The sequence below is a fragment of the Ylistrum balloti genome, unplaced genomic scaffold (genome assembly GCF_031769215.1).
Source record: "Ylistrum balloti isolate Yb309-2 unplaced genomic scaffold, AGI_CSIRO_Ybal_v1 Utg369602, whole genome shotgun sequence".
Taxonomy (NCBI): Eukaryota; Metazoa; Mollusca; class Bivalvia; order Pectinida; family Pectinidae; genus Ylistrum; species Ylistrum balloti.
In genome coordinates, this window is record NW_026781882.1 from 609,864 (window position 1) to 681,952 (window position 72,089).

Here is a 72,089-nt window from a genome sequence, read left to right on the forward strand (position 1 = left end):
ACGATGTGGTAATCATTATGTTGACCAAAGTTTGATGATATAACAGACAACGGAAGGCAATTTATTAAGATTGTCAGTGAAACATTCAACTTAAGTTTGCCGATGAATTATACACAGTCAATCCTTTATTTTATTGACGTGTTTGAAAAACGTAAAATAGCAATTACAGAACTCTTTTGACTTGGGAGCTTTCAAAGATTGTCTGCACAAAGATATAGGGTCTGGCATTATGTTTGATTTATTTAACAATATCTCCATCAGTGTCTGTACTGTTAGATGTTAGCGAAGGCCCATGCATGCTGACAAAATTCTTGTTGTCCCGCATTATTTCATGTAAGTTACACAAAGCCAGTCTTATCATAAACAATCCCAGGACGCAAAGGCTATTGTAAACTTTCACTGTAGATTCCGAAGCAACAATAAAAGTTCCGAAAATATTATTGTGATTCATATTAAAATGTATGATTAATTTAATCCACAAGAATGTTATTTTCATTTCAATCTTAAAATCATTCTGTATATGGTTGCAAATCATGGTTCTAGACAATCTGTTTCAGTCACAAACAGGTGATGGACAGATACTTGTAAAAATCTTGGTACAGACGTCTCGTACTGGTGTACTGGTATCCTTGGTTTAAATAACAATTTTTTATTCTTTCTGGAAGCGTGACATGTTACACAACAAAAATTGTCAGTGTGTGTGGTCATGCAGATCAACAGTGCATATGATATGCCTTGACAAAATGGTCACCTATAATACATAATGGTAAAGAACCGATGTCCAGGCGATATATGTATATATTTTTTTTCATTCTGCTGATTTTTTCGTCCACATAAAAGCCGCAGCAGTATGTAAGCTACACTCCCAACCACCGAGTAAAACAAGCAGAGACTTATAACCTGGAAAATATGGTAGATTCTAAGATTCTAGATTGTATGGTGTTACTTCATTTAGAATGTATACCATTATTTATTTAAATATTTTATTTAATTATTTAATTTATTTTTATTTAATTGTATTTAATTACCCACTTATCTTATTGAAATATTTGTTATTGAAATATATTAAAACCTCTTAGAACAGTTTCATTCTTAAATAAATATATATAGATATACCACTACATCAAAACCGCTGCACAACTCTGTCAGCTTACCATCACCTTTTAAATTAAACTATCAATGTCTTGCTGAGAAGTAAATCAAGATTTATTTTATTAAAGACAACCTTTTCTTCTTCAGTTCAATTTTTAAAAATAAAACTGTTGATGAATTGTACTTTTATGTCACTGTATGAGTGTACTTGATTATATTTCACCTCTAAGATATACAAATCTTACATTGTGTATGTATAAGACAAGCACAGCCTTTCAGGATTGTTGGGATGCCGTGTACTGATATGTCTACAGGATATTTTTATTGTGTAGAGAAAATGTGTGCTTTTTCTATGATAGTTAAGAAATGTGTAAGTTATGGGTTTTGAAACTGCTACGTATTTGGAAATTTAATTATTTGAAAATAATTCAATTTTTTGAACATGAAAACAGTGTGTTGCTATAAAAAATGTACTATGAAAGCGAGACGTCACAGAGGCTGTTACACTGATGGTCATGGTGGTATGATTGTATTTAAAACACTATCAGAATTGAGATGTGAACTCCCTTAATTGTTCTAGAACTGACTGTTCTCTAATAGCTGTAGCTAGAAATTGAAATTTAAAAAATTAATTTCAGCGACAAGGTTATGAATGATTTTTTCTGTTATCTTTCAATTTGCTCAATAGATCTATAGATTTGTGTTGCCAGGATGTCAATCTGCCCCTCCCTTCCTCCCTCAACACACATACCCTGAGGACTTGCTTTTTACATTGCATCCAATACCAGTCATTCTTGTCTCCTCCCTATCACAATGAAGATGGAGAGCTATCTGTCGATGATGACATGGAAGGTGACACGGAGCTATTCTCCGGTAACATTGAAACATGCCTGAACCATTAATATAAAATGTCCCCAAGAAAAATAATACGTCGAGCACTTTTCATTTGTCTGAATAAGTCAGTTAAATAGAAGGAGAAATAGTGAGGCATTATGCCAAGAAATAAAACAAGGATATATAAAAATGAATCAGAGGTATTGCAATATTTAGGAAATAAGTCACTGTATTCAGGTTTTCATGTTATTGATAGATATCATATCCTAAAATTGACTATTCCTGTTTGAGTGTACCTGTTGTTGGTATGGAATTGTTTGTATGTGTACCTTTTGTTTGTATGAAATTGTTTGTGTGTGTACCTGTGGTTTGTATGAAATTGTTTGTATGTGTACCTGTTGTTTGTATGAAATTGTTTGTATGTGTACCTGTTGTTTGTATGAAATTGTTTGTGTGTGTACCTGTTGTTTGTATGAAATTGTTTGTGTGTGTACCTGTTGTTTGTATGAAATTGTTTGTGTGTGTACCTGTTGTTTGTATGAAATTGTTTGTGTGTACCTGTTGTTTGTATGAAATTGTTTGTGTGTGTACCTGTTGTTTGTATGAAATTGTTTGTGTGTGTACCTGTTGTTTGTATGAAATTGTTTGTGTGTGTACCTGTTGTTTGTATGAAATTGTTTGTGTGTGTACCTGTTGTTTGTATGAAATTGTTTGTGTGTGTACCTATTGTTTGTATGAAATTGTTTGTGTGTGTACCTGTTGTTTGTATGAAATTGTTTGTGTGTGTACCTGTTGTTTGTATGAAATTGTTTGTGTGTGTACCTGTTGTTTGTATGAAATTGTTTGTATGTGTACCTGTTGTTTGTATGAAATTGTTTGTGTGTACCTGTTGTTTGTATGAAATTGTTTGTGTGTACCTGTTGTTTGTATGAAATTGTTTGTGTGTGTACCTATTGTTTGTATGACCTATTGCCATATTGTTGTACAGTTGTTGTCCTGACCTAATGTTGAAGGAGACCTGCTGTCTCCATGCTTTATCATGGTGACACCAGCCCTACATCTATCCATTCTTGGTGTCCAGACAGCCAATATTGTGTTCTTGTCAACTAGATGGTGTCTGCTTCTGGCACCTTATTTTTGTGTTACTTTGAATCAACACCATTCTCTACAATCTCATTAGTCGTCTCTTCTTTACTAATCCCCCACAGTTATATAAGGTGCAGACAGCGACTCTACCATAACCATGTCACCTCATCTGAAAATGGAAAATTAAAAAAAAAAGGCCAGACACATCATTCATCTTAGACAAGATGTAAAATCCTATGAGCTGGAAATCTACGTAAGCTTCGATTTTCTGAGACAACTTCTATGGGATCTGGATCATAATTAAAGGATAAAATTAAAAAAAAAAGAAATAAAAAAAGTTATTAGATGTCTAGTTATTTGAATGATGTCAGAGTTGCTTTTATTTTTTGTCTTATATTTAAATTTCTCTTTGAATTCTAAGATGTTGTTTTGTAGCATTTGTCAATAAAGTTACAGGCATTGATGATGTGTACTGGATTCAAGGTATCTATTTTTATATCTGTGAGCATCTGTCATCAATAAAACAACATCTCTGAAGAACAAAGGACTGCATTGTCAACCTGATAAACAAATGGTTACTTTGTGATGTAGAGCTGGTGTCAACCTGATAAACAAATGGTTACTTTGTGATGTAGGGCTGGTGTCAACCTGATAAACAAATGGTTACTTTGTGATGTAGAGCTGGTGTCAACCTGATAAACAAATGGTTACTTTGTGATGTAGGGCTGGTGTCAACCTGATAAACAAATGGTTACTTTGTGATGTAGAGCTGGTGTCAACCTGATAAACAAATGATTACTTTGTGATGTAGGACTGGTGTCAACCTGATAAACAAATGGTTACTTTGTGATGTAGGACTGGTGTCAACCTGATAAACAAATGGTTACTTTGTGATGTAGGGCTGGTGTCAACCTGATAAACAAATGGTTACTTTGTGATGTAGGACTGGTGTCAACCTGATAAACAAATGGTTACTTTGTGATGTAGGGCTGGTGTCAACCTGATAAACAAATGGTTACTTTGTGATGTAGGGCTGGTGTCAACCTGATAAACGAGTGGTTACTTTGTGATGTAGAGCTGGTGTCTACCTGATAAACAAATGGTTACTTTGTGATGTAGGGCTGGTGTCAACCTGATAAACAAATGGTTACTTTGTGATGTAGGGCTGGTGTCAACCTGATAAACAAATGGTTACTTTGTGATGTAGAGCTGGTGTCAACCTGATAAACAAATGGTTACTTTGTGATGTAGAGCTGGTGTCAACCTGATAAACAAATGGTTACTTTGCGATGTAGGGCTGGTGTCAACCTGATAAACAAATGGTTACTTTGTGATGTAGAGCTGGTGTCAACCTGATAAACAAATGGTTACTTTGTGATGTAGGGCTGGTGTCAACCTGATAAACAAATGGTTACTTTGTGATGTAGAGCTGGTGTCAACCTGATAAACAAATGGTTACTTTGTGATGTAGGGCTGGTGTCAACCTGATAAACAAATGGTTACTTTGTGATGTAGAGCTGGTGTCAACCTGATAAACAAATGGTTACTTTGTGATGTAGGACTGGTGTCAACCTGATAAACAAATGGTTACTTTGTGATGTAGATCTGGTGTCAACCTGATAAACAAATGGTTACTTTGTGATGTAGGGCTGGTGTCAACCTGATAAATGGATGGTTACTTTGTAATGTAGGGCTGGTGTCAACCTGATAAATGAATGGTTACTTTGTGATGTAGGGCTGGTGTCAACCTGATAAATGATTGGTTACTTTGTGATGTAGGACTGGTGTCAACCTGATAAATGAATGGTTACTTTGTGATGTAGGACTGGTGTCAACCTGATAAATGAGTGGTTACTTTGTGATGTAGGGCTGGTGTCATTCTGATAAATGAGTGGTTACTTGGTGATGTAGGGCATGTGTCAACTTGATAAATGGATGGTTACTTTGTGATGTAGGGCATGTGTCAACCTGATAAATGGATGGTTACTTTGTGATGTAGGGCTGGTGTCAAACTGATAAATGGATGATTACTTTGTGATGTAGGGCATGTGTCAACCTGATAAATGGATGGTTACTTTGTGATGTAGGGCTGGTGTCAACCTGATAAATGGATGATTACTTTGTGATGTAGGGCTGGTGTCAACCTGATAAATGAGTGGTTACTTTGTGATGTAGGACTGGTGTCAACCTGATAAATGGATGGTTACTTTGTGATGTAGGACTGGTGTCAACCTGATAAATGAGTGGTTACTTTGTGATGTAGGGCTGGTGTCAACCTGATAAATGAATGGTTACTTTGTGATGTAGGGCTGGTGTCAACCTGATAAATGAGTGGTTACTTTGTGATGTAGGGCTGGTGTCAACCTGATAAATGAATGGTTACTTTGTGATGTAGGGCTGGTGTCAACCTGATAAATGAGTGGTTACTTTGTAATGTAGGGCTGGTTACTTTGTGATTTTCAATTAGGATAATTTTGCAGCTGTGCTGGAGATAGGAACCAATTAATGATTAATAGAAACTAAACTTATTTATTTAGATGAAATAGATAAAGTATTGACATCATTTAATTATAAAGCTGGTCTTCTGTTATATCTTTTTGTGAAAACCAGATATCTTTTATCTCTATTTGATAAAGAAGAATAGTAACCAGATGCAAAATGTAAACAATTAACAGGTTATAAGTACTGTTATTGTATTTCAGAACTGTCCCCGTACACAAAATATTTAGAGGTAAAATAGAGATATATATAGCTTTTTGTCAGTTAAAACATCTCTTATTTCTACTGAGCTTGATCAAATATGTGCATCATCACCTTGATAATGACATCAGGACAGCATCATCACCTCATCATTGACATCACTACAACATATTTGATGAAGAAGTGACATTTACAAAATAAATGAGGGATAATTTTGTTGGATTATAACAGCAGAATAACTCTTAAGTTAGAAAAACTAGCTGTCCATTTGTACATTAACAGGCTGGGTTCACATTGACTATCGGGTGTAAACATGGCATAGAGATTTGCTTGTAAAGACAATTTCTATGTGACATTTGGAGCAGTAATTTGACACTGTGTGTTCACATGCATTTCCAATAAACTTGTGGGAGATTTACCGTTCACTTCAATTTCAGATAACACTACACTTCTGATTCATCTGTTGAACGGGGTGCGGTAGAGGATGAAACTGCAGTAAGGACGAGTGGACATCGGTGACAGTCTCAGATAAGGTAAGATGATGTTTATTTCTGATGACTGTATGCGATGTCGTACTTGTGAACTTTATACAGAGACATTTTACAATTATTTTAGGCTCTTTGTACTTTTCTTATCCCTGGTAACGAAACTAATCCATACTCGGGGAAAATTGTCAGATGTATATTATAACTTGTTTAAAAGTTTTTTGGATGACAGGGTCATAAAAATGGTCAAAGGTCATATTTATTTTCTCTGTTTGTTTCCGTGGTGTATCACCTGTGGATTGCTATTGTCATTTTAAGGTAGATTCTCCTTGTAGTAGCTAGAGGCTACCCCACAGAACAAGTGGGAGACCCACCACATATTAAACAACACACAGAAGGCCAAACACATATTATCCACAGCAATTGGGGCTAAATTGTCTCGCCCAAGGTCAACAATCTTGGTAGTGTAGGACAATTCATGTTGTCAGAAACACACAAGCCTCCCTGGTTTTGGAATCAGACTGCCTGAGGTTTAGTTATATGCCCCGTTGTATTTGAGTATTATATGTATGTGATATTTATTGCAGTCTTGGGATACTCTGTTTACATTCAGTCTCCTTCACGCTATTCTGATTCTGGTTTACTTATTTCAGCAAGGTCTTTTGATATTCTAAGAGCTATGCCCTGGTTCTATCATCCACTTCCTGTCCCCCTCAGCCAACCAAATGGAAGAATACAGTGGATTCAAAATCAGCTTATAATATCTGTCCATCCATAAGTCCAATGCCTTGAACTCTTTATCCAACTTTATGTGGAATCGCTTCAATCAATTTGATACAAAGTATCATTTTGACATGAGGATGTACTCTTCGGTTTTTTGTGCAGACTTTTTTCCTGTCTATTGGAGATGTGCCCCTTTTCCTTTTTCAGTATTGGAAAGCTGGTGAATTTGTCTCCTTTCACAGACTCAATTCATATTTCATAAACCTTATAGATATGGCAGAAGAATGTGGTCAGATTTCTTCACTGCATTCAATAAATCACACCTAATTAAGTGCACAAATAATATTTCGAGGGAGGTTATCATTTTTGGAAGTAACTGTTGCTTTAACATCTAATCCCATTGCAACAGATTTCACATATGACAGAGACTGTCTTCAGGTCAGGAAATCTGAAAAAAACATCTTGTTTCAAAGTATATTAGGATAAAAACTGAAATCTCTTCAGAGAAAAACATTTTGAGACTGTTTCAGAGGCATTGATTTTGAGATTTTTGAAGACATTTTACCGGATATACATGCTTGCTTGTTGATGAGCTAAGCCAGGATTTTGAACAGCAATGCTGAGGCTGTTATTTGTTGAAAGAAACTAAATATCCCTAAAACCTAATGCCAAGGCTTTCAGCTGTCTGGAAACTTGCAAAAAAGTTATCAAGAGATTATGTGGATGAAACAGCAGATTTATAATGGGTTAGCCTGTGCTGAAAAACAATTTCTTTTATGGTATGTATCTAGATGATAAGTAGGTTTGTAAACAAGCCATTGATTCCACGCTCTGCTCTCATGTCTATAAACCATGTATATATATGTCAAAACATGGAGCACAAGTTACCATAGCAACCAGTTATTCTGTATTGTATATGGCCGGATTTAATGGCAGCCATATTGTCCTTACTGCACATTATTGTGGCACGTCCCCACTTACGGACGACTCAGGTTGTCGTTAAAACAGCAACATAAAATTGTGAGCCTAATGGAGCTCAGTAATATAGACTTGGATTCAGGAGGATAACTAATGTCTTTGGGAGGGGCTTTAAGTCATCATTATCATCCAATCACAATGATTAAGTCCTTTTGTACTTTTCATCAAATAGCAACCAAAAAAATGGTCTCTTAGATTTTTGCATACAAGTCTAAATAAGGAATTCTGTGGTGGTGAAGTGGATAGTAGACTTATCTTCCATAAAGTGTGGTTATCTTTTGAATCTGGAATAGGATAGGGAAATGTTTAGGATAAATTTGCCTCTGTGTCAAAGTTTTGCTAGGTTTTCACATTTATCTTCCTGTATTAAATACCTCTCCATCCTTCTGTATCTTGACTAGCAACAGATGTAGAACAAGTTTCATAAATGTTATGTAATATGAAAGTGTTTTTTTCCAAAGAATGCTTGAATGAAAACTCTTATATATTGTGAATCTATATGATATTTTTGATACAAATCTTAAAAGCATTTTGGTAAGCATATTATGTACTTTGTCATTCTGTTAGTTTCCCTGTCAGTACAATACATGTTCTTCAGAACAGTGTCTACATGGTAAAGTACAGTGTCTCTACATGGTAAAGTACAGCGTCTCTACATGGTAAAGTACCGTGTCTATACATGGTTAAGTACAGTGTCTACATGGTTAAGTACAGTGTCATGGTAAAGTACAGTGTCATGGTAAAGTACAGTGTCTACATGGTAAAGTACAGTGTCTACATGGTTAAGTACAGTGTCATGGTAAAGTACAGTGTCATGGTAAAGTACAGTGTCTCTACATGGTAAAGTACAGTGTCCCTACATGGTAAAGTACAGTGCGTCTACATGGTAAAGTACAAAGTCTACATGGTAAAGAACAGTGTCTCTACATGGTGAAGTACAGTGTCTCTACATGTTAAAGTACAGTGTCTCTACATGGTAAAGTACAGTGTCTCTACATGGTAAAGTACAGTGTCCCTACATGGTAAAGTACAGTGCATCTACATGGTAAAGTACAAAGTCTACATGGTAAAGGACAGTGTCTCTACATGGTGAAGTACAGTGTCCCTACATGGTAAAGTACAGTGTCTCTACATGGTAAAGTACATTGTCTCTACATGGTAAAGTACAGTGTCTACATGGTAAAGTACAGTGTGTCTACATGGTAAAGTACAAAGTCTACATGGTAAAGTACAGTGTCTACATGGTAAAGTACAGTGTCCCTACATGGTTAAGTACAGTGTGTCTACATGGTAAAGTACAGTGTCCCTACATGGTAAAGGACAGTGTCTCTACATGGTGAAATACAGTGTCTCTACATGGTAAAGTACAGTGTCCCTACATGGTAAAGTACAGTGTCCCTACATGGTAAAGTACAAAGTCTACATGGTAAAGGACAGTGTCTCTACATGGTAAAGTACAGTGTATCTACATGGTAAAGTACAGTGTCCCTGCATGGTAAAGTACAGTGTCCCTACATGGTAAAGCACAGTGTCTGTACATGGTAAAGTACAGTGTCTGTACATGGTAAAGTACAGTGTCCCTGCATGGTAAAGTACAGTGTCCCTACATGGTAAAGTACAGTGTCTGTACATGGTAAAGTACAGTGTCTGAACATGGTAAAGTACAGTGTCCCTACATGGTAAAGTACAGTGTCTACATGGTAAAGTATAGTGTCCCTACATGGTAAAGTACAGTGTCCCTACATGGTAAAGTACAGTGTCCCTACATGGTAAAGGACAGTGTCTCTACATGGTAAAGGACAGTGTCTCTACATGGTAAAGTACAGTGTCCCTGCATGGTAAAGGACAGTGTCTCTACATGGTAAAGTACAGTGTCTGTACATGGTAAAGGACAGTGTCTGTACATGGTAAAGTACAGTGTCCCTGCATGGTAAAGTACAGTGTCCCTACATGGTAAAGTACAGTGTCCCTACATGGTAAAGTACAGTATCTCTACATGGTAAAGTACAGTGTCCCTACATGGTAAAGTACAGTGTCTACATGGTAAAGTATAGTGTCCCTACATGGTAAAGTACGGTGTCCCTACATGGTAAAGTACAGTGTCTGTACATGGTAAAGTACAGTGTGTCTACATGGTAAAGTACAGTGTCCCTACATGGTAAAGTACAGTGTCCCTACATGGTTAAGTACAGTGTCCCTACATGGTAAAGTACAGTGTCTGTACATGGTAAAGTACAGTGTCCCTACATGGTAAAGTACAGTGTCTCTATGTGGTAAAGTACAGTGTCTCTATGTGGTAAAGTACAGTGTCTCTATGTGGTAAAGTATAGTGTCCCTACATGGTAAAGTACAATGTCTCTATGTGGTAAAGTACAGTGTCTCTATATGTTAAAGTACAGTGTCCCTACATGGTAAAGTACAGTGTCCCTACATTTGTAAAGTACAGTGTCTCTATGTGGTAAAGTACAGTGTCTGTACGTGGTAAAGGACAGTGTCTCTACATGGTAAAGGACAGTGTCTACATGGTAAAGTACAGTGTCTCTATGTGGTAAAGTACAGTGTCTCTACGTGGTAAAGTACAGTGTCTCTATGTGGTAAAGTACAGTGTCTGTACGTGGTAAAGGACAGTGTCTCTACATGGTAAAGGACAGTGTCTACATGGTAAAGTACAGTGTCTCTATGTGGTAAAGTACAGTGTCTCTATGTGTTAAAGTACAGTGTCTCTACGTGGTTAAGTACAGTGTCTCTACGTGGTAAAGTACAGTGTCTCTACGTGGTAAAGTACAGTGTCTCTATGTTGTAAAGTACAGTGTCTTTACGTGGTAAAGTACAGTGTCTCTACGTGGTAAAGTACAGTGTCTCTACGTGGTAAAGTACAGTGTCTCTACGTGGTAAAGTATAGTGTCCCTACATGGTAAAGTACAGTGTCTCTATGTGGTAAAGTACAGTGTCTCTACGTGGTAAAGTACAGTGTCTCTATGTGGTAAATACAGTGTCTCTACATGGTAAAACATCTATTCTCTTGATTTACTTTCATCACCAATATCATTTCTTGACTAATTGATCACCATGACCTTCACTTTAAGGTCAAACGTAAAACCATGCAAAACAATTCTCTTTCATGATAAGGTGAGATATATTTTTTTGTTTGATAACAAATACAAATGGTATATTGGTTGTCCAAAATGATTTCTAGACATCTGTTTTAATTTTAAACCAACTTAATTTAGCAAATAAAATTTTAGTTTGCTCATCATTCTGACAAATTCACTGAAAGATAAATTTGTATGCATTCACAATGATTGCTGTATAACCAGTTTGCAGAAACTAACTAATGTAATGATATATCAGCACATTGCTTACAATGTAAAAAGCATTGAAATAACATTATAGTTGAGATATATATGTTTACTGTGGGTGATTTCTTCAAATCAGACAAAAGGGTTGGTGAGTGATGTAATATTGATGAAGTTTGAAGATTGATAAGAGAATAAAATCTTTCATATTTGTAAAAAAGTTGCTTGACTCATATCTTATTGTGTCGTCATCGTGCAGAAAACGATTGAATAACATCATATATAGAAAGTCAATACATTATGGTTTGACCGATAATTTCTACCGATTTTGCTTATGAGTTCTGGTGTAGAGATATAGTAGAAGTGTTACCCTATTGAAGGAGACATTTATAGAAAGAATAATAGCACACGGATGTGGATAGGAATGTAGCAGGAATGTTACTGATGCCGATCATAAAGGCATGAAATTTACCAGCCTCCAAAAATAACACTGAAAAACAATAGTTGTCTATATAAAAAGTTTGGGTGGGAAAACTCACAGGAATTATGTAAAATCTCTTTCAGAATTCATGTCCCACATTTAAAGGCAAAAATACAACAGCTTTATATAAGAGCATACGATTGTAACTGGAACTGTTTGTGTGAATTAAGCCAGTTTTTCTGGCAGGAAAATGTCTGACATTCCTGAGATGTTTGCAGCATGTATACTGGAGTCCTGTCTTGTTACCAGTGGTGGCACCGAAAGGTGGCAACCCTCATAGAACATGGCAGCCCCAGTAATGGGAAAGAAATGGCTGGCTGTATGATAGATGGCAAGACAGAGATACATCTCATCCTGGATGATGAATAGTTAATGTTTATGTGGCTGGCTTTGTCACCACACTAGTAGTTAGAAGGTATTTCACAAAAACAACACAATAACTGTCTACCCCCTTCTTCCACACAACCTCTTGTAGATTTTCAGATTATGCTTGTGGTAATGGACGAGAAGAAAAATAGAACACTTTACTTTTCCACAGTACACCACTAGCTTCCCCTTTTCCTTCTTTCTGGTGGTCTGTCACTTTACAGCTCTCTAGGTTTTTACTCCATAGATTTCATCTACATTCTGTTTAGATATTGATTTAATAGGATTTCCTGCCTTTGGAGTGAAATAACTCGTTTTTTTCTGCTTTTAAGGTTTTTTCTGTGAGATTTTTCAAGGTTTTGCTTTTTTAATTGTGTATTAATAAACACAATGTAAAACTTTATATTTACATACATACTTTGTTTGTTCTTCCTTTGTGTTATTTTCAAAAATTGGGCTGGGATCATCAGGAAACAGAATTTCCACAAAACGTATACATTGTCAATTTATAAAAATAAAGGTAAATTGAGTGGTGAGTCTGGTCTTTTCTGTCCATGTACAATGAAAATTGATTTACATCAGGTTACATTTGTTACAGGAAAATGGAACAATAAAGCCAAACCAATTTGAAAAATGGTTCTTGGTAAATTTTGGAAAAAATAGGAAAGAGAGTGGAGTTTTTTTTTAATTTAATCTTATTTTCTTTCTCTAATTTAAGTATATTTTAGTACAAGGTGAAGTGAAATGTAACACTTGTTGATTGTAATGCCTGAAAAGAAGTACACATTGAATGATTTTCATTGCATTTGACTCTAGATAATGTTTTTTCATGATTTTAGCTAATATCCTTTTTTTGTAAGTTTTCACATGTAATAAATATTTCACTTGAAATTGATATCCATTTTTCACTGCATAATGTCTGTATGGTATTCCAAAATAGTTCACACCAGGTAACTTCAGTTACGATTGGAATGGTCAAATAAAACAAAAAGCAAGGAACTACAAACTGACAAAAAACACGAAAAATACATTCATGAATTTGTAATTAGAATTCTGAATTTATTCAAAAGCACAGCAGTTAGTAAAATTAGGATGTTTATTAGCACACATAGGCATGAGACAAACTTTAGGATTTAAGACATGGTAGCATAACATCTGTGTAACTAATTACTCAACCATTTATACAGTTTTATAAATCATTATCAAAGTATAAGACAAGATCAAAAGAAAAGACAAAGTAATGAATTACAAACCCATAATTTATACTAAATATAGTTCCACGTCTGTAAACTTCTCAGGATGAAAGCACCTCGGTGCAGGGGCCCCATATTCGTTTTGTATACCTATGCTTCGTACAGGTCACTATTTTTAGTAATTATGGATGGTTTTAAATTTAATTTATGAAAACATATACACATTACCAGCATATATAGAAAATTATCAACAAGATTAATCCTTAGCATTTATACCATGAACAAATGGAACTCCGAAAGACAAGGAACCATTATGGACTATATGGAAAGGCGTTCTGAAAAAATGATTTCTGTTTCAAATATCAATCGTAACATTTCTTCCATAATTCATGGGTAATGGCAGTAAAAAATGGAGACTTTGGAGTGCTTAAATTTAAGTGTGTCATGAATCGTGAACACAACTTGATACATTAATAAATTGACACTTTTAAAGTGATAATCAGCGGTTAGATACAGAATAATAATTCAACACAATCATTTAGTATACAATAGCAGTAAGATGTCACCAGGATGTGCATGCTTACGTTAAACTTGTTGCTAATGATTTTAAACTTATTAAACAATTTCTATATATGATAGACCTACAGTGAACAGGTCACAATAACACAGTATATCACTAACATACATTGTTGGCTATTTTATATAATAACGTTTAACAAATATTCTATCTTTAAGTTAAGATAACTTATCTATCATGAACAATAAAATGTAAAGATGTAAAAAAATCTAGAAAAGATATCAAAACAGTCCTTATTTCCAGAATTTCTTTTTTCTTCAGTTTTTGTATTTCCATCATCTCATTTTTCTTCGGTTTTTGTATTTCCAGAATCTCAGTTTTTTTTTGGTTTATGTATGACACAAAACAAGGAAATTGATGCATATATCTAAAATATTTAATATCAAAATAACAAAAAGAAATTAGATGTCTAGTTCTACACACAACTCCATCTTTACAAATGTATATTTAAACTGTGTGTTATAATAAAAAAATCTGAAACGAACCCATGAGGTCACATAAATGAAATAAATTTTCAATATACTATTGGCTTTGATTTGTATTTTGTGCTGTCAGATGAATTATATCACAGACATTTATTCAAATTGTGAATTTACTCTGTTTAATTTCAAGGAACTTCTTGTTAATACTATTATACTGAATATTTGTCTGGAAAGACAATGTTTCTGTGAGCATGCGACAAGAAATAAGTTATCTTAACATGTGTTGATACTACATAGGTGTATCCAAATTTTTATCCACACACATACAATATGATAGTGTCATGGAATAACAAATCCTATTCAACATCAGAAAGTGTCCAAGTGTAATATTAATCTTTATTCTAATCGTCACACATTCATCTCTACCAAAGCATATTCTTCCATGTGGTTTTCAGCTGCAACATAGAAGTGCTTCACTTGTGTTTATTTTCCTGTCAATTCAATCATCTATACAACATTGAATTGATGACATATACAGATATAATTCAATCATCTATACAACATTGAATTGATGACATATACAGATATAATTCAATCATCTATACAACATTGAATTGATGACATATACAAGATAGAATTCAATCATCTATACAACATTGAATTGATGACATATACAAGATAGAATTCAATCATCTATACAACATTGAATTGATGACATATACAGATATAATTCAATCATCTATACAACATTGAATTGATGACACATACAAGATAGAATTCAATCATCTATACAACATTGAATTGATGACATATACAGATATAATTCAATCATCTATACAACATTGAATTGATGACATATACAGATATAATTCAATCATCTATACAACATTGAATTGATGACACATACAAGATAGAATTCAATCATCTATACAACATTGAATTGATGACATATACAGATATAATTCAATCATCTATACAACATTGAATTGATGACACATACAAGATAGAATTCAATCATCTATACAACATTGAATTGATGACATATACAGATATAATTCAATCATCTATACAACATTGAATTGATGACATATACAGATATAATTCAATCATCTATACAACATTGAATTGATGACATATACAGATAGAATTCAATCATCTATACAACATTGAATTGATGACATATACCCGATAGAATTCAATCATCTATACAACATTGAATTGATGACATATACCCGATAGAATTCAATCATCTATACAACATTGAATTGATGACATATACCAGATAGAATTCAATCATCTATACAACATTGAATTGATGACATATACCCGATAGAGTTCAATCATCTATACAACATTGAATTGATGACATATACAGATATAATTTAATCATCTATACAACATTGAATTGATGACACATACCAGATAGAATTCAATCATCTATACAACATTGAATTGATGACACATACCAGATAGAATTCAATCATCTATACAACATTGAATTGATGGCATATACAGATAGAATTCAATCATCTATACAACATTGAATTGATGACACATACAAGATAGAATTCAATCATCTATACAACATTGAATTGATGGCATATACCAGATAGAATTCAATCATCTATACAACATTGAATTGATGACATATACCCGATAGAATTCAATCATCTATACAACATTGAATTGATGACATATACCCGATAGAATTCAATCATCTATACAACATTGAATTGATGACACATACCAGATAGAATTCAATCATCTATACAACATTGAATTGATGACATATACAAGATATAATTCAATCATCTATACAACATTGAATTGATGACATATACCCGATAGAATTCAATCATCTATACAACATTGAATTGATGACACATACCAGATAGAATTCAATCATCTATACAACATTGAATTGATGACATATACAGATATAATTCAATCATCTATACAACATTGAATTGATGACACATACAAGATAGAATTCAATCATCTATACAACATTGAATTGATGACATATACAGATATAATTCAATCATCTATACAACATTTAATTGATGACATATACCAGATAGAATTCAATCATCTATACAACATTGAATTGATGACATATACAGATAGAATTCAATCATCTATACAACATTGAATTGATGACACATACAAGATAGAATTCAATCATCTATACAACATTGAATTGATGACATATACCAGATAGAATTCAATCATCTATACAACATTGAATTGATGACATATACAGATAGAATTCAATCATCTATACAACATTGAATTGATGACATATACCAGATAGAATTCAATCATCTATACAACATTGAATTGATGACATATACCAGATAGAATTCAATCATCTATACAACATTGAATTGATGACATATACAGATAGAATTCAATCATCTATACAACATTGAATTGATGACATATACCAGATAGAATTCAATCATCTATACAACATTGACATCTATACAACATTGAATTGATGACACATACAAGATAGAATTCAATCATCTATACAACATTGAATTGATGACATATACCCGATAGAATTCAATCATCTATACAACATTGAATTGATGACATATACAGATATAATTCAATCATCTATACAACATTGAATTGATGACATATACCCGATAGAATTCAATCATCTATACAACATTGAATTGATGACATATACAGATAGAATTCAGTCATCTATACAACATTGAATTGATGACACATACAAGATAGAATTCAATCATCTATACAACATTGAATTGATGACATATACCCGATAGAATTCAATCATCTATACAACATTGAATTGATGACATATACAGATAGAATTCAGTCATCTATACAACATTGAATTGATGACATATACCCGATAGAATTCAATCATCTATACAACATTGAATTGATGACATATACAGATAGAATTCAGTCATCTATACAACATTGAATTGATGACACATACAAGATAGAATTCAATCATCTATACAACATTGAATTGATGACATATACCCGATAGAATTCAATCATCTATACAACATTGAATTGATGACATATACAGATAGAATTCAGTCATCTATACAACATTGAATTGATGACATATACAAGATAGAATTCAATCATCTATACAACATTGAATTGATGACATATACCAGATATAATTCAATCATCTATACAACATTGAATTGATGACATATACCAGATAGAATTCAATCATCTATACAACATTGAATTGATGACATATACCCGATAGAATTCAATCATCTATACAACATTGAATTGATGACATATACAGATAGAATTCAGTCATCTATACAACATTGAATTGATGACATATACCCGATAGAATTCAATCATCTATACAACATTGAATTGATGACATATACAGATAGAATTCAGTCATCTATACAACATTGAATTGATGACACATACAAGATAGAATTCAATCATCTATACAACATTGAATTGATGACATATACCCGATAGAATTCAATCATCTATACAACATTGAATTAGAATTCAATCATCTATACAACATTGAATTGATGACATATACAAGATAGAATTCAATCATCTATACAACTTTGAATTGATGACATATACCCGATAGAATTCAATCATCTATACAACATTGAATTGATGACAGATAGAATTCAGTCATCTATACAACGATATGACATATACCCGATAGAATTCAATCATCTATACAACATTGAATTGATGACATATACAGATAGAATTCAGTCATCTATACAACATTGAATTGATGACACATACAAGATAGAATTCAATCATCTATACAACATTGAATTGATGACATATACCCGATAGAATTCAATCATCTATACAACATTGAATTGATGACATATACAGATAGAATTCAATCATCTATACAACATTGAATTGATGACATATACCAGATATAATTCCTTTGTGCTGAAATATATTTCAAACTGCAATGGCTATAAAAGCAATTTTATTTTACTTTTTCAGAAAAGAAACTTGTTCAATATAAACAAACAAAATTACTTATCTTAACAGATTTTTGTATTCTAAATGAAATATCTAATACAGGTCCAAATATATTATAATGAACTTGACCTTACTTACTTTAAAGGTTACAGAATTTAGATGACCTTGAAACGTACGTTACCATTGGATGTTTTAATTACTTAAACTGAAATGTGATATACTGTTTGTTTTACTTTTGATCTCACATAGTAAAAATATTTTTAGATCCTTCTTCAGTATTTCTCAAGTATTCCTTTTATATTGCTATATAATGCCTCTTTGGAAACTAGTGTTTAAAATGGGAGTATAGGATTAGAAATTGTCTCTGATGTTGACATAAAATTATCATTCAACACTTCCATTACAATTTCTCATTTCATCTTCATCATAAGACCTTTTACAACTCGCCAAAATATAGAGTTCTACTAAAATTAAAAAAAGGAATATAGATTTTGCTTTCTGTTATGGCTGCTGATAACTTATTAAAACCTGAAGGACAGATATGACCTACATTTGTACAGAGAAACAAGTGCCTTGTCCTGGAAATATATATAGGAAGGATTATGGGGAAATAAACATAGTTTTAATGGTAGAAGGAAAAACAGAACTTATATTATGTAGAAATTAATTCATAGGAATTGTTCTAAAAGTTAAAAACCTATGTCAATAATAATACAAAGCTGTAATATGAAAACTGACAATTTTAGGTCTTCACATAAGATATGATCTATTGCTGTGAAAGTTATATAGATTAGTAAAAAGAGACCCATTTTGTAAATTGTTCAATGTTTACCTCACCAGCACTAAATACGTCAAAATTTTATCTTATCGTTGCACTTACTGTGTTGGAATTTTACAACACTTAAATCACCTGGGTAAAATTTTAGCTCCTGTACACTTGCCTTGTTCAAAATTCCTCTCACCTACACTTAATGTGTTGAAATTTTACCTGACTCACACTGACTATACTAGATTTTTAAGTCATCTATACTTACTGCATCAAAATTTTACCTCACCTTCACTTAATATATCAAAATTTTACTTCACCTACACTTAATATATAAAAATTTTACCTCACCTGACTTACTGTGTCAAAATTTTACCTCACCGACACTTAATATATAAAAATTTTACCTTACCTGACTTACTATGTCAAAATTTGACCTCACTGACACTTAATATATCAAAATTTTACCTTACCTGACTTACTGTGTCAAAATTTTACCTCACTGACACTTAATATATCAAAATTTTACCTCACTGACACTTGATATATCAAAATTTTACCTTACCTGACTTACTGTGTCAAAATTTTACCTCACTGACACTTAATACATCAAAATTTTACCTTACCTGACTTACTGTGTCAAAATTTCACTTCACATGACTTACTGTGTCAAAACTTTACCTCACTGACACTTAATATATCAAAATTTTACCTCATCTGACTTACTGTGTCAGAATTTTATCTTACTAACACTTAATATATCAAAATTTTACCTTACCTGACTTACTGTGTCAAAATTTTACCTCACTGACACTTAATATATCAAAATTTTACCTTACCTGACTTACTGTATCAAAATTTTACCTCACTGACACTTAATATATCAAAATTTTACATTACCTGACTTACTGTGCCAAAATTTTACCCCATCTACACTTACAGAAGAGAAGATTAACTTTAGAAACCTGATATGGTACATTTAGTTTGATCTTTTTAGTTTGTTTTTGTCTGTGTTCAGAAATGTTATTAAGCACACTAGGATTTTGATTTTAATTGCCACAGGTAACATATATGATGTTAACCATTAACTGCATTCAATGGATGTGGGTGTATTAGTTTGTCAGGAATAAAAACAAATAATGATTTCTGTTTTATTGGGTGAAGCAACAGTAATCTGGTACTAGATTGTGATTTGTTTAGAGCTTTTCTGCAGTGAAGCTGAAACCTTGCATTGTTCTTTCCTATGATTCATTAGAAAAATCTCTTCTCAAAGAATCACGTCTTAATTTTTTTCTCTTCAATGTTTTTAAATTACGTAGTTCTGTCGCCACTGAATCATCAGCCGATTAGGCGCTTGTTTTGACGGCTTTCCTTTGCTTCTATATTTAACATCATCAGCCTGTCTTAATTAGTTAACTAGCGTGATAAACAAAAGACTTAGATGCTTGACATGTGAACTTCAAAGCATGATTCATGTCGTATGTGATTGGTCAAAATTAACCTGATTCTGACCAATCAAATTAGTGGTAACTAATTACATACAAAAATGAATTTTTTTACCCAGATAATTTTTGACCTTCAATTAAAAGTTTAATAAAAAGTAAAGATAACGATGATGTTACTTGGTCATTGACTTTATTAGTCACCTTTTGGTTTTATACAGGTGAAAAAAGACAGATGTATTAAGATTTCCTGATATTCAAGTGGTTAACTGTTGGTCAGATGTGATTACAGTCGAGTACCTATGTATCATAGGCAGATTCTGAGATCTGTAAGGGCAAACAAGGTTTTCAGTTTACATCTGGCATAAAATTGGTGTAGAGGTGACTGAAATGGTCATTGGAGTGATTCTTGTTCCTAGAGTATGATAAAATTCACTAGATTTGAGGTGTACACTGTCAGAATGGTTACTTATACAATGGATATATAATAAAATCTTAGGATTCATTCCTAGATATCAGGTGTGAATGTCACCAATATCGAAGAATGGGAGACCTTAGAAAGGAGATGAAGTCGTAAACAGGAGTGGGAAAGAGAGACAGGAATGGTGAGGAGAGATGGGAAAGAGGAGTTGAGGAAAAAATGGGAGAGAGGAGTGGGAAGGAGAGATGGGAAACAGGAATGGGGAGGAGAGATAGGAAAGAGGAGTGGGGAGGAGAGATGGGAAAAAGGAGTGGGGAGGAGAGGTGGGAAACAGGAGTGGGGAGGAGAGATGGGAAACAGGAGTGGGGAGGAGAGGTGGGAAACAGGAGTGGGGAGGAGAGATGGGAAACAGGAGTGGGGAGGAGAGATGGGAAACAGGAGTGGGGAGGAGAGGTGGGAAACAGGAGTGGGGAGGAGAGATGGGAAACAGGAGTGGGAAGGAGAGTTGGGGAAACAGGAGTGGGGAGGAGAGATGGGAAACAAGAGTGGGGAGGAGAGATGGGTGAAAAGGAGTGGGGAGGAGAGATGGGAAAAAGGAGTATGGAGGAGAGATGGGAAAAAAGAGTGAGGAGGATAGATGGGAAACAGGAGTGGGGAGGAGAGATGGGAAAAAGGAGTGGGGAGGAGAGATGGGAAACAAGAGTTGGGAGGAGAGGTGGGAAACAGGAGTGGGGAATAGAGGTGGGAAACAGGAGTGGGGAGGAGAGGTGGGGAACAGGAGTAGGGAGGAGAGGTGGGAAACAGGAGTGGGGAATAGAGGTGGGGAACAGGAATGAGTGGAGAGATTGGAAACAGGAGTGGGGAGAAAAGATGGAAAACAGGAGTACGGAGGAGAGATGGGAAACAGGAGTATGAAGGAGAGATAGGAGACATTAATGTGGAAGAACCATTGGAGACAAGAGTGTGTGGAGAGATGGGAGTCAGGAATGGGAAGGAAAGATAAATGTAATGAGTTAGGGGAAGAGATGGGAGAGTGATTGAAAGATGGAAAAGAGGAGGTGGGGAGAGATGGGAGACAGAAGTGTGCAAAGGAAAAATTAGACAGAGTGGGGAGAAAACAGATGAGAGGGAAGTGCGGAGAAGATATAGAGGATATGAGTAAGGAAAAGAGATTTGATACAGTTGTGAAAAGACAGGAGTGGTGAGGAGAGAAAGAAGGCAGTATTATGAAGAGATGGAAGACAGGAGTGTGGAGAAATGCTGAGAGAGGGGGACTGTAGAGGGTGGTTTAAACGATGTATGAATCATGAGGTTGTCTGGATCAACATGTATTTCAGATATTGATCCATTGATTAAATGTCAAGACAACTCCAATACCAGCTTTTCTCCCTCAGGTAGAACAAAACCCTCCAGTCACTCTGTTGTCTGACTGGTCAACTTAATACAGAAAACAAGATTCATAAATATATCAGATAATCCGTTATCATTCTCATTGTTAATGAATTTAATCTAGAAAGTAAAGTCGGGCTGGTTTCAAAACTAAATTACAACCAAACGTTTAATCAGTGAAGTAATTAAAACAATTTTTGGTCACAGACAAACCTGTATCTAATGCATGGTTCAGGTGACCAGGTGATTCTCCATGATGACCAAAAGCATGATCATCCAACATAGCTGTACCCTGATTAGTCGCCTCCCGACCACTGCGAGTGCCACAGGTTAGCTCGGCACAACATTGCATGCCACAGACACATTCCGTTGAACACAAAAGATGTTTTCATCAGATATAGTAGGCATGCTGAGGCTTTTTCACATTGAACCGTTGCCTCATACATAAACAGTCGTCAGCCTAATACGGATAGCAAGATTTCAATTAAGTAACCTTCGTTATCACCGATGCACCGGGGGAAAAATAGTTTTAACACAGACATTAGATGGCGATATTGATTAGGGGCTGATATCGAGTTAAGGTTTGTGAAATTGGAATGATTAATTTTCTGTGCACATGCATCGGGATATAATTTATAAATGCAAAAAAAAAAAATTGTTGCAGGAATCTTGTAGTATTATCACGGAGATAACAGATGCCCATGTCTCGCATCGATTGGCTGATCCGCTTGTTGTGTCTAGCCATCCTAGAAATCCATCTGTCATATGATGCGTAGAGGTCAATTAGAGGTCAAACAGAGGTCATACCTGGATTGTATGGACTGACAGAATTATACCTGTAAAGTGTTTTATCATTTCATATAGACGTGGCTTATATGAATAGAAAAATGTCAGTAATCAAATTTTAAATGCTGCTCAGTAAAATGAAGCAAAGATTAAGATGCTTTTTAAAAGTGGCCTTCTTTCTTGTAACTCAAATGATATTTTCAAAATCTCCAAAATAGAAAACTCAAAAAGTAAAATACTGTATGTTATACAACCAAACAAGAAATGATTGATATAATTCTTGTAACTTATTCACTTTGTATCAGAATTAGAAAACTTGTGTTCAAACTTAAATTACTTTTCTGAATTATCTGGTAAAATTCAAAAAGTAATGAATTTGTGTTGTCCAGCAATAAGAATATGGACACATATGATCAAAGTGTGGTTTTACTTTTACTGATTCTGTACAAATGTATTCACGTTTGACAGTTCCTTCTGTACAAATGTATTCACGTTTGACAGTTCCTTCTGTACAAATGTATTCACGTTTGACAGTTCCTTCTGTACAAATGTATTCACGTTTGACAGTTCCTTCTGTACAAATGTATTTACAATTAGCGGTTTCAATCTGTTTATGCTTCTGGAAGATAGAGCCGCACTGTCTGTCCATCCATCTGTCCATCTTAATATTGTCCGGAGCATATCACAAAAACTATAGAAAGTATCATCATGAAACTACATAGGTAGGTCGATCTTGATAAGGAGAAGTGCTGTGTACACAAACCAGAAATGTCTTTTGCAGAATAAGTCCTGTTGGACCTAGCATTTATTTAGGAATATTCTTCGATTCTACTGATGCTCTTGTCTTACAAAGATAATCATGTCTCACTTCTGGTTTTAAACGAGTATGCTGATGTTTTACTGCTGGTTTTGTACAAGTGTCGACACGTTTTACTGGTGGTTTTGTACAAGTGTAGTCACATTTTACTGCTGGTTTTGTACAAGTGTAGTCACGTTTTACTGCTGGTTTTGTACAAGTGTAGTCACATTTTACTGGTGGTTTGTACAAGTGTAGTCACATTTTACTGCTGGTTTGTACAAGTGTAGTCACATTTTACTGCTGGTTTGTACAAGTGTAGTCACATTTTACTGGTTTTGTACAAGTGTAGTCACATTTTACTGGTGGTTTTGTACAAGTGTAGTCACATTTTACTGGTGGTTTTGTACAAGTGTAGTCACATTTTACTGGTGGTTTTGTACAAGTGTAGTCACATTTTACTGGTGGTTTTGTACAAGTGTAGTCACATTTTACTGGTGGTTTTGTACAAGTGTAGTCACATTTTACTGGTGGTTTTGTACAAGTGTAGTCACATTTTACTGGTGGTTTTGTACAAGTGAAGTCACATTTTACTGGTGGTTTTGTACAAGTGTAGTCACGTTTTACTGGTGGTTTTGTACAAGTGTATTCACGTTTTACTGCTGGTTTTGTACAAGTGTAGTCACGTTTTACTGGTGGTTTTGTACAAGTGTAGTCACGTTTTACTGCTGGTTTTGTACAAGTGTAGTCACCTTTTACTGCTGGTTTGTACAAGTGTAGTCACATTTTGTTGTTGGTTTTGTACAAATGAATTAAGTTTTACTGCTGGCTTTGTATAAGGGTATTCCCATTTGTACAGCTTTAAGTTCGGGGCGGATGTTTTTTTCTTTAGTATGAGATTGCTTAAAGCTAAGGTTCACTTAGGTTCGTCCGAACCGCTCTTGTCAACTTCCTGATAAAAAACATCTTCCTGTCAAATTCTCTTGGTATCTGTAGTAAGTACACCTGTCACTGTCTCGTTAGTGAATAGTTATTTTGGCATGGATTTAGAATTTCCACTTCTTGGCACAAGATAGTGATCTTCTATCCAATCAAATACTGCCAGTCACCATTGCGTAGAATCATACATCTTATGTAACAAAGTCTGAAATTGAAAAATTACGTACACAGAATTATAAAAAATCATGATTCTGCGAAGGAATGATAAAACAGTAACAGAATCGTATATTTATACCATATTTTTTTTTTTGAAAGATATGCAGAGCTTTGATCGATATAGAAATCAACATTCTCATCCCATCAAGTCTGCAAATTCCTTATTGTAAGAATTTTGATTGAATTGATACATGAAATAAGTTACATTTTCTTATGAACCAATTTTAATGAAACTACTCGGGAATTTACAGGTGATATGTAGCAGAAAGCAGTAAATAGGCATGCTCGACAGTTCTAGATACAAAAGACATGAAGGTTTCTTAGTGATGTCAAAAATTGCTACATATTTTATTTGCATTTGACTTAAAAAGGAAAAATAAATGCTGGTTATATATGAATGTCCCTGTGCTGCATTTTGTATTAGAACTGTATTTTTTTTTCTTGTTATTGAAGATTTTTTGGATCGGTAAAAACGGATAGTCAGGCTCTGATCTAGTGTAATGTCTAATAGAACAGTCTCCAGATCACATCTGCCACAAAGAGTCATACCTATTTACATACAAATGCACACTTTCAGACAAATATGCAAATGACCAGAATTTAATTAATTTTGTATACGAGAAATTTGTGTGCTGTTGGCCTATAAGAGCAGAAGACTTTCATCTTAAAATGTGGATTTTTTTGTCGGTGTGTATGCTTTATAGGCTTACGTCTTCTTGATCCAAGAAATGAAAGATTTGTTAGCTTTTACTGATAACAAACTACTATAGGGGGAATTTGGATTTCAGTGATCGCTGTGTCATTTATTATTAAAGATTCCTTTTTAATTTTATTGATAAAAACTCGTAATAAAATTTGGTCTCCAAGCTTCACAATCTAAATAGTGTTATAATGACTATGGTTCTGAATGCTGAAATGTTGGTGCAACATGCTAACTGGTTATGTGATAATAAACCTGCTTTACATGGTAAATGGTTCGTGATTGAGTTCCAGATTTACCAGAAACATGGTGAGAATCCTTGTTACAGTCGTCTGCCCGATTTGCATTCTGTAAATTAGTTCTTCTTTTCATTTCAATCAGCTATGATTTAAAATGCTAAATGTGTTGATGCATTGGAATCGGAGATAGGGAAGACGTTTGTTAGTTTTGGTCTGATGTATTCCATTAACATGCTGCTGTAGATTTCTTAGTGTGACTGATATCAGCTGATAACAGACCCGGGGCATGTTACAATATCTCACATATACTGGAGGCTAGTAGTCATATTACATACCACATTAAATTCTATCGAAATTTTGAATTACTTTAAATAATGGAGGTGCGTTTATTTTGGCATCTCCTTATTTTAGCTAATTAATGAAAAGCTAATTAAAACTTTGATAAATTGAATGGATCAGCACTTGCATAAATCAGCACTACAAACCTCTCAGAGTGAAATATCATGTCATCACCAGCTGAAACAAGGGTGAAAGGTCAAAATAAGGGTCATGTGCATAACGGCCTTAATCACGTCACACTTTCTATATTTGTTTTTTGACTAAAGCATGCAGTATAAAATATGTTCACAAATAAATTAACCACTTTATATAGGAAATTATATACAGTTCTTTATTCTTCCCATGTTTATTATAAATTTTCTTCATAATTCCTGAAGCTGGCAGCTTTGGCTGCAAGTAACACTGTGAATGACTCACTATCATAGGATATACAAATAGACAAATAGGAATGTGCATCATTTATTAAAGAAAATGTAAGAAATCACTCAAAAGTAGAATATTGTTTTTGATCTGTTACCTGTTTCTAATAAGTAACATTTTGAAAGTAATCATTAAAAATCTTGTCAAAAAGTTCTGAAAATTACCTAAAGATTGAAATTCATTTTCCAAAACCATCAAAAAGTAGAACAGTTAATAAAAAAAACTGCTTATTCTAAAATCATTGGTATGATCCCATTTTTGTTTGCTTTTCATTTACATGTTTAAGGGTTTACTTGTAACATTGGTGTGTTTTGTTGTGTTCATGCTCAAAAGGCAATTGTGACACTGTTGGAATTATCATTCTTAAGCATGTATGTAACGCCCTAAATATCTAGTGTTCTATATACAAACATGATGGTCTACTACACACAGACATAAAAGTCTACTACACACAAACATAAAAGTCTACTTCATACAAACATGATGGTCTACTATACACAGACATAAAAGTCTACTTTATACAAACATGATGACATACAGACATGACAATCTACTTTAGTGTATGACATACAGACATGACAGTCTACCTAATGTATGACATACAGACATGACAGTCTACCTAGTGTATGACATACAGACATGACAGTCTACCTAGTGTATGACATACAGACATGACAGTCTACCTAATGTATGACATACAGACATGACAGTCTGCCTAGTGTATGACATACAGACATGACAGTCTACTTTAGTGTATGACATACAGACATGACAGTCTACCTAGTGTATGACATACAGACATAACAGTCTACCTTGTGTATGACAAACAGACATGACAGTCTACCTAGTGTATGACAAACAGACATGACAGTCTACCTAGTGTATGACAAACAGACATGACAGTCTTCCTAGTGTATGACATACAGACATGACAGTCTACCTAATGTATGACATACAGACATGACAGTCTACCTAGTGCATGACAAACAAACATGACAGTCTACTTTTGTTGCTTGTTATGTCATTTTTTTCTTCCATGTCTAACATTCAAAGTAGTAACATACTTTTTAAAACCTTACTTAGGTTAGAATATACCTGACAATTGCTGTCTGCACTAAGTGATGGATAGTAACAAACACTACAACTATAATGATTTTGTGACACTTAAAAGTTTAACATTGGCTTACCTGAAAAGCCAAGATGAATTTGTCAGCACATTTGTAACTATGCAGATAACATTCAAGCTTCTGCATGCTATATCTAGGTAAATCAGTTAGAAAGAAAAGTATCAAGTATAAAATCTCAGTTTCTGGTTTATCAGGTTTAGAGTGAAAATGAACATCATAGTATGACACTTATTGAGAAGGTGAAATTATGTGACAGTCATACCAAAAATATGATATTTGGTAAGTATAGACAAACTATATACACATGTCAGTATTTCTTACGCACATAACTTATGAAGGTTTGTAAAAACACAACTGTAACTAATTGGTTAAGATGAAAGTCCTTTACTTATTTTTACAAAATTGCAAAACCAATGAGAATAAAATAAAATTATAGTTTGTTATTATGACAGGCTGTAAACTGTCAAACAATGTAATACAGCATCATGAAATTAATTTAAATTGTCAGTTAACTTAGCTACAATGTCTTGGAGGTCAAAATAGGTCCATTTGTAGCTCTTATGTAGAATGAAAATAACAAAAAAATAAGACACAGCCTCATTTTCTGTCAAGATAACTCCAACTAAAAAAAGTAATCATAATTCAGGTTAATCAGTACACAGTATGGTGTCTAGCCTTTGTGATGTTCATCAGAAATGTTGATTAAGTTTTACGATATTAACACTAGACATCTATCTTTATTAGGAACATGGAATTGTTCCCAAAATATATGTACAAAGTCCTGATAATTAAGCTGTACAATAAATTTCACTAGTCGAATTGTTTGTTTCAATGTGTTTTACTAACTGAAGGTGATATAGTGACAGGCACCAGTTAAAGTGTCTGAAGTTTTTCTTCTATTCAATACATGGACCAACATGTAGAGACTAAAGATAGTCACTGACTTTCTCTTTGAAGAGATCAATTTAGTAATGAAACTGCATTTAATAACCTCTATTAGGAGACCTACTCACATAAGAGACCACCTCTCTGAAGAGACCACCTCACTGAAGAGACCACCTCACTGAAGAGACCACTGCTGTTTAGAGGTAAACTCAGTCAACAGACCACATATGATAAGAGATCGCCAGCATAAGCCTAACCTTTGGTTTTGTCAAGATATTATTATCTGTGAATGGAGGCCATCATCAAACAAAAGGAATATTTACGATACTGCAATCAGAAGAATGCCCTGCTGATAGGGTCATAATTGACAATAGTTGATGGGTAAGATATTGTCTGGTCAAGTTAATGACCAAGGTCGCTGGTGCCAGTAAGGGCTGTAAACAAGACATATTATCCGACAATTTACTAGGCTTCTGGATTTGTGTCGCGGGTGTTAATTTGTGATGAAGGATTGCGTCTAACAGAGATAAGAGCAGATCCATATAAAGTCTCTATACCTGGTGACCAGCTCCATCAGACCCCATTAAATAGACACAAACACTACACATTTCTACCAATACCCATGTGGCTTGAGTGTCGTGGTGGCGACAAGCGATTCATTTGGTCTATTATTAGTCTCTGTTACATCAAATCTCATGTTTTTTATCTTATAATCAGATGATTTGAAGGACTGGGAAAGGTTTAGTATGATTGTATGACAGAAAAAATCCCTTTAAACAGAAAGAAAAAAGTAATTTGTCTCTTGGAGCTGATTTACCCTCCTGGATTCTGAACAAACATGTGTAAATCTTTTGATTAAAAAAGGGAATATATGGAGTATTCACGACATTATATGGGAAATGTTACTGGTATATTGTAGAAAGACTCGCCAACTAAAATCCAGGCACACGTGGAACATCATAGGCTGTCATTCTTATTTAGTTTTTGAATTTCAGAGAATAAATGAATTGAAAAAAAGGTATGGCTTGGAAACAGTTATGTAGCTATGGGCCAAATGATATTGTATAGTACAAATAATATAGTACAAATGATATTGTATTGTACAAATAACAGATATTGATTTGTCAAACTGACCCACTAGATTACTTTACAGTTAATAAAAGTACAAAGAAGATATCTGGAAACAAGTCAGGGTAAGATACGAGTTCAGGGGAATGGTTTTGCATTGTGTCTGTCCTTTTGTTCACTTTCCTGCTATCTTGTCTGGTTCTTCTACACTACTTGTCACTACCACAACTTCATACTTTGGGGATGGATTTATCTTGGAGAGGCAGTGTTGTGTATAAAAGTAGGTCACTCTAACCACTTTTGACCTTTGACATATATAAAAAAGAAAGTTTGCCCACTGACTCTATCTCCTTTACTAATAATCACTGGAACTTCATACTTGTGGTATATGGGTTCACCTGGGTGAGGTAGTATATGTGTATCAAAAGTAGGTCACTATGACCCCTGATTTACATCAAAGGAAAAGTTTGTGTGGGCTCTATCTCGTGCACTATCCTTCATTTGAATTTCATACTTTGACCATTGCATCATCTGGGTGAGGTGGTGTGTCATGTATCAAAAGTAGGTCACTTTGACCTGCAATGTGACATTTGACCCAAATCAAAGAGAAAGTTTGATTGGGCTCTCATTTCTTACACTACTAATCACTGGAAATGCTTACTTGGGGCATGGGTTTACTTACAATGCTTTCCTGGTATATAATTGTGCATTCTGTGAAGAGCTGTAAATTGTAGAGTTGTCTTGTTTACAAATCTTTCTCCTTAAATCTGTGCATATCGAGTTACAATGATCTTTTCCAGACTGACTTCTAGATGGAAAATGTAAAGTAAAAAAAATCTGTAAAGCTTAGCTTTACACTGATGTGATGTTTATCAGTACAATCCTTGCTTCTAATATGGATTGTTTATGTACGATGTACTGTCACTGGATCTGCGTTGTCTTATCAAGGATTTAATGTCATAAATTTGCTGTAGTTTGCTGACTTTATAAATTCAAATTTTACCTGGAATTTCACATTAGATACAATGTAGATTTTACCATTACAGTAGATACAATGTAGACTTTACCATTACAGTAGATACAATGTAGACTTTACCATTACAGTAGATACAATGTAGATTTTACCATTACAGTAGATACAATGTAGATTTTACCATTACAGTAGATACAATGTAGATTTTACCATTACAGTAGATACAATGTAGATTTTACCATTACAGTAGATACAATGTAGATTTTACCATTACAGTAGATACAATGTAGATTTTACCATTATGGTAGAAAGAATGATACATGTTTTCCCATCATGCCTCATTTCTGTTTGCTAGAAGTATTACCCAACATGCAACCTTATAGATAAATATATAAGATTGATAAGCCCAGTAACATCACAGATAAATCTCCCATAAAAACATCATCGACTGTCTGCTGAGCTCATTTTGTTTGGAAGAAAATAGAACCATTTTCATCAAACAGAATAAATCTGTACATTAAAATCTTATCATAATAATGCAAGCTATTAAATAGCTCAAGTGAAAAGCAACGCTCCATAAACTACCACCGTAAATACGGTGTGATCAGAAATACTGTTTGCTTGACAGATTTACATTTTCATTTTGCGTAATTTTCGTTCCTGTTTTCTATGATGAGTTGAATACAAAGCAGTTGGAAATGTATCAAACATTTCTATCACATGTGATTGGAAAGTAATCAACGAATTTGAGCCTGCATGTCCCTAGATAGTGCTAGAAAACTGATAGATAAATTACAAGTGATGTGAATACCGACAGATGACAGAGATGACTCAAACGTTGCAGCATTGATCATGTCTTTCAGGTAACATGTCCAATAGGTTTCAGGATGTTTAAAAGATAAAATTAAACGAACCGACAAAGCATAATAAAAATAATAGTGCTGTTATAGTTGTGATTAGAGAAACAGAGATTGTACACATAGTGTTATAATTATAATAGTACTGTGATTATGTAAACACAGATTGTAGACAAAGTGTAATAATTATAATAGTACTGTGATTATGTAAACAGAGATTGTAGACAAAGTATAATAATTATAATAGTACTGTAATTATGTAAACAGAGATTGCAGACAAAGTGTAATAATTATAATAGTACTGTGATTATGTAAACAGAGATTGTAGACAAAGTGTAATAATTATAATAGTACTGTGATTATGTAAACACAGATTGTAGACAAAGTATAATAATTATAATAGTATTGTGATTATGTAAACACAGATTGTAGACAAAGTATAATAATTATAATAGTACTGTGATTATGTAAACAGAGATTGCAGACAAAGTGTAATAATTATAATAGTACTGTGATTATGTAAACACAGATTGTAGACAAAGTGTAATAATTATAATAGTACTGTGATTATGTAAACACAGATTGTAGACAAAGTATAATAATTATAATAGTACTGTGATTATGTAAACACAGATTGTAGACAAAGTGTAATAATTATAATAGTACTGTGATTATGTAAACACAGATTGTAGACAAAGTGTAATAATTATAATAGTACTGTGATTATGTAAACACAGATTGTAGACAAAGTATAATAATTATAATAGTACTGTGATTATGTAAACAGAGATTGCAGACAAAGTGTAATAATTATAATAGTACTGTGATTATGTAAACACAGATTGTAGACAAAGTATAATAATTATAATAGTACTGATTATGTAAACACAGATTGTAGACAGTGTAATATTTATAATAGTACTGTGATTATGTATACACAGATTGTAGACAGTGTAATAATTATAATAGTACTGTGATTATGTATACACAGATTGTAGACAAAGTGTAATAATTATAATAGTACTGTGATTATGTAAACACAGATTGTAGACAAAGTATAATAATTATAATAGTACTGTGATTATGTAAACACAGATTGTAGACAAAGTATAATAATTATAATAGTACTGTAATTATGTAAACACAGATTGTAGACAAAGTGTAATAATTATAATAGTACTGTGATTATGTAAACACAGATTGTAGACAAAGTGTAATAATTATAATAGTACTGTGATTATGTAAACAGAGATTGTAGGCAAAGTATAATAATTATAATAGTACTGTAATTATGTAAACACAGATTGTAGACAAAGTGTAATAATTATAATAGTACTGTGATTATGTAAACAGAGATTGTAGACAGTGTAATAATTATAATAGTACTGTGATTATGTAAACACAGATTGTAGACAAAGTATAATAATTATAATAGTACTGTGATTATGTAAACACAGATTGTAGACAAAGTGTAATAATTATAATAGTACTGTGATTATGTAAACACAGATTGTAGACAGTGTAATAATTATAATAGTACTGTGATTATGTAAACAGATTGTAGACAAAGTGTAAGAATTATAATAGTACTGTGATTATGTATACACAGATTGTAGACAAAGTGTAATAATTATAATAGTACTGTGATTATGTAAACACAGATTAAAATGTCTTATTGTTGTAGATGTAATTAGTTTCCTTATTTATGTTTTGTTTATGGCACGTTAAGGACAATCTAACATTTTTTGATAAGAAAAATCTAAAATCACTGTAAAATGTTTTAAAATCTCTGAAAAGTCCACTTTGTGCTGTTTGCTGTAAGTAAATGCCACCTACTACCAAAGATTTGTTTTTAAGTCAATAACTGTTGTAAAGAACCAGAATGTAGCAAGCCCGTTTCAATCCCCAGCAAGTTTCATGTTGAAATAGTGACCTTTTTATATCAATCCTTATATTCAGATATCATGCATACTTTAATCAGAATGATGACCTTATCATGATATAACCTTTCTTATGTAACATGTGATAAAGTTAAACATCCTTTTATAGAAATTGATTTTTTGCTTTAATTTGAAACTGAACATTTTGGAATTAAAAAAAAAAGAATTGTAAGTTTCTAAATTTGGAATGTATCATTTGAACACTTAAATAAAATGTACTATAGGAGATGACCTTTACTAAACCAAATGCACAGGAACATTTTAGTATGACCTTTCAGCCATTTAGTTATTAACTATTTATCAAGGTTTTTTCACATTCAGAAAGAGTATTGAATATTTTTTAATGGGACCGTTTGAATATGATGAGTTGAGATTAAAGGTCACTTTGGAACAAGGTTGGGAGACATGTTGACTATATGAAATAACCTTGGAAAATCGGCTCACTATGATGCAGGGTTTACTGCAATTACGCAATATTTAATTACATTATTAGAAGTAATATGTGTTCCTCTCAATATCCAATCAAGAACTGTCCTACTGAACAAGACTTACGATGTTTCAGGCTTTTGAAGTAAGGTCATGTTCAAGTTTGACAGAATTACTCTCTGCTCACGTGTAAAATTTGTATTTATTAAAATGGGCAAAACATTGGCTATAAATGATTCTAGATGATATGTTACACTGCAGATAGTCACACTCCACCTTGTCCGAGTCAGAGATGCCGATAAAATGTCAATCAAAATACCCCAAACATTATCGACTGGGATGGTAACTGTTGGTTGTCACAGTAACCGGTGATTATGAAAATAACACTGATCTGGTGGATATTAAAATCGGAATCCTTGAGATCATAAACAGTCTCCATTGAATCCATGTTTGTATAATTTTAGGATGCCGATTTAATTGTAATAAAGGGACAGTCTACTTTATGATATATAGTACATTGTTGAAACTTTAGATTTCTGAGGTTCCACAACACAAACATTTATACAAATAGTTATATATGGGTTTAGTTATAGGGTTTAAAGTGTCTAAATCAAATTCTGACCCACCCTTTCTACAGTCTCCCTTAATATTCCTTAATCTAAGTCCATAATCTCTCATGATACTCCTCAATTTAAGTCCCTCTCATAATACCCCTCAATCTAAGTCCCTCTCATAATACCCCTCAATCTAAGTCCCTCCCTTAATACTCCTTAATCTACGTCCCTGCTTTAATACCCTTCATTCTAAGTCCTTCCCTTAATACTCCTCAATCTAAGTCCCTCTCATAATACCCCTCAATCTAAGTCCCTCCCTTAATACCCCTCAATCTAAGTCCCTCTCTTAATACTCCTCATTCTCAGTCCCTCCCTTAATACCCCTCAATCTAAGTCCCTCCTTTAATACCCCTCAATCCAAGTCCCTCCCTTAATACTCCTCAATCTAAGTCCTTCTCATAAAACCCCTCAATCCAAGTCCCTCCCTTAATACTCCTCAATCTAAGTCCTTCTCATAAAACCCCTCAATCTAAGTCCCTCCCTTAATACTCCTCAATATAAGTCCCTCTCATAACACCCCTCAATCTAAGTCCTTCCCTTAATACTCCTCAATATAAGTCCCTCCCTTAATACTCCTCAGTCTAAGTCCCTCTCATAATACCTCTCAATCTAAGTCCCTCCCTTAATACTTCTCAATCTAAGTCCCTCTTGTAATACCCCTCAATCTAAGTCCCTCCCTTAATACTCCTCATTCTAAGTCCCTCCCTTAATACTCCTCAATATAAGTCCCTCCCTTAATACTCCTCAAACTAAGTCCCTCTCATAATACTCCTCAAACTAAGTCCCTCCCTTAATACTCCTCAATCTAAGTCCCTTCCTTAATACTCCTCAATCTAAGTCCTTCCGTTAATACTCCTCAATCTGAGTCCCTCTCGTAACACCCCTCAATCTAATTCCCTACCTTAATACTCCTAAATCTAGGTCTCTCTCGTAACACCCCGTAATCTAAGTCTCTCCCATAATATCCCTCAACCTATGTCCGTATTGACACTCCTCAATCTAAGTCCCTCCCTTAATACTCCTCAATCTAAGTCCTTCATAATACCCCTCAATCTAAGTCCCTCATAACACCCCTCAATCTAAGTCCCTCCCTGAATACCCCTCAATCTAAGTCCTTCCTTTAATACCCCCTCAACCTAGGTCCTCCCCTTAATACTCCTCAATCGAAGTTCCTCTCTTTGTTGACTACTGCTATGCATGTAAGCCCTATCAAAACATATGTTAACTTTATTCAATGACAAATGTAACACTGTACTACTTCCAGCTACTCCATGCCTTTATGCCAATCAACCTGAAGTACTTCATCAGTATATATGTTTAAGTTTTGGCTGTTCATTTTAGATTCAAACTCATTTTAATACAGTTTGTGTTTTTGTTTCATTCTTTTGAGAGAAGTTTTGGAACGGATTGTAAATTTTTAAACCAAGAATTATCTTAAGTGTACAAAAAAATATGTGACCACATAGAAATTATTCCTGTGCATCATGGTATGCACAAACACTCAAATCCATATCTTTTACAATTTCACTTGTCACACTTCAAGCGTCTTGATGATCCAGAATTAGAACATGGCAATGAGGACTTAACGTTTATGTCTCTTATCTGACGTGGCAACCTTCCAAGAAATATTTCAAATACTTTGAAAATGTGGGGAATTTCACTTGAATATTTTGGGTTGATATGCTATCTACCGAGTTTTATTTACGAAGATTGAGATATGGAGGCAACTTAACAATGTCTGACAGAAATCAGGTGTTTCCTGTAAAAGCGGTAAACTTCAAGCCAAATGACAGTTTTTCTTGAAACGTTCAGCTGATTTTATTTCACTTTTTGTAAAAGCAAGACATTTCTTCACTCTTATGACAGCGAACTTACAGAGAACAGCTTGTGACACTTGTATGACAGCGATTTTACAGAGAACAGCGTGTGACACCATTATGACAGTGTCCTTACAGAGAACAGTGTGTGACACTTGTATGACAGCGATCTTACAGAGAACAGCGTGTGACACCAGTATGACAGTGAACATACAGAGAACAGTGTGTGACACTTGTATGGCAGTGTCCTTACAGAGAAAAGTGTGTGACACTTGTATGACAGTGAACATACAGAGAACAGTGTGTGACACTTGTATGACAGTGTCCTTACAGAGAACAGTGTGTGACACCAGTATGACAGTGACCTTACAGAGAACAGTGTGTGACACTTGTATGACAGTGACCTCACAGAGAACAGTGTGTGACACCAGTATGACAATGTCCTTACAGAGAACAGTAAGTGACACCAGTATGACAGTGTCCTTACAGAGAACAGTGTGTGACACCAGTATGACAGTATCCTTACAGAGAACTGTGTGTGACACTTGTATGGCAGTGTCCTTACAGAGAAAAGTGTGTGACACTTGTATGACAGTGATCTTACAGAGAACAGTGTGACACAAGTATGACAGTGAACATACAGAGAACAGTGTGTGACACTTGTATGACAGTGAACATACAGAGAACAGTGTGTGACACTTGTATGACAGCGATCTTACAGAGAACAGTGTGACACCAGTATGACAGTGTCCGTACAGACAACAGTGTGTGACACCAGTATGACAATGTCCTTACAGAGAACAGTGTGTGACACTTGTATGACAGTGACCTTACAGAGAACAGTGTGTGACACCAGTATGACAGTGTCCTTACAGACAACTATGTGTGATACTTTTATGACAGTGTCCGTACAGACAACAGTGTGTGACACCAGTATGACAATGTCCTTACAGAGAACAGTAAGTGACACTTGTATGACAATGTCCTTACAGAGAACAGTAAGTGACACCAGTATGACAGTGACCTTACAGAGAACAGTAAGTGACACCAGTATGACAGTGTCCTTACAGAGAACAGTGTATGACACCAGTATGACAGTGACCTTACAGAGAACAGTGTGTGACACTTGTATGACAGTGTCCTTACAGAGAACAGTGTGTGACACTTGTATGACAGTGTCCTTACAGAGAACAGTGTGTGTCACCAGTATGACAGTGTCCTTACTGACAACAGTGTGTGACACTTGTATGACAGTGTGTGATACCAGTATGACAGTGTCCTTACAGACAAAAATGTGTGTGACACCAGTATGACAGTATCCTTACAGAGAACAGTGTGTGTCACCAGTATGACAGTGTCCTTACTGACAACAGTGTGTGTCACCAGTATGACAGTGTCCTTACTGACAACAGTGTGTGACACCAGTATGACAGCGATCTTACAGAGAACAGTGTGTGACACCAGTATGACAGTGTCCTTACTGACAACAGTGTGTGACACCAGTATGACAGTGTCCTTACTGACAACAGTTTGTGACACCAGTATGACAGTGTCCTTACAGACAACAGTGTGTGACACCAGTATGACAGTGTCCTTACTGACAACAGTGTGTGTCACCAGTATGACAGTGTCCTTACTGACAACAGTGTGTGTCACCAGTATGACAGTGTCCTTACTGACAACAGTGTGTGACACCAGTATGACAGCGATCTTACAGAGAACAGTGTGTGACACCAGTATGACAGTGTCCTTACTGACAACAGTGTGTGACACCAGTATGACAGTGTCCTTACTGACAACAGTGTGTGACACCAGTATGACAGTGTCCTTACTGACAACAGTGTGTGACACCAGTATGACAGTGTCCTTACTGACAACAGTGTATGCTCTATGTATGAAATTGTCTTTGCTGTTATGTGTGATTTGATCTTCTTTTATTTTACCCTGTTGCCATGTCATTATGAGAACCATGCAATCCCTAGGTATCAGTTAAGGCTAGATGGTCTCTGTTTTATGTTTAAATTCATAAAAATGTCTGAATGTTCCTAAATGAGTTTTTGTGGAATTGCATCCCAGGAGACAGCTATTGGTGCACAGTAAACAATATGTCTGGTAGGGATATCTGACAAGGGAAGAAAAAGCTGTCAGGGTTTTGAGGACCTGCCTGAGAGGGAGCTGTAAAGCTATATCTAAAGTATCAGATCATCTCAACAGGTTTTTGATTGGTCTGTCTGCCCCAGATTGATCTGTTCAGAGCTGTGTTTGCATGGTGTTAACACTGGAGCTGCTGAAGGGTGCAAAAAGCCAATGTACCATTAGAACATCACCATAACGATCACAAGGACCTGAGTGATGTGTATGTAGAACCTGGGCCCAATATCTACAATCTGGAAAGCCATTCCAGTATGTAGCAATTTGATTTTAGATATCACATACCACCAAAAAGCTGTCTGTAGAGGCCATTGTTTTCTCTCAATACCAATTTCTTTCCATTTGTGTGCTGATACATAAAAATGATTATTTTTTTTTTTTTTACAGTTTTGATTGTGTGAAGTATGTTGATGTTACAATTTAAGTTAAAACATTTAGGTATCAAACAGAATCACAGGAATATAACCTCTGAGGTTTAAATATTCTGAAAACAAAGAAATCTTGTCTGAAATTTGGTCCATATCTTAAACAAAATTTAATGTGATAAAGTCACTTCGCAAAGTCCTAACCTTAAAAAAAACTATTTAACATGGCAAGACCTTGAGCATATTGATGAAATTGTTAGAATTGTTGAAGAATCATTATCACTAATTCCAAATTGATGACTTGTGTACATTTTAAAATAAAGTATATAAATATTCAAAATCATTTTTCATATATTAGTGATTAACAATTATCACGGGTTGTTTATATAACTTAGCTGACATGAAGGGTCAGGATGACCTATAACCACTGTTTCATCTGTCGTTGTGCACTGTCTGCCATACTTAAACTTTTTTACATATCAAATTTCTTTTCATGTTCCACTAGTGGGATTCACATAAATATTGCCAGAAATGATCCTGTTATGGTCCTGACTATGTGTTATTTTTCATGTTGGTCCAAAATCTAATATGGCCACCATTTTGAAAAACATATTCACTTGTTCCATCCATCAGTGCCATTGAGTTGAAATTTTGTGGAAAGTTTGAGAAACTGGAATGTGAAATGTAAATTTTATACTCAAATCACCATTGAGGCCCGTTGTCCAGGCCTTTTGTACCAGGTCTGTGTCCCTATAAGAGTCAGCTGACTGATAGCTGTGTTCAGGCCTGGCCATGTTGTACCAGGTCTGTGTCCCTATAAGAGTAAAGTGACTGATAGCTGTGTCCAGGCCTGGCCATGTTGTACCAGGTCTGTGTATCTATAAGAGTAAAGTGACTGATAGCTGTGTCCAGGCCTGGCCATGTTGTACCAGGTCTGTGTACCTATAAGAGTAAAGTGACAGATAGCTGTGTCCAGGCCTGGCCATGTTGTACCAGGTCTGTGTACCTATAAGAGTCAGCTGACTGATAGCTGTGTCCAGGCCTGGCCATGTTGTACCAGGTCTGTGTCCAGGCCTGGCCATGTTGTACCAGGTCTGTGTCCCTGATGATAGCTGTGTCCAGGCCTAAAGGTCTGTGTACTATAAGATAGTGACTGATGCTGTGTGTCCAGGCCTGGCCATGTTGTACCAGGTCTGTGTACCAGGTCCTATAGAGTAAAGTGACTGATAGCTGTGTCCAGGCCTGGCCTATAAGAGTAAAGTGACTGATAGCTGTGTCCAGGCCTGGCCATGTTGTACCAGGTCCTATAAGAGTAAAGTGACTGATAGCTGTGTCCAGGCCTGGCCATGTTGTACCAGGTCTGTGTATCTATAAGAGTAAAGTGACTGATAGCTGTGTCCAGGCCTGGCCATGTTGTACCAGGTCTGTGTATCTATAAGAGTAAAGTGACTGATAGCTGTGTCCAGGCCTGGCCATGTTGTACCAGGTCTGTGTACCTATAAGAGTAAAGTGACTGTGTGTCCAGGTCTGTGCCTAAGAGTAAAGCCATGTGGCCATGTTGTACCAGGTCTGTGTATCTATAAGAGTAAAGTGACTGATAACTGTGTCCAGGCCTGGCCATGTTGTACCAGGTCTGTGTATCTATAAGAGTAAAGTGACTGATAGCTGTGTCCAGGCCTGGCCATGTTGTACCAGGTCTGTGTATCTATAAGAGTAAAGTGACTGATAGCTGTGTCCAGGCCTGGCCATGTTGTACCAGGTCTGTGTATCTATAAGAGTAAAGTGACTGATAGCTGTGTCCAGGCCTGGCCATGTTGTACCAGGTCTGTGTATCTATAAGAGTAAAGTGACTGATAGCTGTGTCCAGGCCTGGCCATGTTGTACCAGGTCTGTGTCCCTATAAGAGTCAGCTGACTGATAGCTGTGTCCAGGCCTGGCCATGTTGTACCAGGTCTGTGTCCCTATAAGAGTAAAGTGACAGATAGCTGTGTCCAGGCCTGGCCATGTTGTACCAGGTCTGTGTACCTATAAGAGTAAAGTGACTGATAGCTGTGTCCAGGCCTGGCCATGTTGTACCAGGTCTGTGTATCTATAAGAGTAAAGTGACTGATAGCTGTGTCCAGGCCTGGCCATGTTGTACCAGGTCTGTGTACCTATAAGAGTCAGCTGACTGATAGCTGTGTCCAGGCCTGGCCATGTTGTACCAGGTCTGTGTATCTATAAGAGTCAGCTGACTGATAGCTGTGTCCAGGCCTGGCCATGTTGTACCAGGTCTGTGTAGTGACTGATAGCTGTGTCCAGGCCTATACCAGGTCTGTGTAAAGTGACTGATAGCTGTGTCCAGGCCTGGCCATGTTGTACCAGGTCTGTGTACCTATAAGAGTAAAGTGACTGATAGCTGTGTCCAGGCCTGGCCATGTTGTACCAGGTCTGTGTCCCTATAAGAATAAAGTGACTGATAGCCGTGTCCAGGCCTGGCCATGTTGTACCAGGTCTGTGTACCTATAAGAATAAAGTGACTGATAGCTGTGTTCAGGCCTGGATATTGACCTTTATTTATTAGATAAATTTGGTTTGTTGGGTTTATCACATCTGACAATTATTTCTGTATTGTATAAACTGTCCTTATAGCATTCATTTAACCTTATTTCTATTGTCTTTTATATTGAACCCCAAAGCTCTTAGCAGCCAGTAATTGATTAGATTGAGAATCTGATATAAGTAAATTTGTCAAAGTATTACCAGATCCATTTGCTTACCTTAACAGTTGATATCAATATAAGTTTAATCATGTGTTTCTTGTTTAGAATCTTATACTAAAAATGGAGTTAATTCCTTTCTGTAGCTTTGCCCAACTTCCCATGAGACAGAATTATTGACATTTAAACAAAAGCATCTCCAGCTTTGTAAATTGATTTCAATTCATTAATTTCATTTTGAAATTGTTTCACATAGGGACAGAAATGCTGCTCTAATGCGAAGTGCTTAAAACCTACACAAGCTATGAATCATGACCATGAAATGCTATTATACCACAAAATTGCTGTACTGCAATACTTTTCTATAAAATTTTTTTTTACGTGTTATAACTATAATAACTAGACGGTACTGTACTCAACTGAAACTTCATTATTGACAAGTTCAACAAAATAATATAATCAGTAGGATCCATGTGATTTGAGGAATTTTTCAAATAAAACCAATTTTCATAATGTAATACTTACCATAGCTTTCCTTTATGGTTGCAGGAACTGTAATCGTATATTAAAGTTATGGTAATTATTACTAAAATGAAAAGTTGAATATGTCAAACCGTATTTTGAAAACATATTTCTGATAAAATAAGGCACTACCATCCATAACAAGAAATCCCTACATTTCCTGTAACAGTACTGTAACATGTATTGTTATACATAGTTTATTGTATACCATTTACTGTTATTTCAGATGTAATGTAACAGGTACCGCTGTAATATGTAAAAGTAAAATATAATTCATGTATTGATGAAAGTGATTCTATTTTCGAAAAAACAGTCGCAGATCTCAATTGTTTTTTCAAGAAATATCAGAAAACTTGGTGCATAAAACCATCTGTAAAGTTTGTAAACTGTGACCGACTGTGTCGAAACTGCCTTTTTACATTAGCCAAGGTTCATCTGTTGACTTTGAATCTACAGATGTTATAAAGAATGTGATACTTTTTATGACAGGTCACGGTAATCTGTCGCATACCACATTGTAAGATCAAGCAAGCATGTCCGAAACCCAGATCACAAGAAATTGTCCATTTGCTAATGGGGATCAGTCTGTGTTTTTGACATGTGTGACGTTCAGATCTCCATCCATGCTAGCCATCTGTAAAATAAAACTATTGTGTATAGAGCCACAAAACTAGCTTATCTCATTCCAATGACATAGGTTATATTGATCAAGTGCTTCTGATGACGGGCAAATGTACAGCATTAAGTTCTGGGGAAATTTAGGGAGATAGATATGGTCATCATCTGAGAGTTATAGAAACAACATTCAGTTCTGGGAAATTTAGGGAGAGAGATATGGTCATCATCTGAGAGTTATAGAAACAGCATTGAGTTCTGGGGAAATTTAGGGAGAGAGATATGGTCATCATCTGAGAGTTATAGAAACAGCATTGAGTTCTGGGGAAATTTAGGGAGAGAGATATGGTCATCATCTGAGAGTTATAGAAACAGCATTGAGTTCTGGGGAAATTTAGGGAGAGAGATATGGTCATCATCTGAGAGTTATAGAAACAGCATTAAGTTCTGGGAAATCTAGGGAGAGAGATATGGTCATCATCTGAGAGTTATAGAAACAGCATTAAGTTCTGGGAAATCTAGGGAGAGAGATATGATCATCATCTGAGAGTTATAGAAACAGCATTGAGTTCTGGGGAAATTTAGGGAGAGAGATATGGTCATCATCTGAGAGTTATAGAAACAGCATTAAGTTCTGGGAAATCTAGGGAGAGAGATATGGTCATCATCTGAGAGTTATAGAAACAACATTCAGTTCTGGGAAATTTAGGGAGAGAGATATGGTCATCATCTGAGAGTTATAGAAACAGCATTGAGTTCTGGGGAAATTTAGGGAGAGAGATATGGTCATCATCTGAGAGTTATAGAAACAGCATTGAGTTCTGGGGAAATTTAGGGAGAGAGATATGGTCATCATCTGAGAGTTATAGAAACAACATTGAGTTATGGGGAAATTTAGGGAGAGAGATATGGTGGTTGCCTGAGGGACAAATGTACAGCATTGAGTTCTGGGGAAATTTAGGGAGAGAGATAGGATCATTGTCTGAGGGACACAGGTACAGCATTGAGTTCTGGGGAAATTTAGGGAGAGAGATATGGTGGTTGCCTGAGGGACAAATGTACAGCATTGAGTTCTGGGGAAATTTAGGGAGAGAGATAGGATCATTGTCTGAGGGACACAGGTACAGCATTGAGTTCTGGGGAAATTTAGGGAGAGAGATAGGATCATTGTCTGAGAGTTATAGAAACAACATTGAGTTCTGGGGAAATTTAGGGAGAGAGATATGGTTGTTGTCTGAGGGACAAATGTGCAGTATTGAGTTCTGGGGAAATTTAGGGAGAGAGATAGGGTCATTGTCTGAGGGACACAGGTAGAGTATTGAGTTCTGGGGAAATTTAGGGAGAGAGATAGGGTCATTGTCTGAGGGACAAATGTACAGTATTTAGTTATGGGGAAATTTAGGGAGAGAGATATAGTCGTTGTCTAAGAGGCACAGATACAGCATTGTGGTGTTGAAAAAAGGAGAAAGATAAATGGTTATTGTCTTTTGGACAAATGTACAGCATTGGGGGACAAAGATCCAGGTAATTGATATAGAGTGAAATATATATAGCAAGTAGGATAACAGTATAAGAAAGCCACCCACCTTATAAAGTCTGGTCAATGATACAGTATAGTGTCACGTTCTATACTAGAACCAGATTTATTACAATGAAAACATCGAGCTTTGAACAAATTAAACTTTATATTTTACAAGGAAGTAAAATATTTTCTAATTAGATCAGGTAGGAGACCATAAAACTTACCCATCATCTTCATCAGTGTGATCTCAAGAAATGCTGGGTTTTAAAAAAACAACAAAACTAAAAATAATAATCAACATATTTATCGTATAGCCAGGTGAAGAGCTGTCCCTGTCGGCGTTTTATGTATATAGAGTCTATCTGATCCGTGATTTCTAGCCCTGGTAGGTACAGCTGTGTACTTTTAGACAAAATAGTCTCTTTATTGTTTTTTGAAGACTTCCTTAATATCTTATAAAGATATAAGATATATATTTTGCTCAGTAATCTTATTTTAGCACTTTTCACATAGAAATTATTATTCTGAAATATGATTCTGCCGATTGTTGTTTCTGTGAAGTTTAGCAGCTATTACTGATGGACGCATTCATCACTGTGTTGATTTGTCAAAAAAGTGAAAATGGGTTATAATTTGATTACGTTATATAAAATACACTTTTAAAGGACTTTGTGACCTGTTTTGGTAAACTCTTTGATAAATTCAGCCAGGCCTGAAAACAAAACCAAGTTGAGTCAAGAGACGGTTGTAGCAGTAGTTCTCCTGTGTATACTAATGTTAATGATATAAAAATCTTACCACCGCAATCACATCAGGATACCTAGTAGTCAAACAGAAATTCAATTGATCACATGTTTTCATCCTCAGTAATTTATCTTGGTTGAAATGAACTTTTCAGAAATATTCTCTGGTATAGTTCACTACCATATATTTGTGCCGCCATTTGTCTTTCTTTGAAAAGAAAGTTTCCCAAAACGAGAGAATAAAGGAATTAATGTAAAGAGGTTTATGTAAAAAAATCCTTATTACTTAAATCTGAATGAACTTTATTTTAACTGGCATTCCAACCTATGGTTGTGATCCATAGTTGTGTTTTGTTCAATATTGGGGAATTTTAACTGACATTTATTGGGAAGTTTTAGTGGGAAAGAGAAAAAAAAAGTTAAAAATATGGTTATTAGATGAAATTGAATTAATTCTTGAAATTTTCAAAATGTTTATTGTAGGATAACAAAGGAAATAATTTTGTGTAAATTGATCGTGAAATCTGTCATTAAACGAAGAGGTTGGGATGACCTTTGTATGGTTGTGTGATATAGACAGAGATATCCAACTGTATGTTGGTTCACAAAGGTCATTACCATAGTTACAGTATCCAAGATGTCCAATTCTGATAGCTCAGTTGTGGAGCTCTAACTGCAGAAAAACAATAATCTTTCAAATTAATGTGATTGGCAGGTTATTCATGGTAATGACGCGCTATATACAATGGTGATCTGTACACCAATCAGATATTAGCTGAACTGTTTCTGTTTCGGGCCAGTCAAAGTTGAGCATTACACAGAGGTTTTGAGCAGATTTCAATTATTCATAATTCCGTCATAGTCAAAAAGGAACGAAAATTAATCAATTCATTGCAAAAAGAGTTTTTAATGAATAAATTTCAGGGGAAAGCTATAGTAAATCTGATTTAATTTGGTTAGAAATCTTCAAAGCATAAACTAACCATTATGACAGTTCATCTATGTGTGATGTGTCAAAGAAATGTGAAATAGAATTCCTAAGAAACAGCCACAGTGAAAATTGGATGCTTCATTTTTTCTGTAACTAAAGAAAGGAATGGGGATTGTAGACCTTAAAGCATGATTAAGTGAGGAAAAAGCGACATTTACTATATTTCTTAGAATTTTACAGCCAATAAATCGAGTCCTTATCTGCTGTTAGTCTAGCTTTAATATTCAGTTCCTGTGTGGCTAAATAGGTTGTTGTTCTGAGCAGGTTGACTGAGCTATTTATGCCTAACAGAAAGTCGGTCAAATATTGAGATGACTGCTCGAAGGCTATGGTAAGAAAATAATTTGTTTTACTTCATCAAGGAAGGTATGTTTAGGAACTTTTTTTATCAGGGAAAAAGATGCATGAAGATGAAAAAAAATTAAAGATAAAACCACCAACATTATAGAGAATTTTTTTCCAGACTTCTGACGTTTTGGAACTTTCCCAATGTGATGGTGAGTTCATTTTTTAATTTTAGTTTTAAGTTAGGTCTAATCATCCAACTTTAAAACATCACATACAATATGTTCATGACTGTTTTTGTACCATTTCATGAAAATGATATGTCCTGAACTGGCATACTTAATGAAATAATTTTGAATTATTCCAGTGTATGTTGTACGGAATACTGCAGTAGTAGCTATGTTATGGTTAGATCGTCAGTGACACAATTTTTGGCTTGTGATTACAGGAATAATTAGCATATTTACTATATCACTTAGTATTATTTTGTCAGCTGTGACTGGTTTGAAATCCCCATTGATAAAAATCAAATACCTTATTTCTATTTCTATAAACAAAATACATATTTAAGCACAAGTCTACTAAAAGCTTTTACAATTTTTCTTTATTTTTTCACGTTTCACAAAGAAATATTTACTTTGTAAATTTAATTGAATATTTATGACTTTCTGTTATTAATATTGAGAGTTAAGTGTGTGTTGAACAGGATTAATAGCTTCAAAGCACTTTCTAACTATTGGTATTCATAGTCTCTTGTTGGAATCAGAGTCATTTGGAATCTAAGTCATTGTAAGGTTTGGAATGATTTAGAATCTAAGTCACTGTAAGGTTTGGAATGATTTAGAATCTAAGTCACTGTAAGGTTTGGAATGATTTAGAATCTAAGTCACTGTAAGGTTTGGATTGATTTGGAATCTAAGTCATTGTAAGGTTTGGAATGATTTAGAATCTAAGTCACTGTAAGGTTTGGAATGATTTAGAATCTAAGTCACTGTAAGGTTTGGATTGATTTGGAATCTAAGTCACTGTAAGGTTTGGAATGATTTAGAATCTAAGTCACTGTAAGGTTTGGAATGATTTAGAATCTAAGTCACTGTAAGGTTTGGATTGATTTGGAATCTAAGTCACTGTAAGGTTTGGAATGATTTAGAATCTAAGTCACTGTAAGGTTTGGAATGATTTGGAATCTAAGTCACTGTAAGGTTTGGATTGATTTGGAATCTAAGTCACTTAAGGTTTAAGGTTTGAATCTAAGTCACTGTAAGGTTTGGAATGATTTAGAATCTAAGTCACTGTAAGGTTTGGATTGATTTGGAATCTAAGTCACTGTAAGGTTTGGAATGATTTAGAATCTAAGTCATTATAAGGTTTGGATTGATTTGGAATCTAAGTCACTGTAAGGTTTTGAGTGATTTGGAATTTAAGTCATTGTAAGATTTGGAATGATTTGGAATCTAAGTCACTGTAAGGTTTGGATTGATTTGGAATCTAAGTCATTGTAAGGTTTGGAGTGATTTGGAATCTAAGTCATTGTAAGATTTGGAATGATTTGGAATCTAAGTCACTGTAAGGTTTGGATTGATTTGGAATCTAAGTCACTGTAAGGTTTGGAATGATTTAGAATCTAAGTCACTGTAAGGTTTGGAATGATTTAGAATCTAAGTCATTGTCAGGTTTGAAGTCATTTGGGATCAAACTTATTGTCAGGTTTGGAGTGATTTAATATTTAGGTCTGTGGTCTTTTGTGATACATGTGGTGAGTCAGAAGTCTGTTGTTTACTTTAGTCATACAAATGATGACAGGAATAAAAAACAAGTACAATATTTCTGGGCTATACATCAGTTATACTGACAGGTGTCCCTGATTGTTCCTTATCTCACTGATGATACCAATCATCAATAGGTCGCAGATATTTATTTCCCTGTCATTTTAGACAAAAAAAAAAAACATTTGATTTTAAAAACATGCAAGTATTTATCAAACAGAATATTGTTATGGTTTTCACAGTCATTTTGCACTGCTTATTCTCCTCCCCAGATGTCATCCCCATGTGATGTGACTATATAACAGGGAACTGGTATAAATTATTCATATTCATTCTTATTTGTTGATCTTGAGAAATAAATCTTAGATTAAGGTTGGTTATTTATATGCTTCATAAAGGAAAGCATTTATATCAGTTTTATTTTAACTTCTGCTTTGCTTTGACAAGAGAATAAAAATGAAATCTGATTAACAGTTATGAGTGGTCTTGTTTTTACATATTACAAACATGTATTGACACATCCTTACACACTCACACAGGCAAGATACATATTTGCAGGAATATATAGATAAAAATTGGATGCATGCATGCACCCTCATATACATGTATGCAACACACATACATATGCACGCACATACACATACATGCACATGTACATCCATGTACAAGAGTAGTCTTAATTAGCACCTCATTTCAAGATGTGATGCCCTGTAGTTATTAGCTTGTCCGTCTGTCTGTCCATCTGTCTGTCCATTTTTTAGTTTCTTTACAGTATCTCAAATTCTGTAGGGCTAATGGCACTCATACTTTATGCCAAGCCTCCTTGAAGGAAGTGCTTGCTTGGGGTATATAGCTTATCATTTCCCAAGGTTAAAGGTCAGGGTCACTGTTACTATGAATAGAAAAAAAATCAGTTACCCTGCTATAACGCAAGTTAGCTTTTAGCCCATCAAACTCAAATTTCATACAATGCTTTCATACTGAAAGTGCTTGGTAGGTAGGGATTACTTTCAGACCCAGAAGTCAAAGGTAGAGGTTATTGTTGCTATGATGGAAAATACATTTTTTTGGAATGATTTGAGTTTGTTGTAGCCCTATAGCCATTCAGGTCCAAAGATGAAAGGTCACTGTAACTATAACATAAAATAAGGCTCTGTGTGACAACTTGTGTTTGCTTTGCTCAAACTAACCACATAGCTGGGCCCTTTCTGACCTGTCAGTGTTCTAGTTATCTGCTAGTTTCCTTCATATCAATAAGTGTCCACCATCTTGGAAAATTGTGCCATTTATACATTGACAATATATCACTATTTGTCATCAAATTTGTTTATGTTGATGATGTTCTGAAATGTCTAACCAGGAAACAAGTTGATTAATATTTGGACTTCTACATGAAGAGAATGATTGGCCCTCACCTGTACCATGCTTTCAAACATTTGATGGTTAACCAGAGAGTTGAGAAGTCCATTAGTTCCTGAATGTGTGGGTAAGCACTCCCATTTCACCATGATATTGGGGATTTGATTCCCAAAGGGACAAGGTATGGGGTCATCTGCCCGACTGCCTGGGCTTTCCATGGATTCCTTTATTTCCTTCTATACTGACACCCCTCACATGCTTCTGTCTGTGCCAACAAGAGTGATTCATAGTAGATGGAAATACTTGTTTTGCAATAGTTGTAAATAAATCTTAAGTTTATTTATCTAGTATTTATTTAACAAAATGAAAGTAGAAACTTAGCAATTGGTTTGGTAGCTGTTACATTTGATATTGATGATAAAGAGATTAAATTTCTCTAGTGGTTCAACTTCCAAAGTCTTCTTATCCCCTAGGTATAATGAAAATTATCACTGAGCAAGTTAGATATCTCTTTTTTATCCTAGGTCAGCAAAGGTCAAATATTTCATCATATATGGTAAAACAATTAGAAAACAATGAATCAATCATTATATAGAAAATTAAAGTTCATTTAAGGAAAATGTTTTGGGTAATTGTGTTCAGGCAAGGTTAAAAAATTAAGATTTTTAAATTGATGTTTTCAAAGTTTGAAAACATTAAGAAGTATGAGAGTAATAGTGATTGCTGAATTGATGTTTATAGATATTTCTTGTAGATAAAGACTTTTTCATCACAGTTTCACAATTGTGCATTGAATTAGGTTTTCTCCTATCAGGTACTATGAAAAAAGAAAGGAATTTTTATTGGAAAAAGAAAATGGAAGAAATTTTTTAAGGTGAGTTGTTCATTGTGGCATATTTCTTCTTTGATCTTGTCTGGAATGTGTTGTCAACTGAAGCAGGATTAATGAGAAATTATAATTAAGTATTGGCCAATGTGCACCTATACCTGATGAACTAAGGTGATTTGACTGCATAACCATTAGGTTGTGTGTGATTTGCCTTTGATAAGCTGTGTACATTAGATAACCATCCAACCAGATGCATTCCTTTGTATTTCAATGATTCCCCCAGGCTGAGACAGGTACAAGGAAAATTACCCTATAGTTATACATCCCATAAAAATTAATATGCTCTGCACCGGTAGTGCACCATGGCTGCATCATCAACTGTGGTGTGCGACATATTCTATTGATCGGTGCACCACTGCACCTGTCTCCTTTACAGGGTGATTGGCCCTCACAGAGATGGCATCTATGCTACAGAACAAACAACATTCATTTGGTAGTTAAACTGTATTTTTTTAGGCCCAAACTAAAAACAGATTATGCGTTAAGATATAGAATCTCTACTTAATAGTTCAAAACCGGTTTATAATGACGAGAGTTATCTACAAAAAAGATTTACCTAGAATTCCTGAAGCTTTCCCATGAAAAAAGAAAAATGTGAGTGAAGAGATTGAGGATCATGCATGCATGATTTGTCCCAAGGATGACCACTCACGTTTAAGGTCACATTAGCCAAATGTGTTAAAGCCTTCAAATATCTTCTTTAATATCCAAAAGGCCCAGTTTCAATATTATTTGATCAGTAAACATGTGTGGACAAAGCTTTGAAATTTACAGAAATTGACTCTTTCTATGAGAGGTGGCTATCTTGGATTTCTACAACAAAAGTATGTTGTCGCTATTTCTTCAGAGAAATGTTCAATTTTCATATATAATTTAAAGTGAAAGAAGAGTAGAACAGGGAAAAGATCCAATTGTCAAATTAAAGAAAAAAATAAAGATCGAACAATGGTTGGCACCAAGATTCTGTTTTTTCTTTTTTTTTTTTTAAAAATTTTTCCTTAATGTGAACATTAAGTACATGAAGGAAGCCATCTACATGTATTTGATTTTGTAGAGAATTTTTCTGACTTTGTTGTGAATGATCCTTTTAAGGTTGCAGGTACCACTTGGTATATGTTTTCTATTGTCTAGACACCAAATAATGCCTTCAGCAAGTTGTAAACAAGATTTTATCTAAATTAAGAATAACAGCTACAGCAAGCCTGTAATAGTAGTCTTTTATGTATCGATGCTGATGCCAGAAGGAAAATCTAACACATGCTATGTTTCAAGGACAGCTTTTTTTAATCATTCGTCTGAAATGTTGACAGTTACAATGGTAGAATTGACGCAGAATTACATTTGGTTTCAATCTTAACAAGACTGACTCACCAATCAGACAGAAAGAAAAATCTGTCACATAAACTTCAGGTTAAAAAATACAAGAGTTAAGATCTATTTCAATGAAATTCATATGTCATGATCAATACATTTTGTTGTCAACACTACCTTTTCATTATATTAGAATGAAAGAATGAATGATTGTGAGAGGAGAAACAAAAGAGTTATAAATACATTGTCTCCTGTGTGGGGCTTCATTGTGTTACAGAATTAAACCAAGGGTGCCAAACCTTGACCTTTCTCAAAAGATACAGGAAACTTAATGAAATATATTACATGAGTTTCCATTACATATGAGACTTCTTAAATGAGTTTCAGAATTTTCACAAGAAACTCACAAGAGATTCACTTCACCTATGCCTCTGACAATTTTTTAAGTCTCATATTATTTGATAATGAATGTAAAATTCTGTCTGTCACATAATGGATTATAGTACATGAAAATAACCTCTGCAACATGACAATGCTCTCACTCTCTATCTTTATAAGCTCACCTGGTCCAAAGGGCCAGAGGGGTGAGGCCAATTAGGGGAAATCAAGCACAATCTGTAAAACCCTGCTCTGCCTGTAGACACCCAAATTTGGTTTGAAGCATTTTTTGGTAGAAGGGAATCAATTTTGTATAAATGATAGGTCTTGGCCTCCAATGACCAGAAGGGCAATGTCCACTAGGGGAAATAGAGCAAATTCTTCAAAATTCTACTATGGCTGTAAGACTGATTGGATTTTGCCCAAAATTTGGTCAGAAGCATTCTTGGATGAAAGGATGTCAATTTTGTATAACTGTTGGGTCTTGCCCCCCCCCCCCCCCCTCACCCAGGGGCCAAAGAAGACAGGTCCTATTGGGGAAATAGGGTAGATATTTGAAATCTGACTCCTCTTTAGGAATGATTAGATGTAGCCACAATATTGTCTGAATCATTCTTGGATGAAGGGGAATTAATTTTGTATCAACTGTTGGTCAGAGAGGCAGGAACAGGGAACGGAGCAAATTCTGAATCCTTCTTCTATTAGAATATTTCAGTTTGCCTAAATTTGATCAGAAGCATTCTGAGGTGAGAAGAACTTAATTTTGTATAAACTGTGCATTTTACCGCCTTGAAAGCTTCAAGGGTAAATAGATACAAGTCTTTTAAACACTTTCCCCAAAAATAGATGAGTGATACAGGCCGTATGGGCCTTTTGTTTACTTTGATTTTGATTATGTTTAGAGTTTTAAATTGCTATCAGTTGTAGCCTGTGTACGGCAGTGAACCCACTGATATATATAGTAATTCATTAAATTGTGATCCAATCTTGTTTCACAATCCTGTGATATGTCAACCTTTTGACTGAGAACATCCATCACCACTATCATCTCTTGATTCCATATGCTTATTGAAGGATAATGATAAAATCATGAACTGACAAGTGATCAGAAAGCAGGTGATGTGAGTTTTTATAATAAATTAACACTAAACATTGTTTCTTGTAAGACAGTGTTAAGATTGATTTACTTCAGTAATATTTACAGGAGAACATTTTCTATATGGCATTAATTACTAGAAAAATCAGCACTTTATCCTATAATATTCATATTGTAATGACTTTTCTTATAAATATTTAGTCTGTTGTCAAAATTCAATATCCTTTTAACAAATATTTCAATCTAATGTATAACTATTGAAATAATGTGAATTTTGCACTCCATTACTTGAGAATAATGCAGTTGATTAAGTTTGTTTCAGTCAAATGCCTATCATCTGTTGATACGATACCATCATTGGATGTAAAAAAGCTATATAAAATGTGTAGAGTTGGAGAAACATGTTCCGATATTTTTAGATGTGGAATTGGAACAAATCAGTTCACTATTAGTCATTGGAGGATTATTACGGACAACAAAGTAAACAATCAAACGTATTGGAATGTGTTTGATATCGGAGAAAGCGTAAAACAATTAATTTAAATGATTCAGGAAGAAAAAATTGAACGTTTATCACTAGTACACTTTTGAAATTGGAGATGTAGTAAAACAAACAATTATTGTGGATAGACAGACATCGACCATAAACTATGAGTGTGACGCAAAGTGGGAAGACAGAGGGCCACAAATATCACAATGGATGGCAGGATTGACAAGTTAGACTTGTCAGTAAGTCCGATGTTTGGGAGATGTACTTATCAGGGTTTTGTATTTCCTTGGTGTAGTGTGTTAGAGTTGATCTGGAGATATGTAGTGTAGTCTGTATGTACTAACTGTCAGTCACCATCTACTCTGTAAACCAGCTAACATGGTCACAAAACACCGCAGGTCAGGATCAGCATGTTTTCTCTGGGTAACTTCAGAACCATTGTGGCCTTCAATGATTTAAGAAATATTGAGAGTTTCTACATGGAAGTACCCTAGTTGATGTTTTTCGCTATTGTTGCCACCTAAGATGAAATCTCAAGTCACGTGTTGTGAAGCCTTTTGTGTGTCTTCCATTAACTATTGACATTGTAATACTTATCAAAAATACCTAAAAAGAAATTTGGATGAAATTCTGTGGTACTTTTCCATGACCAAAGGTGAACCAAGACTGTACATTACATTGTCCCCAACTTACAAAGGTCCAAGGTGATGGGCCTTAGGGGATAAGTTGTCTGAAAATTCAATCACCATCTCCTTTAGACCCAGAATCAAGTCATATAGTTGGTGTATAGTCTACCATTCCACCCCAGACTTAGGTAATACAGTCTGTGTATAATCTACCATTCCACCCCAGACTTAGGTAACACAGTCTGTGTATAATCTACCATTCCACCCCAGACTTAGGTAACACAGTCTGTGTATAATCTACCATTCCACCCCAGACTTAGGTAACACAGTCTGTGTATAATCTACCATTCCACCCCAGACTTAGGTAATACAGTCTGTGTATAATCTACCATTCCACCCCAGACTTAGGTAACACAGTCTGTGTATAATCTACCATTCCACCCCAGACTTAGGTAACACAGTCTGTGTGTATAATACCATTCCACCCCAGATTAACACAGTCTGTGTATAATCTACCATTCCACCCCAGACTTAGGTAACACAGTCTGTGTATAATCTACCATTCCACCCCAGACTTAGGTAATACAGTCTGTGTATAATCTACCATTCCACCCCAGACTTAGGTAATACAGTCTGTGTATAATATACCATTCCACCCCAGACTTAGGTAATACAGTCTGTGTATAATCTACCATTCCACCCCAGACTTAGGTAATACAGTCTGTGTATAAACTACCTCCACCCCAGACTTAGGTAACACAGTCTGTGTATAATAATACACCATTCCACCCCAGACTTAAGGTAATACAGTCTGTGTATAATCTCCCATTCCACCCCAGACTTAGGTAATACAGTCTGTGTATAATCTACCATTCCACCCCAGACTTAGGTAATACAGTCTGTGTATAATCTACCATTCCACCCCGTATAATCTACCATTCCACCCCAGACTTAGGTAACACAGTCTGTGTATAATCTACCATTCCACCCCAGACTTAGGTAACACAGTCTGTGTATAATCTACCATTCCACCCCAGACTTAGGTAACACAGTCTGTGTATAATCTACCATTCCACCCCAGACTTAGGTAACACAGTCTGTGTATAATCTACCATTCCACCCCAGACTACCATTCCACCCCAGACTTAGGTAACACAGTCTGTGTATAATCTACCATTCCACCCCAGACTTAGGTAATACAGTCTGTGTATAATCTCCCATTCCACCCCAGACTTAGGTAATACAGTCTGTGTATAATCTACCATTCCACCCCAGACTTAGGTAATACAGTCTGTGTATAATCTACCATTCCACCCCAGACTTAGGTAACACAGTCTGTGTATAATCTACCATTCCACCCCAGACTTAGGTAATACAGTCTGTGTATAATCTACCATTCCACCCCAGACTTAGGTAACACAGTCTGTGTATAATATACCATTCCACCCAATAAAAAATTGACATAATGACAAGATGTTAATCTGGATGCTATGTTACATTAATGTCTGTGGTCCCATTTTTTCCCACCTCTCTATCGCTTCCTCATCTTACTCCAAATCCCATGAACACAGGTCAGAAGCACATACCAGCATTCACAATCCACTATATTATACACCAGTGCTATTTTGGCTTTTGCTTGGTTTTCTATTTTTTACAACAGACATTGAGTTCATTTATTTACACATGCAATGCAACTGAGAAAATCCAAATTGGTATTATTGAAAAGTATGTATATGTAGAAACAGCTGCCAAGAATGTCAAGGAATGTCCAACAACAAACATATCTGTCAGGTGATATCAAGAATATTGCTCTTTTGTTTTGTTTATTTTTCCTCTCTGTCATGACATCCCTGGTTTAAATACACATTGGGAAGTTTCAACAGCACAGGTGGTGCTAAATTGGTTCAAGACGTGCTTTGTTGGTCTGCAAGTAGTTTGATTATGGAGACAAGTTTCCTGTTACCAATGTTATAAGGTTGCGTAACCGTTTGATATTAGATAGAATACTAAATTGTTTTCTGGAGGTTTTTAATATTTTTTTTAAACAGCATATTGTTTTTCAGTAAAATGGTGATGTGTTTTCTAAGTTTGATATCAATATGAACTTTAGAGCAAACCAATGAAAATGCTGTAAGAAATTTCAAAATTTAGAGCAAACCAATGAAAACGCTGTAAGAAATTTCAAATTTAGAGCAAACCAATGGAAATGCTGTAAGAAATTTCAAAATTTAGAGCAAACCAATGAAAACGCTGTAAGAAATTTCAAATTTAGAGCAAACCAATGAAAATGCTGTAAGAAATTTCAAAATTTAGAGCAAACCAATGAAAATGCTGTAAGAAATTTCAAATTTAGAGCAAACCAATGAAAATGCTGTAAGAAATTTCAAATTTAGAGCAAACCAATGGAAATGCTGTAAGATTTTGTGTTTTTTTTTTATATATATAATGTATTTGTATACAAGAGGGAACATCACGGAGTTAATTGTCAAAATACCAGTTAAGATCAACACTAGCATAAAAAATTCAGCTGAACCCATGGCAACTATTCCCTGGAAAGGCATTAAGTGTTAAGGATGTGTTTACCATTTACTTAACTTAATATGAGGAAAGTACAAAACAATTAAGATGCAACATCCATGTGGGCAGTTCTGTTAATTTGCAGTTATCTTTCTAGGATGGATTCCTAAATAATATATAAGTCTGGTACTAGAGTACTGTATAAACAATAAGTATAGATAACCAGAACACATCCGAGGAAGATCTCCACCAGGCTTTAATGTTAACATGCTAGGTATGGCGTTCTTACAACAGGACTTACCCACCCAGGTGCACTCTGGGAAGTCAACCTTGTCATTGACCTTGCTGTTTGTGTCCATACATGGACACCTTCTACTATTGTGAGCAGATCAAACCAACAAACTATCATCATTAGGCAAGTTTTAAACTGTAACTCTACCAACGCTATCTTCATGATACAATGTTTAAAATGCAGAATCCAATACTTTGGACAAACTGAAAACACTATATGCGAACACTTTCAGGGCCATTTCACGGCTATCCAAAACTTCAGTAAACACACGCCAGTTTCAGGTCACTTCACATTCAAAGGACATGCTGCAAGCCATGTGAAAACTATCGGGCTTAAAACTGCGGTAAAAAACTTAAATACACGCCTATGCATGGAAAAGGTTTTCATTTCGTTTTCTTTAAAACCACAGAACCAGAAGGACTCGGTATCAGACACAGATAATCCTATAAAGAACATTTCGATATTCTCTTTACGGTCACTTGTCAGGACATTTGATAATTAAACAAAAACTGCTATCTTTATTATTTGTATTGAATATCTGCTTAATTTTATATTTGTATAATGTACTTAACAGACACTGCATGTGTCTATCAAACCTGTGATTTTCTTCACATAGCTAGCAATACTGTACATACTTGTTATAGAATTCTGTGTCCACTACATACTTTTTATAAATAGTAAAGAATGTACATCTATGACTTACCTGTTTATACTGTTATATATATATTTGTACCTATATACCTCAGGGATACATCTATATTATATTTACTATTTACATTTTTTACATTTGTTACCGTTTAATCTATAATGAACAACATATAGTCGCAGTACAGTATCTAGTCTAGTTCCACCATATGTATTTATATTATAATGTCACCCAAAGATCACATCATTGTATCCTGTGTACTATATATGACATCAACATTTAACAACATGTGTAGTTGCTCGACAGAGGTACTATATAAGTCCTGTAGTTTGAATTGTAGCACTATTCTGAGGATGACATACCTAGTATGCTGAAACATGTCAGCTTTAAATCTTGGTGAAAATCTTCCTTGTCTGGTCATCTATACTTAATTTACTTGATACAGTAAAATCTGTGTTAATTTATTGAAATTTTAATGTCTAATATATTAAATTCGCAATATCAATGTATAAATTAGCCAATTTTTTCGTTCTTCTGTCGAAAATTACGAACGATTACATGATTCATTTCCATTTTCATATAATACGAGTTAAAAAATAGAACTATTTAATTCTATTGCAAATTTCACAAGGGAAAGATTGAGTAATATCAGATTCATAAAAGTGTTATACCTAAATTTGATGAAAGTAATGCTTCTGAAATAAACACCTGAAATATGTAAGTTATTACTGAGAACCTTGTTCATATCCACTGCATCTACATCTAAAATAAAAAAAACTTCTAATTAACTGATTTTTTCTCAGTTAATTAACATTACAAGAAAACTTGTAGTAATTTATACATTTAAATTTGCCGTAGGTAACACAGAGATATGTAAGGATGGTGATATTGTTTTACTTAACCCTGTGGGAAATCAATCCCTAGTATGAGCTACCAGTATTATCTAAAAGAAAAAGCGTTGAACTTATCTTCTTTGTATGTTCCCAAGCCTGCCTAAGATTGAAAAAAAATGGTGATAAGGCATCTAGAGGTGATCATGTTTATTTATGAGGTAACTGCTCAAGGTTAATAGCTTGTATGTCACCAATGAACAGTTAGAATCTGTTTGAAATGAAGTTTCATGTTAGTATCTGGTAACTATCTTACTCTCCAAACATCAAGCAGGCAACCTATCACATGTTTTAAGTGCGACAAGGTTTTACAGTTTAAACAGTTACCTATAACTTGGGTCAAGGTGAATAGTTCAAATGTCACCTGTATGACAGGTCAAGGTCAATACTCTGAAGGTCACCAACAATATCATCAAAGGCCAGTAGCCAAATGTGACACTAAAGTCAATTAAGATTTGGTGCAAATTGATCTGTTTAGATTCAGTTTTAAAAATCTAAGATCACATATGATTGGTAGGTTCAGGTTTATACTGTGTAGTCTATATATTACACTATTCAAAAGTCTTATACCAGACATTTTTTATAGAAAATATATATATGAACATGTACATCTGTTGCCAAAAATTGTTGGATTAATTATGAAGAGAAATCTTAATTGACTTGGGTGTAATGAAGTTGTTGGTAATCTGACAACATCAGGACTGTTATTACTCTTTCATTTTGATACCTCAATCAGATGATTCATACTGCTGGCCTGTATCAGTGGGAGTTATTTCCCCTTGGTATTGAATATAACCAAGATAATATAGCTTGCTTTGAAGGAATTTTTTAAACTCTGCACGCCAGCCATCACTTAATTATATCCCTTGTTTTAACTTGTCAATACCACACAATCAAGTTGTGACAGATGATCATGTAAAAGTATTACACAAATGGAAAAACCACTAATTTCAATAACCCAATGAGATGCTTTACTTTGATAATTATTAATGCATAAATGAATACATAATAGGTCAGTCATGAATGTTTAAGCTGGAATTCAACAAGTCTATTTTCAAGAAATAATTCTTTTCAAGTAGGAGTTTGTTTTTCTGTTTTGTTTTTTTTATACAGTTGTCATTTAAAATATATTTAAACAAATGTGCGTCATGGACAAAAAGGTATTGTTTTTATAACACAAACTCACATTTTAAAAAGAGAATAAGTTCTACTCCTAATTTATCTTGGAACTGATATAAACATGAGATCTTTTAAGTAATAAGTAATTATATGTGTAACAGTGATTAATATACCAAACTGAAATATTGTTGTCAATTGTTGTCATAATTAATGAAGTTATATACATACATGTATACTTGTCAACAAAATTTCCATGTAACAAGCAAATCTCTGTGAAAAAAATCAACATGGCTCACATCTAGTCTGTGCCAAATGAAACATACTAGAACATGTGAAAATAAAATATCATTATAATGAAAAATGTTGATTCCAATAATTATACATATCTGATCAAGATAATATCTCCTTCTGAAAATATATGCCATCAAAAGTATCAGTAAATACATCTGTGATTTACAAATTATTTTAAGTTAAGAATGGTATTGCTTGTTACTTGTTTGATATGCTTTTGTTTGTTACTAGTCTGGTATCTATGGTTTTATTTGTTACTTGTCTGGTATCTATGGTTTTATTTGTTAGTTGTCTGGTATCTATGGTTTTGTTTGTAAGTTGTCTGGTATCTATGGTTTTGTTTGTAAGTTGTCTGGTATCTATGGTTTTGTTTGTTAGTTGTCTGGTATCTATGGTTTTATTTGTAAGTTGTCTGGTATCTATGGTTTTATTTGTTACTTGTCTGGTATCTATGGTTTTATTTGTTAGTTGTCTGGTATCTATGGTTTTATTTGTTAGTTGTCTGGTATCTATGGTTTTATTTGTTAGTTGTCTGGTATCTATGGTTTTATTTGTTACTTGTCTGGTATCTATGGTTTTATTTGTTAGTTGTCTGGTATCTATGGTTTTGTTTGTTAGTTGTCTAGTATCTATGGTTTTGTTTGTTAGTTGTCTGGTATCTATGTTTTCATTTGTTTGTTGTCTGGTATCTATGGTTTTATTTGTTACTTGTCTGGTATCTATGGTTTTATTTGTTAGTTGTCTGGTATCTATGGTTTTGCTTGTTAGTTGTCTAGTATCTATGGTTTTGTTTGTTAGTTGTCTGGTATATATGTCTTTGTTTGTTTGTTGTCTGGTATCTATGGTTTTATTTGTTAGTTGTCTGGTATCTATGGTTTTGTTTGTAAGTTGTCTGGTATCTATGGTTTTGTTTGTAAGTTGTCTGGTATCTATGGTTTTGTTTGTTACTTGTCTGGTATATATGTCTTTGTTTGTTAGTTGTCTGGTATCTATGGTTTTGTTTGTTACTTGTCTGGTATCTATGGTTTTATTTGTAAGTTGTCTGGTATCTATGGTTTTGTTTGTTAGTTGTCTGGTATCTATGGTTTTGTTTGTTACTTGTCTGGTATCTATGGTTTTGTTTGTTACTTGTATCTATGGTTTTATTTGAAAGTTGTCTGGTATATATGGTTTTGTTTGTTAGTTGTCTGGTATCTATGGTTTTATTTGTTACTTGTCTGGTATCTATGGTTTTATTTGTAAGTTGTCTGATATCTATGGTTTTGTTTGTAAGTTGTCTGGTATCTATGGTTTTATTTGTAAGTTGTCTGGTATCTATGGTTTTGTTTGTTAGTTGTCTGGTATCTATGGTTTCATTTGTTTGTTGTCTGGTATCTATGGTTTTTTAGTTGTACGTTGTCTGGTATCTATGGTTTTATTTGTTACTTGTCTGGTATCTATGGTTTTATTTGTTAGTTGTCTGGTATCTATGGTTTTGTTTGTTAGTTGTCTGGTATCTATGGTTTTTTAGTTGTAAGTTGTCTGGTATCTATGGTTTTATTTGTTACTAGTCTGGTATTTATGGTTTTGTTTGTTAGTTGTCTGGTATCAATGGTTTTATTTGTTACTTGTCTGGTATCTATGGTTTTGTTTGTTAGTTGTCTGGTATCTATGGTTTTGTTTGTTAGTTGTCTGGTATCTATGGTTTTATTTGTTAGTTGTCTGGTATCTATGGTTTTATTTGTTAGTTGTCTGGTATCAATGGTTTTATTTGTAAGTTGTCTGATATCTATGGTTTTATTTGTTACTTGTCTGGTATCTATGGTTTTGTTTGTTAGTTGTCTGGTATCAATGGTTTTATTTGTAAGTTGTCTGATATCTATGGTTTTATTTGTTACTTGTCTGGTATCTATGGTTTTGTTTGTTAGTTGTCTGGTATCAATGGTTTTATTTGTTAGTTGTCTGGTATCTATGGTTTTATTTGTTAGTTGTCTGGTATCAATGGTTTTATTTGTTAGTTGTCTGGTATCTATGGTTTTATTTGTTACTTGTCTGGTATCTATGGTTTTGTTTGTTAGTTGTCTGGTATCAATGGTTTTATTTGTTAGTTGTCTGGTATCTATGGTTTTATTTGTTACTTGTCTGGTATCTAAGGTTTTGTTTGTTAGTTGTCTGGTATCAATGGTTTTATTTGTTAGTTGTCTGGTATCTATGGTTTTATTTGTTACTTGTCTGGTATCTATGGTTTTGTTTGTTAGTTGTCTGGTATCAATGGTTTTATTTGTAAGTTGTCTGGTATCTATGGTTTTGTTTGTTAGTTGTCTGGTATCTATGGTTTTATTTGAAAGTTGTCTGATATCTATGGTTTTGTTTGTTACTTTTCTGGTATCTATGGTTTTGTTTGTTACTTGTCTGGTATCTATGGTTTTATTTGAAAGTTGTCTGGTATCTATGGTTTTGTTTGTTACTTGTCTGGTATCTATGGTTTTGTTTGTTACTTGTCTGGTATCTATGGTTTTATTTGTAAGTTGTCTGGTATCTATGGTTTTGTTTGTTAGTTGTCTGGTATCTATGGTTTTGTTTGTTACTTGTCTGGTATCTATGGTTTTGTTTGTTACTTGTCTGGTATCTATGGTTTTATTTGAAAGTTGTCTGATATCTATGGTTTTATTTGTTACTTGTCTGGTATCTATGGTTTTATTTGAAAGTTGTCTGATATCTGTGGTTTTGTTTGTTACTTGTCTGGTATCTATGGTTTTGTTTGTTACTTGTCTGGTATCTATGGTTTTATTTGAAAGTTGTCTGGTATCTATGGTTTTGTTTGTTAGTTGTCTGGTATCTATGGTTTTGTTTGTTAGTTGTCTGGTATCTATGGTTTTGTTTGTTAGTTGTCTGGTATCTATGGTATTATTTGTGAGTTGGTATAAGTCTGGTCTGTATGATTTTGTTTGTGAGTTAGTATAATTCTGGTCTGTATGATTTCATTTGTGAGTTGGTATAATTCTGGTCTGTATGATTTGATTTGTGAGTTGGTATAATTCTGGTCTGTATGATTTGATTTGTGAGTTGGTATAAGTCTGGTCTGTATGATTTTGTTTGTGAGTTAGTATTATTCTGGTCTGTATGATTTTATTTGTGAGTTGGTATAATTCTGGTCTGTATGATTTTATTTGTGAGTTGGTATAATTCTGGTCTGTATGATTTTGTTTGTGAGTTGGTATAATTCTGGTCTGTATGATTTGATTTGTGAGTTGGTATAATTCTGGTCTGTATGATTTTATTTGTGAGTTGGTATAATTCTGGTCTGTATAATTTTATTAGTCAGTTGGTATAAGTCAGGTCTGTATGATTTTATTTGTGAGTTGGTATAAGTCTGGTTTGTATGATTTTATTTGTGAGTTGGTATAATTCTGGTCTGTATAATTTTATTAGTCAGTTGGTATAAGCCAGGTCTGTATGATTTTATTTGTGAGTTGGTATAAGTCAGGTCTGTATGATTTTATTTGTGAGTTGGTATAATTCTGGTCTGTATGATTTTATTTGTGAGTTGGTATAATTCTGGTCTGTATGATTTTATTTTTGTGTTGGTATAATTTTGTTATTTATGGTTATTGTTTGTGAGCTGGTGTAAGTTGATGGAATATTGTGTGTTTTAAACATATTAACAGTTGTAATAGAAATAATTGTGTTGCACATCCAATGCCATGGGTGGAGTTCCATATTTACCTGTATCCAAACTATGATGATATTTTCCCTTGCTGTATTGAACCCGACTTGAGCTTCAGGATTATAGTACACACAATTTTTGTTTAATTACACTATCTGATTAAGTTTACAGGAAAATCTCCCAAATCTGATAAGATGTGTGAATATTTGATCTCAAGATACCCTGATTTCCCTTGTCAATATATTTCAAATACCTGCTCGTCAGAACAGCGGTACCCAATCAGTCGACAAAAAACCCCAGACTGCATGTTGAAGAATTATGCACATCTGTTGAACTCTCCTGTGTAAAGAGTTAGGAAAGTATTTCTATCTGTACCTAAAGGGATCACATAGGAAAGTATACAGAAAATGTGTAAACACAACACCTCTATCTGATGCTATTTAAACAGTTCAATAGCCATGCAGATTTTACAAATTATTGATTAATTTGATATTGTAAAAGAAAGGTTTTCTTAATCATCTGATAACAAGATGAATTACTAGTTAGAACATTGTTTGAGAGTTCATACAACCTGGACTCAATGTAATGGCTGGTCATTTTGTACCATTACTGCTGTAGTTGGCTTTAGAATGCATATATATGCAAATGATGGAGAATTTCTTAACTGTTGATTATTCCTGGACATTAAAGGCTAGTACAGTTGAGTGACTTATTCAATAACCTGGACATTGATTTTACAATAGATTTATACAGAACAAGGCTGATTGAGTCTGGCTTACAATTATACTTCCTGCTGTGGTCATTGAAAAAGAGAAATTTTTAAATGCCGCAACATGTTGTGTTGTCATTTCAATTAACGCTTTGAAACAGAAATAAGCAAAACAAGAGGAAATAGTATTGTCATTTGCAATGAACAATGTATTTCAAATAAGAAAAAAATTGGAAATGTTTTCAGAAATGTCACTTCTTTGTCAAATTCAGTAAAAAATTCTGAGAGTAAAAGTAGAAAAAGAGTATATATGACATCCAGATCCACCCATTAATGATATCTATTTATATGGATCTGATGACAGTAACTGTTGTTCGGGTAGTTACACCTACACAAATTAGTCTGAATATGTTATGAGACTGTACCATGCCTGTGTGAGCAGTACATTCCCCTGTTGTAGTGAGGGCTATTAAAAGCAAACGCAGTGGTGATCCATCTTACTTTTTTTATATGTCTTTTCCTTTGAATGAGTTTCTTTCATTTCCTGTGTAGTATGATGGCCCTGCCAGACAATTCCCCATCTCCGGGAAACACCGGTATGCAAATGAACCCTTAAGCTTTCGTCCTCAGTGCATCGGGTGAAATGTGAGTTCATCAACAGTAGACAGACGACTCTAAGGAATAACCCGAGAGCCACTTGGTTCTGTTTTATTTGCATATTACACAGGAAAATCGAACTTTTGTTAGACATGCATTGAAGGGCTTAGTAAGTGATTTAACAGTTGTCGTTTATAAAGTCTATACCTTCGTGTCTCACTTGACACCAGCGATCATTCTGTTGTCGTCTGGCCGTGTGACAAATAGTTTACCTTTTGACATTGCTGCCAGGAAATCTAGCTTGTGCTCACTGAACTTGGAAAAAGTATTCAATGTTAAGGGGAAGTAATCCCACTCCTTAAGTTTTGTCATGTTATCTCTGTACTTTATTAATCATGAAAACTTTTGGTTTATCATGAAGATTTTTCAATCAGAAAGTTTTTCGTTTGATTGAACCAATTGACACAACAGGAACCACAGGCACCCTAGATTTGAAATTTGGGGGAAATCCAGCCAATTTTTTTGTGAAATAGTGATACAAATTTTCATTACCAAAATCCCAGATAGCTGTCCGTCAACCATTTTTTCTGATCAGTTTCAAAAGAGCTCAAGCAGAGACCATGGAACTTACATGTAGGATATATCTAATACTCTCCCAGGGAATCGGTAACAAATTTTTATTGTCGAAATCCAAGATGGCTGTCTGTCAACCATTTTGTTTTCTGATCAGTCCAAAAATCCAATGGATATAAGGAGGGACCAAAGAAAACCTACACTTTGTGAAAAATCCACCCAGCACTTCCCTAAATACAGTAATAACAAAAATTAATTGTCAAAGTGCAGGATATGTCCACCTATCTGCCATCTTGGTTTTCAAATCAGTCACAACATGGCATACTGCACAACTAGGATTCAACGGAATCCAGTCTGAAAATGATCAATCCAGATAGGTGCCTTTTGACCATTTTGATTTCGGAATCAGTCTGAAATTGGAAAATTCCACAATAATTGAGCAAAGGGAACCAACATATAGAGTTAGAGAATAGTCGGCACTGCACTTCTTCAGAAATAGCAATAGCAAACACTAATTGTCAAAATACATGATGGCCACTTTCTGGCCATTTTGTTTTTAATTAGTCCCAAAATAGAAACATTCACAAATAGGGAACGAGGGGATCCTATATGTGAAAGTTGAGAATGATCAATCTAGTACTTCTCCTGAAATAGCAATAACATACTATTGCTGTCAAAATCCAAATTGGCCATTTCAGCTACTTAGTTCTTTTGATTCAGTCTCAAAATCTGACATTTGATAACTGGGGATCTCAAAATCTGACATTTCATAACAAGGGATCTCAAAATCTGACATTTCATAACTGGGGATCAAAAGGAACCTGCATATAGAATTTGAGAATGATCCATCCAGCACTTTTCTGGAAATAGCACTAACAAAGTATTACTATAAAAATCAAAGATGGCCACCTGTCAGCCTTTTCGTTTCTAAATTCAGCTTCAGAATGGGACAATGCACACCTGGGGTCCAAAGGGGACCACATATGAATCATGAAAATGATCCATCTATCCTGTGCTTATCAAAAAACAGCAAAAACAGAAATTGTAGAAGAACTGATGGATTGAGGATGGACTACAGATGAAGGGTGATTTAAATAGTCCTGGATTGAAATGTCTTAATTTACTTTATGATTATCTAACAGACATTTTCAACTTCTTCCTTACATCAAGATGGCCAATTGAAATTTTGATGTCTATCTTATTGAGTAAGCAAATGATATTACCCATGTCCAACTGTGTTGTCATGTTATCTTCCAAATCAATGTCTTATTTATAGAACTTCTAAACAGATATCATTCTCCTTCGCTCTATAGTATCATAACACCACAGCATCATGTTTACACCTGATACCCATACATACAGACATTTTCTGGTTTAAATCCACGCCCCTGCTCCTTAAAAGTTGCTGCTAATTTTAGATCAGCTTTACATCATGATTAGAATATACATTACAAAATTGATAATAGTTCTAGCCTGCAACAAATACCCAAATACAATTCAAGAACATGCTCTAATGATAATCCGTAATTTTGTTAGATCAAAAATTTTCAGTTGACTGTTAAGGATGGACAAGCAAGTGAAACTCAATTGCTGTTGGCTAACTTTATTAGGAATCTGATATAAAGAGAGTTTTCACAGACAAGAATTTATAGACCATCACTGAGTGACTGTATATCACAACAAATACACTTCAGCCCCATTGGATTTTGGTCCATAATGGCTACTGGGAAAGAGATATAATGGACAATTCTGGTCAAATGTCTCGGAAAATAAGTCTGCGTTTTTGGCAGGTTGAATTGTCTGGGTGGAAACCTTATCCTAAAGAATTGATGTGCTATTGCCCTTTGCATTAGGACTGGAGAAACTTTAATGAATTGAATCATATACCTATAACCTGACACTGTCCATAGTGAATTGAACCTATAAATATACTCTCTGAAACCGTCTAGGATTTGAAAACATCTGCAGCACGGATATGACATTTTCCATCTAAATATAGTAATAGTAGCCATCATGTAAATAAAAGACGTCTTAAGGACTTGTTAGAGGAGAAAGAGATATCTTTGAGAATGTGAAATTCTATCGTCTAGACAACATTATGTATTGGTCTGCGACAGGAAGTTGATCAGAATATCATTGTGAGATGTAATTGCGTTATTACACTGCAAGGCATGTCTTCCCAGCAGCCACTTGCCTGTCATAATTTGCTTTTCTCCCACTCCACGTTAGGATATAAATGGTTACAGATTTGTTCTGTACTATTGAGTGTCTTAACTGGTAGTGACATGTTGCAGTGATAAATACCCAGTTGTCACGACAACCGTGCACTGTCTGGACAGTCTGGATACAAAGGTCAGTATGTGAACGAGGCAGAGTTGGAATGTGTCATGTCTGTCTCAACGTCCTCATTTAGTTTATGATCACACAGTGTGGATGTGTGCCCCAATATGGTCACAGGTGGAAATGACCGCCAGATGCGATGGAGGGAAGCATTTTGGTATAACTGATATACATCAGAGAGATGTATTGATATGTCAAACTCATCTCCCTTCTCCTGTTTGGAATATCAAAATCAAAATGAATTTGGTCTTTATGGGACTGAAGAAACCCCGAAAACAGGGATTTGTTAGACACACAACTCTGGGACAAACGACGGGTTTTGATTGGTTTAACAGGCAGAATGAGCTGCTCATTTTGATTGGATGGTGAAATAATTTAGAAAGAGTTTTGGTTGGAGCTTCAAACAAGAGACAAGCAGTGTTTTTATGATTTTGATTAGATGATTCTGTACAGAAATAATCTTTGATTTTGATTGGATAGAAAAATAAATTGTGACTGGTTCGGATTGGATAACAGACCTAGAAAGACAATATTTCATTGGCCTGTATAAAATTGTTAGTGTTAAAATCAGGAACGGGGACATGTCCCAATTGGAAATTAAAGGTGGAATATCAGTGTTTTAGTAGACTGTAAAAATAGGCAAAGTAACAGTTTTGATTGGAAAGTAAAATGAGATGGAAGCTTTTTAAGTAAATCAGGATTTTATTTTAAGAGGTTAGAATTGGTTTTGTCAAAGCAATCATGATTCTCTAGAACCAGTAATATTATCTTATTCCAAAGACATTATCCATCCCTACATAAAAAACAAGTGTTTCTAGAGATGGAGCATTTTTTCATATAAGAAAATTGCTTCTGAATTTTAAAAATTAGTTTCCAATTGAGCTGGTTTTATTTCTGTTGTGCAGAAAATTGTCATCTTTTTAAACATGTCTAACAACTCGATGTGATCATATTTGTAGTAAACCTAATGGGCTCCTTGCCTGTCCTCTATTGTTGTTTTCTAAATATACATTTCCATATTATTGATTCGAAAGGGAGTGGAAGGAAATTGGTTTTCTGTATCACATGCACAATCACTGTGACAATGTGAACGACCCACAGTTTTAAGCTGGTACTGAGAAAAGGCTGTTGCTGCCAGTTTTGACATGTCTTGTGTCTGACTGGTGCATGTCTGTAGTGTAAATCTCTAACTGGTTCATGTCTGTAGGGTAAATCTATAGTGTCTGACTGGTGCATGTCTGTAGGGTAAATCTCTAACTGGTTCATGTCTGTAGGGTAAATCTATAGTGTCTGACTGGTGCATGTCTGTAGGGTAAATATCTGATTGGTGCATGTCTGTAGGGTAAATCTATAGTGTCTGACTGGTGCATGTCTGTAGGGTAAATCTATAGTGTCTGACTGGTGCATGTCTGTAGGGTAAATCTATAGTGTCTGACTGGTTCATGTCTGTAGGGTAAATCTACAGTGTCTGACTGGTTCATGTCTGTAGGGTAAATCTACAGTGTCTGACTGGTGCATGTCTGTAGGGTAAATCTACAGTGTCTGACTGGTGCATGTCTGTAGGGTAAATCTATAGTGTCTGACTGGTGCATGTCTGTAGGGTAAATCTATAGTGTCTGACTGGTGCATGTCTGTAGGGTAAATCTATAGTGTCTGACTGGTGCATGTCTGTAGGGTAAATCTATAGTGTCTGACTGGTGCATGTCTGTAGGGTAAATCTATAGTGTCTGACTGGTGCATGTCTGTAGGGTAAATCTACAGTGTCTGACTGGTTCATGTCTGTAGTGTAAATCTATAGTGTCTGACTGGTGCATGTCTGTAGGGTAAATCTATAGTCTGACTGGTGCATGTCTGTAGGGTAAATCTATAGTGTCTGACTTGTTCATGTCTGTAGGGTAAATCGATAGTGTCTGACTTGTTCATGTCTGTAAATCTATAGTGTCTGACTGGTGCATGTCTGTAGGGTAAATATCTGATTGGTGCATGTCTGTAGGGTAAATCTATAGTGTCTGACTGGTGCATGTCTGTAGGGTAAATCTATAGTGTCTGACTGGTGCATGTCTGTAGGGTAAATCTATAGTGTCTGACTGGTTCATGTCTGTAGGGTAAATCTACAGTGTCTGACTGGTTCATGTCTGTAGGGTAAATCTACAGTGTCTGACTGGTGCATGTCTGTAGGGTAAATCTACAGTGTCTGACTGGTGCATGTCTGTAGGGTAAATCTATAGTGTCTGACTGGTGCATGTCTGTAGGGTAAATCTATAGTGTCTGACTGGTGCATGTCTGTAGGGTAAATCTATAGTGTCTGACTGGTGCATGTCTGTAGGGTAAATCTATAGTGTCTGACTGGTGCATGTCTGTAGGGTAAATCTATAGTGTCTGACTGGTGCATGTCTGTAGGGTAAATCTACAGTGTCTGACTGGTTCATGTCTGTAGTGTAAATCTATAGTGTCTGACTGGTGCATGTCTGTAGGGTAAATCTATAGTCTGACTGGTGCATGTCTGTAGGGTAAATCTATAGTGTCTGACTTGTTCATGTCTGTAGGGTAAATCGATAGTGTCTGACTTGTTCATGTCTGTAAATCTATAGTGTCTGACTGGTTCATGACTTTAGGGTAAATCTAAAGTGTTGGACTGGTTCATGTCTGGAGGGTAAATCTATAAGACATGTCTTGTGCCTGACTGGTTCATATTTATAGGTTAAACTTATATGGCATCTCCAGTTACACAGAGGTGTCTTAATGCAGTTGGGTTATTTATTAGCCCACCATCATTAGTGGATGGACTGTTTAAATCACTCTGTGTATGTTGTCCCTTTGTCATCACAAGCAATTCATTTATCCCTATTTCTTGAGAAGTGCTAGATGTATCTCTCTCAAATTTCTCATTAAGGTCACAAAATGGCTGACATGGAGCCATCTTGGATTTTGACAATGGAAATATGTTCTACTCCTTCTTGAGAAGTACTGGGTGGATCTTTTTCTGGTTTCTTATGGAGGTCCCACATGGTCCATAGCCTTTTGATTTTGGTCTGATCAAAAAAGTAAAATGACCATCTTGGATTTGATAGTTTGAAATTATCAAAGCTATATCTCAAGTGGAATTTTCAAATTTTATGTAATCAAAAGCAAAAACAGAAGAGGAAAAGAAAAGAAAGATTCAATGTTTAAAGAACAAATAAATATCAAACAAGCAACGGTGGGCACACAGATCTTTGATCCCTTGTGTTATACAGAACACATTTATAGATTCTGTATGCTGTCAGAAACATGTCCGTTAAATCCTTTAATTCAGCAGTATCTACATTACTCTAATGAATATTCTAAACGAATCAAACATTTGTAAATTATTTGTTGACCATGTTTATGTTCCTATATGATTGTAGGTGAAACTAGAAAACATTGAACTGCCTACCCCAGATGGTCAAAACCTGTCAACTGACCAGTCCAGATTGTGACTATTCTGGGTGGCCGAAAATTGAGTTGTCCTCTTAGTCGCAGTGGTCAGAACTTTTGAGTCGAGTATCCTAGGTAGTCAAATTTTGAGTTGACCAGTGCGAATGGTCAGAACTTTGAGTTGACAACCACATGTGCCCAGAACTTTTGAGTTGTCCAGACCAGGTAGTCAAATTTTGAATTGACCAGTGCAGGTGGTCTGAACTTTGATTCACTCTCTATCTGGCCTGACCTCAGAGTTGGTCAATAAATATTGCCTTAATTTTGTGTTGATTCTTTCCGATGGCCTGAACTATGAGATGAATAATATTTAGATCACCTGAGTTGTGAACTGACTCATTTAGCTAATCTGTGAGCTGACTTGTTTGGATTGCATGAACCCTGTGTTTGACATGTTCAGGTGTCCTGAAATGTGAATTGGTCTTGTTCAGCTGTTCTGAACTTGAGTTGACCAGACAGGGTGTGGCTTGTGAAGTATGTGATATCTACATGAGTTAGTGGTGTAGAACAATCATATCCTAGGCTGTATACTATTGATTTTGAGATTTACATCCAATTATAAGTAATGCTCCACAGATGGCCCATCTCCATCTATAGGGAGGTTATAGTCCCACATTCAATCTCTACTAAGCATAAAAACAAGTGGTAGAGTGAGCAACAGCTGGGGTTGGGCAAAGTCGTGAGGTTAAGGCAAGCTTTGTCAAAGGTAAGAACTTATAACCTCTCCTTATCATACCACCAATCACTTAGGGCGAGACAAAGTATCTTACAGACCTGGATGTTAAGAAACAACAAAATCAATACTACCCAATGAATTGATATCACAAT